Source organism: Neopelma chrysocephalum, unplaced genomic scaffold (genome assembly GCF_003984885.1).
Source record: "Neopelma chrysocephalum unplaced genomic scaffold, ASM398488v2 Primary Assembly neopelma1_361, whole genome shotgun sequence".
Taxonomy (NCBI): domain Eukaryota; kingdom Metazoa; phylum Chordata; class Aves; order Passeriformes; family Pipridae; genus Neopelma; species Neopelma chrysocephalum.
This window is the reverse complement of record NW_020898025.1, coordinates 45,545-106,978: the sequence shown is the minus strand read 5'-3', so window position 1 is coordinate 106,978 and position 61,434 is coordinate 45,545. Positions and strand designations below refer to the sequence as shown.

Here is a 61,434-nt window from a genome sequence, read left to right as displayed (position 1 = left end):
GGCACATCAGAGGCTTGAAACATTAATTATCTTTCTTGGAAGTGATGAGCAAATCCACGGTCTGAGCTGAGACTGTTACCAGTGGGAAATGTAGTTGGTCGGGGGTGAAATAAGGAACAGCTCCAGTTTTGCATGTACCTTTGAGTTCTCCTGCTTAAAGCTGCATACACAAGTATACATCTACCTGAAACTTCCCTGGTTACTGGTGCATGTGTCTCCTCTCGTATCACCAGTCAGGATGAGGAAAGGAGACTGACAGTGCTGTGAAGTGAACAAAATAAACACACAGGGCTTTCCCCCTTGCTTGTTCAGCACTGCAGTTTGTGAGTGCCAGCTATAATCACCACAGTTCGGCATTTCCAGGCCTGAACTAGTTATTTTTTATCACACACTGCCCTGCTCACACCCTGCTCCTTGCTGTACCCCCCAAACCACCTCTGCTCGCCCATCACATCAGCGCCGGCCCGGGGGTGTCGTGGGCACGATGCCGCCTTCACGCCTGGGCTGGCAAATTTTTAGGACAGTTTCCCGAGGCGGCGATAATCCCTTCCCTGCCGAGGGGGGCTGGCTGCCCGCACCCCCCCTCCCTCCCCGGCCCGCAGCCTCCCTCTCGCTGTTGCCATGGCGAGGGATGTGTGTTGCCGGGGAAAGCGGCACCAGGGAGGTGCCATGGCAACCGCCTCCCCATTTCTCTCCCCTCTGTTGCCACGGAGACAGCCGCCCGCTCCCCATCCCCTCCAGTTGCCGTGGCGATGGGGAGGATGAGCCTCCGCGGAGCCTGCAGTTGCCACGGCAATGTGCTCTTCTCCCTCGCTATGGTAACAGCCCCGCATCATCCTACTCTGCCCCGTTGCTATGGCAACAGCCCCCTCTCCTCATCCTCCCGCACCGTTGCCGCGGCAACAGCATCCTTCCCACCCCATTATACTCCCTGTAAAAAAAAGGGACCGCGGGGCTGAGCCCCACGCGTGGACACGGGTGTGAAGGGCCCAGAGGGATTTTGGGAGGGAAGAGGGGAGCAAAGGCCCCCAAAAGGAGGCAGGGGCGTGGGGATGGGTTTGGCGACCCGGGATGCAGGAAGGGCAACCGGGCTGGCTCTGGGGACCCAGGGGCACGGGGAGAGACCGGGAGACACGGGGAAGGACCGGGCTGTGTCTGGGGACCCGGGGCGAAACCGGGGGACACGGGAAAGGACCGGGCTGGCACTGGGGACCCAGGACACGTGGAGAGCCCCGGGGTCACGGGAGGCGGGCTCGGGGCACGTGGAGAGCCCCGGGGGCACGGGGAGGGACCGCGCTGGGCTCCGGAACGCCGGCGGGCAGGGGCACACGGTGCTCGGGGCCCGGCCCCGTCCTCCCCGCGGGCGGCCCCGGCCCCGTCCCGCCCCCGTCCCGCCCGCCCGTCGCCGGCCGGGCCATGGCGACCGCGGCCGCGCTGTGCCTGGGCCGGGCCCCGCGGCCGCCGCGGCCGCTCGTGGTGATCCTGGGAGCCACCGGCACCGGGAAGTCGGCGCTGGCGCTGCAGCTCGGGCTGCGCCTCGGCGGGGAGATCGTCAGCGCCGACTCCATGCAGGTACGGCCGGGAGCGGGCACCGGGCACCGGGCAGGCCGCGGACGGGCCTCGGGCCGGGCCCGCGGCGCTGTGAGGCGGCCTGGGCTGCACCGGGGAGGGTCCGGGCTGGGCCTGGAGGGGCGGCAGGGCCCGGGCGGGGCTCGGAGAGGCTCAGCCCCAGGGGGCTGCGGGCTGGTGCCCCCCGGGGAGCCCCCGGGCCCTGTGTCGGGGTTCCTGCCGGGAAGAGCACGGGGAACGGATCCTGCTCGCTGGGAGCGCTCCCGGTGCCCCGTCCCGGTGCTCCTGTCCCAGCCCCAGTGACCCTGTCCCGGTGCCCCTGCCCTGGTGACCCTGTCCAGGTCCCGGTGACCCTGTCCTGGTGACCCTGTGCAGGCCACAGTGCCCCTGTCCCAGTCCCAGTGCCTCTGTCCGGACATGGTGCCCGTGTCCTGTCCCAGCCCTGGTACCCTTGTCCCGGTGCTCCCGTCCCAGCCCCAGTGTCCTGGTGTCCCTGTCCTGATGCCCCTCTCCCAGCCCCAGTGTCCCAGTCCCAGTGCCCCTATCCTGATGTCCCTGTCCCAGCCCTGGTGTCCCTGTCCCGGTGGGTAGTTGTTTGTTTAGTGTGAGCAGTGTCACCATCTCCCCTCCTGCAGCCAGGGGATGGTGCCCTGTGGGTTTGTGGGCTCTGAACACGGCAGCACAACTAAAACTGCAGGGCTGTGTTTGTTCAAGCCTCCCCATCCCAAATAAAATCCTTTTGAAAGGAAACCAAAGCAAAGGTGTTTTAATTTTAGCCCACCCAAAGCTACGTGGAGGTGCAAAGGGTTTAACTGAGGGAGGCAGCAGCTGGAGTTACTTAGAAATGAGTGACACCCAGGGTGATATCCTCCTCACCAGCAAAGGGACACCAAGGTTATGGGAAAGAGTATTAAAAATTATATTTGCTACTTGCCAGTGACAAGTGGTGTTGTCGCTTCTTGCAAACAGCAGCATGGAATAAATATATCAGTTGGTTACTTGGGTTCAGTCAACACTGAGGAGCCAAACCTCATTTTTTTGGTCCTAATTGTGTTCAGTTACAGGAGCTTTGTCACAATGTACATTTTGGCCACCGCAAGAATAAGAATTTTGTTATTGTTTAACAAAATGTTTTCCTAATCCACACTTTCACTGTCTTCTTCCTGTAGCGCCTGAACTTTCCACCAAGTTTAATTTTAATGTATTTATTACACTTTCTGAAAAGGTGTTTTCTGCCAACAACACCCTTTGTGCTGCTCAGGGACACACGCCTGCTGTCCTGTGCCCACCTCCTGGTTTCCTGCCCCAGCCTGCCACTGCTGGTCACTGTTTGTGTCCTAGAGAGCCAAACTTAAAAACTCCCTCTCCCGATTTCGGAGCAAGCAATCAGAAAGTAATTTCATGGAATGTTTTCCTTAAACTCTTGGGGAAGAAGTGTTTGAGGTCTGAGCTGAAGTGACAAAATCCTGCAGGGGCAAAACATTCGTGCAAAGCGTGGAAGCTTTGTCCAGCTTTAATAGCAGGGAATTGGCTGTTGGCTTGAATGATCCTGTGAACACAAGGGTGCTGCTGCCCCCCGAGCTCTGCAGACATGGCTGGGGCCGCCTGGCACGCTGTGAATTCCCGCCGCATGCTGGTGGATGTTTTGGAGCGTGTATTTTGTGCTCTGGTTGTTTCAGGTCCCACTATGGGAATGCGGGCGCTGGGAGGACTCTGCTGCAGGCGCCCAATGGCATCCGGGCTCCAGTGGCTCTTGTCCTCCTTTCCTTTTAATCTCATTCTAGCGTGACTGTGGAGCCAGAGCCGAGCAGCTCCGCTGTTTTATCCCGTAATGCACCGTTGCTGCCGGCGCGGCCCCGAGGGGCGGCGAGGAGGGGGAGCCCGGCAGCCCCAAAACACGGCCCTGAGGGGCTGCGCCTCCCCCACCACGCTCCACTGACCCCCCGTGCCCCCCCAGCCGGGGCTGCTTTCTTGCTGGCTTTGTTCCCGTGGAATATTGTCTCCCCGTGGCGTATCCCTCCCTCTGCCACGCAGAGCTGGCTCCGGTGTCCCTGTGGAAAGAGTTGCCGGGTTTTAAAAACCCCATTGCTCATTCTGGACTGACAGCTGCCAGCGACCGTGTCGCCCTCAGCCCCCGCTGTCCATTCATCCCTGGGCTCTGTGGAGCTCTGACAAATGCTGGCAGTGTTTTGGGCAGCTGCTGGAGCTGGAGCCAGGCTCGGGAAGGGGCCAGGGAGCCCCAAGCCCACCTGTTCCACACACAGGCACCACTCCATCTATCTCCAGGGTGTTTTCGTCATGGCTGTGAGTTGCTGTGGTCAAATTACAGACTTAGCTGCTGCCTGCTTGCAGCTCAGGAGCTCTGGTTAATCTGCTGGCCTCTTAATCTTTCTTTTTGTCCTTTCTGTTGCTGTTTGTCATCCCAGTGAGTTTTGTTGATGAGTAAGTAATTCCTTGGAAAGCCAGGCGGGGTGAAGCCAGTCCTATTTCTTCATTCCTGGCAGAGTAATGAATATGCAGCAATCCCAATTGCTTACAATCCCACTGTCCTTTCTGGATTTCACCCTTGGAAATGGTGATGCAGTCCTTCTCCAGAATTTGCTCTAGTACATTGGGTACATTTATTAGTTAGTGTTTCAAGTCATGACGTCTTAAGAGCCTTTGCTGACATCGCTCTCCTGGCAGGGGTCAGAGTGGGGAGTGAATTGTGCTCTCCTTGCACCTTTGCTTGGTTTGGGTCCTCCATGCCCATCTCCAGCTGGGAGATCCCTTGGTCCGTGTGAAATATTGATGCTTTTCCTGGCTGTGGGTGGTTTGGATGTGTCTGGGGCCGGTCATATCACCTTATATACTGTGGTATAGAAGTACCAGGGGGTACCTTTCCCCTGCGAGCACCGATGGTGACAGAGGGACAGAGTTTGGGATTGTGGGTGAAACTGGTGGCAGAGCGAGGCTTTGGGAGAGCCTGCCCTTCCTGGGCTGCGGATCCTCGAGGCACCACATCCTGGAGATCTCTGGTGTTTGTGTCTCCTGCCTCAGTGTCCCCATCCTTTCCAAGGGGACGGCGCTGCCCTTCCAGCCCGGAGCCGCGGGGCCGCCCTGCGCGGGGGCTCAGCGCAGAGGTGGGAGGACGCCGTCAAGGCTAAGCATCTTTAGTCCTGGCTTGTGTTCCGTGTCTCGGAGGCCGGCTGCTCCAGGCTGCCGCTAATCTGTTTTGGGGCCTTAGAAAGCAACAAAGGCTTATCTGAGCCGCCCGCTGAAAATAGAAATGAGTGTCAGGAGGACGTCTCGGTGCGAGGCCCTGCCGACAGCCAGCTGGTGGAAACCTTCTCCGGGCTTTGCTGGGTGTGTGTAAAAGGCTGCCTTTGTTTCCTCCCAGCCCACACACTGACACCGCATTCCTCCTCTAGTTGCCAGATACTCCAGGAGCCTCTCGGGTGTTTAATCTCCAGGAGAACCTGGGGATTGCAGCCTGAACTGTGTATCCTGGATCTGCCCGTGCAGGGCACTGGGAGCTCCTGGCTGACTCTGAGCCTCCCGTCAGCCTGCTGTATTCACTGTGATTTCAGGCAGACAGTGGGAATTGGAGGAGCTGGAGGGCTGGAAATGGGGAGAGCAGGCACTGAGCCAAAGCTCACCGAATTCAAAGGCTTTCGGTGCCGACTGGAGCTCCATGTTGAATGGAGCTGCTGAGCCCAGGGATCAATAGGCTGCCTGCAGCCACGGGGCATGTTGGCAGAGCTGCCTGTGGGCCTCTCCTGCCTGCTCACCATCCCCTGGGGCAGCTGGGTTTCTGCAGGGCAGAAGGGAAGAGCATTTGGTTACCCTCCCTCTGCCCTGCCCCGGGGAGAGCCTTTCGGGACAGGAGCAGGAGCAGGAGCCGCCCCTCGCCCTCCCAGCAGCAAGTGCCAGAGTTAGGCAAGACAGCAGCGGTGCCGGTTCAGCCACCCCAGTAGCTCACATGACTGCTCCAGGCAGGGATCGGGCTTCTCTGCTCCACTAACCTTGGGTTGTCCCTGGCTGCCACTCCATGCCTGGTGCCCATGGGTCACCTCTGTGTCACCTTGTCCTTCTGTCTGGGACCAGAGGAGCAGTGGGTGGAGGTCACGCTGCAGCCGGAGGCTTGGCAGCTTCTCAGAGGGTATTAAGGGGAAATTTATTTCTTGAAGTCTGGCTCTCTGGCTGGGGTGGTTTCTGGGGGATGGAGGAGGAAATGAGTACAGCTATTTCCAGTCCTTTTTCCCATTATCAGAGTTTATCCCAAGCTGGGAGACTTCTCTAAGCAGGAAGGTGCTGAGAACAAAACACATCCTTCCAAAGCACCTCCTTTATCACCACCTGCTCAGCCCTGAGCACGGTGCAGAGCTGGGCTGGACTGAGAGGCTTTGTGTGCCCCACTGTGCCCCACTGCCAGCTGCCAGCACCCTTGGGATGCAAGTTCCCACACTGATCCCTCTTTATCTGCAGCTCTGCAGAACCTCACAGCACCCACTGACAGGTGTGCTCGGGACAGTGCCGGGGCACAGGACACCCCGTGCTGAGGAGGGTTGTGTTTGCATGCCATGGGGAGCAGGGTGAGGGGCCATCCTCCCTTCTCCTGGGTGGAATCTGCTCTCATCAGGAAGGGCTCTGCTGAGCTGTGGGGATGGGACTCCAGCCCGAGGCATCTCCAGTCCTTGCACCGCCTGGATCTGCGGGCTGGGCTGTGGCTGGTGCTTTATGCAGCCTGGAGGGTGGATTTGGTGCATCTGCTGGGATCCAGGTTGTCTTGGCTCTTCACCAGGAATGTTCCTGAGGGGTTGGTTTGGGTGGCTTTTCTCCCTGTGCTGCTCTCACTGAGGGCCAGCATCTCTCAGCAGTGCTCTCCCAGGTTACGTATCCCAAACTTGAGACTGAAGACACGTCAGATGCTGCTGGTTGTGTTCACCAGTGTCTCCTGGCACCTTGGCCAGGACAGTGCCACTTTTTCCTGGGGTCACTGACCTGCACTGATGTGTAACTTGCTCTGTATCCAAGTGTCTCAAGGAACCAAGAGGCAGCATGTCAGGCTTTTAAGGTGTGCATGAGCTCAGACTGTTTGTGTGTGTTTAGGAAGCTCCATGGAGTTCTATGTTGCATCCAGAGAGATCTTTGTGTGTTCCAGGAAGCAGTGATCCTTGTCCTCACATGAAACTCTGTGCTGTGCTGGAAATGAGTGTCTGGAGAGAGGCACATCTGAGCTTTTAGCTGCAAACAGCAGCAGATGAGGAGGTGGCAGCTTGGAGGTAGCTGCCCTTGTTTCAGAGCTCTGTGCTGGGCTGGTGGCATTGACTGGGCTCTGACTCTGCTGTCTGATTGTTCAATCAGCCTTTCCATCCCTACTTACAGGGTTGTATCAAACCAGGAAAGCAGTCATGAGTGGTTGGACTCAACGGTTCATCTCCCCTGGGCAGGAACAAACACCAGAGAGATGCAGTTTGGCCCTGGCAAGAGCAGGAGTTGGCAAGATTCCTGCTGCCCTGCCTGAATGGGGCACGTGCCCCTGCCTGTGCTGCCTGCTCCAGAGACCAGCAAGGGGCTTTGAGGGGTGACTGGGACAGGCAGGGGCTGTAGGGGGGTGAAGGAGCAGTGGTTGGTGCAGTTTTCATGGGACACAGAGGTGAAGGACAGACTCTTCTCTTCCCCAGGTGTACAAGGGCTTGGACATCATCACCAACAAGGTTTCTCCTCAGGAGCAGCGTCTGTGCAGGCACCACATGATCAGCTTTGTGGATCCCCTTGTCTCCAACTACACAGTGGTGGATTTCAGGGACAAAGCCGTGGCTCTGATATCCTTTCACACTGCAGCCTGCCTGGCCAAGCAGATATGGGCTTCCCACCTCTATGGCCAGACCTGCCACAGAGATCAGCATTTGGGCTCTCATATCCCAAGTAACTCTGTTTTTTCAGAGGATACTGCTGGTGAGGGGGGTTTGGGGCTTCTCTTACCCAGCTAATGCTCAGGGCAGCCCAGGGAAGATCTCTGCTGCTCTGCAAGAGCTGAGCTGGGCATTGCCCTCCCTGGCAGTCCCTGGGTGTCCGAGTTTTTGGTGGTGGCTGGCAGAGGTAACAGAGAGTTGAGGGACACCTTTAACCTTGTCCTGCAGCCTCACTGGCCCTGTGGGGCTGGGAGAGTGGGCCCCAAGGTGCTGCTCCCCCCAGCCCTCCCTCCCTGCCTTGCATCTGTGCTTAGACTCCCTGACTATGGCACATTGAAGATATCTTTGCCCGAGACAAGATCCCGATTGTTGTGGGAGGAACCAACTACTACATCGAGTCCCTGCTCTGGAAGGTCCTTATCAACACCAAGGTACCGTGGGGGGCTGTGAATCCCTCTGGGAAGGAGTTAGAGACCCTGAGATTAGCTCAGTTGGTTAGAGCATGGTGCTAAACATGCCAAGGCTGTGAGTTCACTTAAGAGTTGGACTTGATGATCCTCGTGGGTCCCTTCCAAATTAGAATACTCTGTTATTCTCCAAGCCCCACGTTCAAGGCAGGCTCGGTGCTGCCCCTGCTAGGGTGGGGCAGGGAGAACCCAAAGCCCCTCGTTCACCCCGTGGGTCTGGAGGATCTTTTTTACTCCCGCTGGCCTTGCACAGGGATGAGCGGTTTGATTCAGGGCTGCCTTTGTGCCCCACAGGAGAAGACCAGCACTGCCCCTGGGCCAGTCAGCGACAGGAAGGTGGAGCTGGAGCAGCTGGACAGCGCTGAGCTGCACCGACGCCTGAGCCGGGTGGACCCGGAGATGGCGGCCAAGCTGCACCCCCACGACAAGCGCAAAGTGGCCCGGTGAGCTCGGCACGCCCGGGGCAGGAGGTGCCAGGGCCCAGCACCCCTTCCCCAGGGAATCGTGTGCCTGGGAAGGCGGCTCTCCCACCCCAGGCACTGCTCCTGGCCTCGCAGCGGGACCTTGGAGCGCTGGGGTTGGGGAGCTCTCTGGGCTCTGAGACCTCTGGCCACGCAGCCCCCCTGCCTGAGCTGCCTTTGGGGTCCAGGGCAGCGCCTCACCCCTGGGCTGTGCACACTGGGGCTGCTCCCGCTGCCCTGCCCCAGCAGCAGGGTTTATCTGGAGCTATTTAAAGACAAGCTGCTGTGCTGGCTGAGTAACATAGCTGAGCTCTGTGGGAACAGCACGGCAGCAAGACCAGGCTTGCTGCTTTGGCGGGCCCATCCCGGCCGAGCCCTGGCCCGGGGGGGGAGCAGAACACCACCCACCCCATTCGCACGGTGCAGGGGACAGAGGGTTGGGCACCCAGCACAGCTTCCTGCACCTCCCTGGCTGGGCTGGGCTGAGCTGCTGGTGAAGCTCCGCAGCATCGGCAGCGCTGGCCCCTTCCCTGCAGCCCTGCCTATCTGGAAAGGGCAGGGCTGGAGCCAGGTCCCTGTCCCCTGCAGGGCTTGTCCCGGTGCCAGGCAGGAGTGGGTGGCTGTGCTCTGGGCTCCTTGGGTGCCAGCGCTGCACCCCCAGGACCTGGGTGTGCGCGGATGCCGGGCACGGGAGAGGGATGAAACCTGCCCTCCCCCCACATGAGAGGGTTGGATCCCAGCAAGTGTCTGCGGTTCCCTTTGCTGGAGCCCCCGGGGCTGCTGGGGAAGTGGGAAAAGCTCATTCTCACCGAGCCTCTGAGCTCTGTCTGTCTCTGCTTACAGGAGCCTCCAAGTGTTTGAAGAGACAGGGATCCCCCACAGTGAAATCTTGCACCAGCAGCAGGAGGAGGAAGGTGGGGGGCCCTTAGGTGGGCCCCTGAAATACCCACATTCCTGCATCTTGTGGCTCCATGCAGACCAGGCAGGTGAGGGCGGGCTCCTGGCTGGCTAAGGTGGTGCAGGGTTAGGGCTGACTCCCTGCTTCTGCCCCAGCCTCCTCCCTGGAGAAGGCAGCAATTCCTTTGGCACCAGTGGGTGTGACAGAGAGCTCATTCCCCTCACCTGCTGGGCCCTGCCTTGCCCGGGTGGAGCGGGAGGTTGGCAGTGCTGAATCACATCCTGGCACGCTGTCCAGCCCTGGGCCTCCCGAGGGCAGGGCTCCAGGGGCTGAGCGTGCCCTGCTGTCCTGCCCCCAGCTCTGGATGCCCGGCTGGAGAAGAGGGTGGATGACATGCTGGCTGCAGGGCTGCTGGAGGAGCTGCGGGACTTCCACCGCCGCTACAACCGCCAGAAGGTGGCCGAGAACCGGTGGGTGAGGAGGCAGCTCCTCTCTGCTCCCACTCCCCAGCTTCCTCTGGGAAGGGCTGAGACAAGGGGATGGCTGTGACTCTCGCCCCTTGTCTTGTTCTCCAGGCAGGATTACCAGCATGGCATCTTCCAGTCCATTGGCTTCAAGGAGTTCCACGAGTACCTCGTCAGTGAAGGGAATTGCTCACCTGAGACCAGTGCCCTGCTGCTGCAGAAAGGTGGGAGGAGCACCCTGTGTGCCCCACGTCCCTCAGCCCCACACAGCTCCAGGTGACACCACGAGATGGTCTGAACCAAGGTCAGACCTTGGGGCAGGTCTTTTTTGGGGGCTGAGCTGCACCTTTCTCTCTGCATTTCCCACTTCTGCCAGCTCAAGGGAGCAGGGACTCATTTTTCAGGGCTTGGAGAGCATCTCTGAGCATACCCAGAGCAACCCCTCCCTTCCCCCAGGCCTCGTTGCAGGATGTACAGGGCACAGCGTGACGTGGGATCTGGGGCTGGTCTGCTTGGGTGATGGGATCCCAGCTGGGCTGTGAATGCTGTGCAGAACAGGGGTAGAAAGGAGGATTGAAGCAGAACTCAAGGAGGGTTCAGTGTGGAAATGGAGACTGAAGAAACTACAGAAATGATAAAAGGCTTGAAAACAAGTCTGGTGCAGAAGGCACTTGTTGTGTCTGCTCAGGAGACGATTAGGAGGGATATGATAAGCCTGGTATGAAATATTGACTGGTTGTACAGTGGTAAATCATCCTCTGGGCCCACTGTGGGTGGGACAAGCAGTCCTGGGCTCCACTTGTGCAGAGAATTGTTCAATTAGGCATTATGAGAGCAGTGCAGCCCTTGCTTGTCCTACCTGCTAAAAGCTTCAGAGTGGAGGGTTTGGGCTCTTTCCACCCACTGTTCATTCAGAGGTATTTGGGACACCTTATCCAGCCCTTCCATGCTGCCACTGCCCCTACACTGTCTGTCAGGGCTTGACCTCTTTGCTGTGATGACCCTTCTCAGTGCTGGCTCAAGCCCCCCCAGACTGACAATAGAAATAATTCTTGTGGTGCCACCCAGCACAAACATCTGTCTTGTGTGATTCCCCCCCTGGAGCCAACAGCCTCTTCTCACTGCACTGAGCTCAGCTTGCAGCATTGCCCTGACCTTTGGGTTTTTTTTCTCTTCTTTAATCCCTCTGTTTCAAAGGGATCCAGGCCCTGAAGCAGGTGACCAAGAAATACGCCCGGAGGCAGAACAAATGGGTCCGAAACCGCTTCCTGAAACGTGAGTCCTCTGTTCCCACCCCACCTCGCCCATCCCTGTTCTTGCACCTCTCCTCATCCCTCCTCAGTGCATCCCCCACTCCAGATGGAGAGGGGAGAGTGGTGCTTTGGGGCAGTCTGTGTCCATGTGTGCCCTGACCACAGCCTCTCATCCCAGACACTCAGAAGCCACCTCCTCCTCACTCTACCCTGTACCCCATCCCCTCCCCACAGCAGTGCCACCAGGATGGATAAAATCCCAACAGGACACAGTAAGCCCTCTGCCAGGCTCTGGTGGATGATGTTGATGGCCACAGCATCCCTGCAGATTATCCCACCAGCATCTCCTGAGGGGCTCAGGGAGGGGGTCCCCACGCACCCACACATGCTCCTGGCTCTGCAGGGAGAAAAGCCCATTTGACAGCTGCCCTCCAGATTAGGAGCAGGAGCCCTGTGGCTGCTCTTAGCCTGGGCTGTGCTCTCTGTGGTGGCAGGGAGCCAGCAGGACTTCCCCGTCCCAGCCCCAGCCTTGGAGCAGGGCCAGCAGCAGCAGCTGGGAGCCGGGCACTTGTTGAAAGGTGCTCGGTAGGGGCAAAACAACAATAAAATAAACAATAATAATAACAATAATAATCAAAAAAAAAAAGGCGGGGAGAAACTCGAGTCAGAAAAAAGATGGACTTTGAACAGGGCTCAAGAGCTCTCCCGGAGCCATGTGCTGGGTGGCTGCAGCTCACCTTTCTGGTGGCAGGTGTGCTTCAGATGGGCCCTGTCGGGGGCTTGTTTGTGGGTACAGCAATAAAACCAGCACCTGCTGGGCACTGGCAGGCGGCACCTTTTGATGGCTTTGTCCGGGCAGGGACAACCATGTGCCTGTGGGCAGGTGAGTTGTGGAGGGCAGGTGAGCAACAGAGAGCAGCCACGTCGCCCCGGGGAGCTGGCACTCTCTCAAAGCAGCTCTCTCACCCAGGCTGGGCTGCAGCAAGTGCCCTGTGCCCTGGCATCAGTCCCAGGGTGGCTGTGAACCCGTCCCTTGTCAGGTCGAGGCACTGGTAAAGTACCTCCTGCTGTGACCTGGGAGCATCAGCCCCAATCAATTACTGCTCTGAGGCTCCACATCTGCATCTTCTTATAAGCTTGGTGTGATGGCTTTGTGCCTGGATCCAGCTTTTTCATCTTCCTCAGCCTCCTGTGGGCCATGGCTGGGGTGGGGTGGTTGTTCTCATGACGAGCTGTTGGCATGCTCAGGTTCTGTAGCGCTCTCCTGAAGGCAGACAGCTGTGGAGAGGCTTCCTTGAGTTCCAGGGTGTTCCTGCTGCTTGCAGGGGCAGTGCCCCCGTAATTTTGGCTCTGGAAAACCTGGTGCTGTTTGCTTCTGAATGCTGAAGAACAGCTAGATAGGAAAGAGGAGATCCCTTCTTTTCCCTGTGGGTGTGGGGCAGGATACTGGGGGGTTCTGGTGGTGATCTACCTTTCTATGTCTCCGTAGGTCCTGGGCCCAACGTGCCACCAGTGTATGGCTTGGAGGTGTCTGATCTCCAGCGGTGGGAGGAGGATGTGCTGAAACCTGCTCTGGAGATTGTGGAGAGCTTCATCCAGGTACTGGATAACTGGAGTGAACACATGAGCAGTGACAGTCTCGGCAGTCTCCAGGCCCCATGACTTGGCACACGGTCTCTCCCTTGAGCAGGGCTGGCTGCTTACATGTCCAGCCTTGGGCTTTCCTTGCAGTAGTGGAAGTTTGTTGACTAAGCTGAAAATTTCTCCTAATGCCCAGTGTTCCACTTGATAAAACTGCAGTGTTTGTCCTGCCGACCTTAGTGTCTGGGTTTGATGAGTCCACATCCCAAACTCTACCAAAGCGAGCACAGAGGGGCAAATCTTTATGCCAGAAACTAATTTGAGACATTATTTAATCTGCAGGGACGGGAGCCCCCGGCAGAGCCCCTGAAGATGGAGCAGGATGTGACTGAGAACAAGCGGAGCCATCGCGTGTGTGAGCTCTGTGACAGACTCATCATCGGGGACAGGGAGTGGGCAGGTAGGATTCCAGCAGGGGGAAGCAGGAGGGACCTGGGAGGAGTGTGGTTATGTGGAGGGAGGGATGGAGCAGCTTCCCTGGCTGTCTCTGTGTGGCCGGATGACCCTGGGCACATGATCTCGGGCTTTCAAGGATTGTTTACAGCCCGCGGATGAAAGCAGCCATTTGCAAGCCCAGAGGGGGTGCAGGAGCTGTGCCACAGCAACCATCTGTCGGGCTTCCCCCCTTCCCCGGGCTTCCCCCCTTCCCCAGCACCCAGTAAACACAGGGAGTGTCATGCCAGGGATCTGGATGTAGCATCTGACTGTGTTTAGTCAGGGCTGCTGGTCCTTTACAACACTTTGGATGCTTCCTCAAAAAGCACAGAACAAATCTGTTTCTTTTAAAATTCTGCTGTATAAATGAAAGTATCTTAATGTTTTAATAGCTCTGTTTTGCTCCAGTGTATCCTATTTGTATGGGGTTCTTTTTTTTTTTTTTAAAGTATAGTAATAGAAAGGGATTTTCTATTTTCAATAGACTTACTTTAAAAGAGCTCAGCTGGAATCAGATTAAGTCAGTGAATTTATCTGTGCTGGGAGGCTCATGCTGAGAGCCAGAAACAAAAAGTAGTGGAGAAACTGGCTGCAGAAATGAAACTGGTAAATCTCCATGTGTTGCCCAAATGCAGGATGTGCAGGGTTGTGGTTTAACCCCAGCTGCATCCGAGCCTTGCACAGTGGCTGGTTTTGGCTGGGACAGCTGATCCCAACTGGCCCACTGCCCACCAGTGGGATGGGAGAGAGAACTGGAAGGGGAAAAGTGAGGAAAACTTGTGGGTTGAGTTAAACGTGGTTTAATAGAGAAAGCAAAGCAAAACAAGGAATTAATTCCCTGCTTCCCATGGTTGGGCAGGTGCTCAGCCATCCCCAGTAAAGCCAGGCTCCATCACGTCTAACGGTGACTTGGGAAGACAAACTCCATCCCTCCCAATATCCCCCCCTTCCTCCTTCTTCTCCCCCAGTTTTATATACTGAGCATGAGCCGTATGGTCTGGAATATCCCTGGGGTCAGCTGGGATCAGCTTTCCCCAGCTGTGTCCCCTCCAAACTCCTTGTGCACCCTCCAGCCCCCTCTCCGCCGTGGTGGCCTGAAGAGCAGAAAAGGCCTTGACGCTGTTCAAGAGCTGCTCAGCAACAACAAAACATCCCTGAATTATCCACCCTGTGTTCAGCACAAACCCAAACACAGCCCCAGACCAGCCACTGTGAAGGAAACCAACTCTACCCCAGCCAAAACCAACACACGCAGACACAACGTAAAGATAAATTTCCCGGGCTGTTGATCTTCAGATTTGAACGAGTCCCTTGTTCCGACTGAGCTGGGGAAGTGCTGGAAGCAAAGGTGGAAGCTCATTGTAATGAGATCAGTTTGTGAGTGCAGTTGTTATTTTAGCCAGTCTCAGCTTGGAGGTGCTTTGAAGGAGCTCTGCCTGCCCCAGAACTAGAGCACTCTCAGAGCTGTCAGGGTCCCTGTCATCCCTCCAGGTCCAGCAAGTTCTGTGACCGAGTGGGAGCTCCTCAAACACCACAGCTGCAGCTACACGTCCTTGGGGATGTCACCCCAGATTCCAATCGATTGTGACAATACCTCCCTCAACCAAGACCAGCTGTTGTTCTCTGCATCCAGCTGAACTGGGCTCAGATCCCCCAGATGGTGGGAGAAAAATGGCCTAAAACCTGGGTGTTACTTGTGCCTGCAAAATGGAAAAGGAAGGTGAAAACAGTGGTGGGAACTGAGTGGATCTGCAATCTGGTCTGTATTCTTAAGTCAAGTTGCAGATAGTTCTGGGAACTGCTCCCAGTACCCTGCTGGCTCTGGAAGATTTAAAAATTTTATGTAATTATACACTTTGTGTGGACTTAAAGAGCTCGACTCCCCAGATAAGCAGCAGCAATCAGCCCTTTTTCAGCCACTGCAGCTTTGGTGTTGCTTGTGACAAATTGCAAGAGGTGAGACTTTGTTTCAAGTTGAGGGTGACCCTCCAGCATTGTGATAAAGCAGCAGCTTTGCATGTAATTTCATCCTTTGGCAGAAAAAGGATGACTGGAAAACACCTGAGGGCCTTAATTCAGCGAGCAAATACCCTTGTTTAATTAAGGCCCTGCTTGAAAAGTTTGTGCTTTAATTGCTGCTCTGATCTCTTTGGAAACAGCAGAACCGCCCCGCTAAGGTGGTCAGACAAAGCACCTTCCCTGAGTTAAAAACACTGATAGAGGAGGTTTTGCTGTCCTTGAGGATGTGATTTCACACAGAAATGCAGCTCCTGCTGCCCCGCTGTGTCCATAGAAGCTGAATCCCTGGGATTACCCCTGTGTTCCCCTCTGTCTCCTGCTGCAGTGCACTCCTGGCTGGGGCATTGCCCTGGAGTTATGCAGAAGTGTAGTTGTGCTCCAGGCTCCGTCCCTGGCTGCTCTGTAGATGCACAGGATATTCCCAGTGCTGTGGTGCAGGCATCCAGCCCTACAAATGATCCTGGCAGAGCTCCACGGGGAGCTGAGAGTTGCACAACCTCACCTGCAACCTGCAAAGTGCCGCCTCTTTGGAAACACTTTCCCTTCTCCCGCCCTCTTGGGAGAGGCTGGGAGCAGACTTGCTGGGAGAACTGAGTCATGACATGGAGTCTTCTGCATGTACAGAACCAGGATTATTCCTTCTTTCAGTCCTGCCTGTGTTCAGGAGGAGGTTTGGGAGCGTTGTCCTCCTCTGAGCCCTGATAGTTTGGCCTAGAAGTGTCCAGAGAAACAGCCAGGGCAGGACTTGGGAGTTCACTTTTCTGCAGGAGTGAGTTGTGCGGGAGGGTGGGAAGGGAGGGTGCTCTGCACTGCACAGGAGGATCGGGTGTTTCCTCCTCCAAATTCCACAGATTAAACTGCTCTGTTTGCCTCCAGCTCACACACAATCCAAATCCCACCTGCACCACCTGAAGAAGAGGAGGAAGCTGGAGGCAGCCGGCCGTGCCACAGGGACTGCCAGGGACAGTGGGGACACAGAGACCTCGGATGAGGATGGCAGCCTGCCTGTGCCATAGGCCTGGAAACCAGCTGGCAAAGAGGATCAGCCATGCATCCACCTGCATGGCGAGGAAGCACCTTAGTCCTGGGCAGCCTTGAAACAACGAGCTGAGTCATTTTTTGGGGGGATGAGGCAGGTGTGTGACGGCAAAGGCCGTCGGCTGCATTGGATCCTCTTCATGTGGCCTCATCCCGCCGTGTTCCCATGCTTCCCCAGCCCTGCCTGGAAAGGGCTGGGCCCCGGGGCAAGGCTGCTGGGAGCATCCTCCCATGCAAAGTGTGAATTCCTGCCAGAGAGGCAGCGTTATCCTTGGAATGGTTGAGCTGATGCTGCTGGCATGCGGACGTGTGGATCCCAGAGACAAAAATACCCCCACTCCTCCAGCTTGGCCAGGAGTGCAGCTCCAGAGCCGAGGGAGCTCTTGCTGCCTTTATTGTGGAGAGGATATTTTTTTTTGTTCTTTTATATGGAAATAAAGTTGCAGGATTATTGTGGGTTCACCTCCCTGTTAACAGGTGCGGTTTCCTTGCTCTCTGATTCCACCTGGCCCAGGTTCTCCGCTCTGGGCACAGGGCAGGAGATCCAGGTCTGGTTCCTTCTTCCAGTAACCTTTTCCACAGCTTCTGAGGGAGCTGAGCAGATGTTCCCAGCATAGTGGGGGAAGGCTGATCCCTGAGCACACAGCAGGTGCAGAAGGAGCTGGCACCTGTTAAACAGGAACTTGGAAATGATCTCATCGAGTTTGCAACAGATGAGTCTGTCCTAGTTAAGGCTGAATTCCCGGGGGTTTACACTGTGGTTTGGCAGTGGGAACCAGCCCTGCATTTGAATCTGAGCTGCTGAGCAGCAAATTCCTGGTGTTCCAGGCAGTTGGTGTCCCAGCATTGTTCCTGGAGGATGCGGGTGCCGTCTGTGCCGCTGCGCTCCCCGGTGCGCTGCTCTGGTGAAACCAGGACAGCCTTTTCCAGGGCATTTGGGATCCTCCTGGCAAATGAAATCAGGACAGTTCCTCCTGGGAGGATTTTGGGTTGGTAGAGCGCAAGTTTTTCCTTCAGCTGCTTGTGCCATGTGGCAAGAGCCACCTCCCAGGGCTCATCCTGCGAGGGGAAGGGCTGCGTGGGTGGATCTGCCGGCGCAGGCTCTGGAGATTCCTGCTTTGGTGGGGATTAGATTAAACCTCCTTTTTGTGTTCCTCAGCACTGAGTTATTTCTGTCACACTCTGGGGGGTGTGATGGAGTGTTGGGTGGCTTGGGAGCTTGTACCGAAGGGAATATGTGGGGGGAAGAGCTGGGAATTTGGCATTGGGCAGAGCTGGGCATCAGGTTTGGAATGCTGGGCACTGCATTTGTGTTGCTGGGTCTGTGCAGCGCCAGCTGAGCCTCTTCTCCAGCCCAGACTTGTTTGCCATCCGTGCTGACTCAACCCGTGGATATGGGCTCAGCCCAGGGCTGGAGCACAAGGCCATGAGGTCGTGGCATGGAATCGTGTTCTCCCAGCCTAAATGGATGGGATGTGAGCCCCACTCACCACCCGTGTGCTGAGCGTGATTTTTGACAGATAGCACGGAGATGTTGAGTCATCTCCCCAGGCCAGGCCAGGATCAACAGGGCCGCACTGGGAATGAGGGGTGGGATTATCTGCTCCGGCTCCTGAGTGCAGTCAGATGTCCATACTGTTAGGAATGGATTAAATATCCTTAATCGGTTTAATATGAACTTTGTTATCCCCACAGATACATGTTATTCCTCTTCCACAATAGCTGTAGTCTGCCTGTTCTCTTCAAGAGCCTGCTCAGGATGGGCTGTGCTGAGCCATGGCCGAGCAGGGGCTCCCAGGCCTTCCCAGGAGAACAGGATCTGTCATACTTCCTTGTCCATGCTGTGACTGGGGCAGGAAGTGGAAGGAGGAAGCACACTCTGATCCTGCCAGCAGTGAGGAGCAAGTGAGTTTGCTTCCTTGGAGAGATGAGGGCTGTCAATGGGGACACAGGGTTTTATTCAGGCATAGCCAGGGCCAGCATCCCTGCCATGGTTTGCTCTCCAAGGAGGGATCCAGTGTCTGTTGTCTCCAGGCAGGGTCGCACAGTTCCTGGCACCAGCACCATCTCCTGCTCCTCCTGCTCTGGGCCCTGCAGAAGGGACAAACAATTTGGAATCGCTCTCCAGTCCCAGCCAGGACTCGCTGAGAAAGTTGTTGTGGTCTCAGGTTTCAGGCTGCTGTCAGTGCCGGGAGGTTTGGGGATGGGAATGGCACTTCACTCCATCTGCCCTCCGCTAATCCCCAGACAAACGCGGCTCTTCCATCTGTGCAGCCGGAGCCGCCGAGCCCATCACACCAGCCACTTAATCTAAATGGCTTTGGCCAAAGATAAGGTCATTAATTACACTGGGATTAGAAAACAGTCCAGGCCCAGCGTGGCTTGGCTCGCCATCAATTAAAGTCCTCAGCGCCCTGGCCTGGCTGAGCATCGAGCCGGGAGCTCGAGCTGGAGGAGCTCTGTGTCCTTGCTGACAGGGCACTGCCTGTCCTCGGAGGAGCCCCCTCACCTGGGCGCTGGTATTTTGGCACAGCACTGGGGTGGGCTCCCATCCCTGGTCGCTGGCAGGGCTGTGTGCAAGGCAGAGCTGCTGATGCAGGTCCCAGGGGACACCCTTGGGATGCCCCAGGAGGAGCACGGGCACCGTGGCAGCCAGTTCAGCACAAATCCTTGCGTCCAGCAGTGAGAGGGACGTGAGCAGCACCTCCCCATCTGCATCCCCATCCCTTGCTGCCTCCAGCCTCCACCAGCCCCTGCCAGGCCACCACATTGAGCTTGGCCCTGACTCACTGCCCGCACGGGTGGCCAAGCCCCGATGCCCTCGCTCGTGGCCACTGTCTGCAGAGCTCAGAGCCCAAAGTCTGCCTGTGACTTGTGCTTCCTTCTGCTCCTCCACCTTTCGGTTCCCTTTTCTTACCAGATTTTGGGTATAAAACTCTCCGATCTGCTCATCCCACAGGAAATGGCTTGTCCATGCAGTGTTACCCTTTGCTGGGGCGGGATGTGCCACTTGCTCTGCCCTGCCAGGTGCCACGCTGGGGAACAGTCGGGGCTGGGACATGCCACAAGTTTGGCCTCATCCCCTCCCCTCGCAAGCAAGAGGCACCGTGAGGGAGGTGGGGGGACATTATGGGCTCTGTGCCAGGATCCAACCGGCACCGGGGCACGGGGGCACAGCTGCCACCTCGCCCGGCACCGGTGACCAGCTGGTGTCTGTGCCCCTGTTCACTGGTGGGTTTAAAGCATCCGGCTGTCCCTTAACTCCCGTTGGAGGTCCCGGCTGGTGACGCTGCCCTGGCTCTTCCCACCCCAGTTCCCACACTGCAGGGACGGTCCTGCACCGGTGCCTCGGACGGGCTGGGCACCATCTGTGGGACGGTGTCACCTGGGGCCATCGGCTCCTGCAGACACGCGGCAGCTGCAGCCACCGAACTGAGCCGTGTCCTGGGCTCATCTTCGGTTCCCAGGTGGGATCGTCGTGTCGCGGAGCACCGGGGGGGATTTAACGGAGCCCTGGGTGGTGGGTGCGGTGGGAGGGAGCCCTCAGGGTCCATCTGGGCTCAGCAGGGCTGAGTGGCACCGCTGGCACCGCTGCTGTTTTGGGGCTGGTGGGCGAAGGAAACCAAAGGGGAACCCAAGTCACGGCTGGGGCACGGAGCTGCTTGGAGAGCTGGGCAGGGCGTGGGGGATGCTGTGGCCCATCCGGTGCCTCGGCAGTGTTTTGTGTGGCTGCAGTGAAGCCGTGTTGCAAGAGCCTAAAAATAAATGGGGCTGTTGGCCGGAGTTGTGCAACAGCGTGTGCCCCATCCCGCACCGTGCGGGACTGGGGTGGATTTGGCGGCAAAGCCCGGGTGTGGATCCTGGCATCGGGCCCAGGAAATGCTGGTATCCGAAGGGCTGGGGGCTGTGCCCGCTCTTTGTCCCGTTCTTGGGGACGGGACCCCCTGTGTCCAGGGGTGCCCGTGCAGGTTTGGGGACGTGTGGGCTGAACTGGGCTGTGGGGGCAGGTGGTTGGGATTGGTGTCCACATCTTGGCACCCTGAGGAATTCAGCGGGGGAGTCCAGAGTTCAGGGGGCCATGGAGACCCTGCCCACGTGCCCTCCAGCACGTGCTGGACGCAGTGGTTGTCACCCATTGCCTAGATGGGGAAACTGAGGCACGGGAGTCCTGCCAGTGCTGTGGCACCTTGCAGGAGGCTCTGGGGTCCTGGTGTCACCTGTGGGGTGCCCACTGTCCCCTGGCAGTGGAGGGGCTGTGTGGGGCAGTGAGGGGGGGTCAGCAGTGCTGGGAGCAGCCTGTGTGCCAGGCGGGAAAGGCGGGAAAGGTGGCGGGAAGGAGAGCACTGGCAGGACACCAAATCCCAGGGGACTTGGCCCTGTGCCCCAGGAGCGTGGCTGTGCTGAGGTGAGTCCTGGGGTGTCCCCGTGGGGGGTGTCACAGCCCCTGCCAAGGGCTGACCCGGGGTCTGGCACTGCAGGGGCCCTGCCGGGGTCTCCCCCAGCTCGGGGGGCTGAGGGTGGGGGTGTCAGGCTGAGTGGGGCCCCCCACCGTGTAGCTGGTGTGAGTGGGGCCAGCGTGGCCGCGTTGTCACGGTGTCACAGGGCCATCTGCCGGCAAAGGCACCGGCCCCGTGGCAGCCAGCCATGGCCTCCAGCAGCATCCCAGTCCTCCCAGTTTGCAGCTGCTGGGGCACTGGGGAAGGAGGGGGCTGGCTTGGGGGCTGGATAGGCTGGCTTGGGGGCAGCAGTGGGGGCAGCCCCACCATGGGGGGCACCCTGGGGGCCACTCTGGGCTGTTTACCCTCTGGGATCACCGGCAGCATCACAGTAGGGTTGAGACTTGGGAAGTGGGATTTGTCCCACAGGGATGGGTCTCCACGGAATCATGGAGGGGGGACATGCTCCCTGGGGGGGGTTCAGTCAGGGAGTCTCATGGATGGGACTCATGAGGGCTGGACGGTGGGTGCCTCCCAGGATGAGGACACGGCAGAGACAGCCCCGCTCTGGCCTCGAACAGATTAAATGTCATTTTATTTCACACCCAAAAAAAAATGTAGAAAAGAAGAGGTGAGTGTGGATTTAATTGCTCATATTAAAAATCTACCAGGTGAGACTGAGCCGTTTCCTCCAAAGTCAGTGCAGATCCGCAGGGATGCTTATTCCTCCTCCTTCTCCTCTTCCTCCTCCTCCTCCTCCTCCACCAAATGCTCGGGGACCAGGATGGGGACAGGGGCGACACCTTCCCCCTCCCCAGGGTGTCCCCATGCCATGGGCACTCACTGCCACCGGCCCCATTGGCACATCCCTGGCCCTGATGCCCCTGGTGCGGTGTCCCCACAGTGCCACCCGCACCACGTGTCCAGGAGCGGGTGCTAATTTAGGGGGTGGGAAGGGGGGCAGGAGCGCCTGGGGGGGGTGGCCTCGGGCCGTTTTGATGTTCTGTCAGTATTCCTGTGTATTCCTTATTGTCCCTTTTCCCTCTGTACAAAATGAGCAGTATGGTCATGGGCGTCGGTGACACGGTGACGTTGTGGCTGCGGCGGCCGCCCCGCGCTCACTGCAGCAGGGCCCGGATCTGTTTGGACGTGGTGTCATCGTTGAGGTGCCGAGTGGTGTACCTGGACAGAGAGGGGACAGTCACCCTGTGGCCACCCTGACCTGCGCCGCTGTCACCCCACATCCCCCTGCGTGGCCCCTGGCTCACCTCAGAGCATTCAGGAGCCCCTCGGTGCTGGTTGAGGGTTGGTCTTTCAAGACTTTGATGCAGCCTTTCATCTGGTGGGGGGAGTGAGAGGGGCTGTGAGATCCAATGTGCCACAGGGGGGGCTGTCCCCCTTCCACTCCATCCTCCTCCTCGCTGCTCAGGGGGATGAGTTCCCCTCGGGACCAGCTCAGTCACATCCAGGGAGAGCATCACAGCTACACTGGGGTGAGCAGGATGGGTGTGGCACCCCCCCCATGCACCCCATGGCCACTCACATCGATCTTGGAGGTCTTGGCGAAGGCCCCCACGGGGTGGACGTGGTCATAGAGGATGATGACGCCGACCATCACCCGCATGCAGAACAGGAGGGTCTCGGTGTTGGTGAAGCGGCTCCGGTATTCCCTGTGCCGGGAGAGGGGCCGGCTGAGCCTGGGGGGCTGGCAGAGGGATCCTGGCACTGAGGTGTCCCCCCCAACCCATATGGGGTACTCACGGGGTCTCCAGCATCACCCTGCAGACACAGGCCATGGTGCTCAGGCAGTCAGTCGTGTCCTCGATCGGGAGGGTCTTGTTCTGAAACCCAACATGTCCTGGCTGCTGTTTCCACCCCCGGTCACCCACATGGTGCTGGGGCTGTAGGGAGCCTTCCCCCCACCCTGAGGGTCCCCCCAGCCTCCCTCACCTCCGAAACGAACTTGGTGGTGGCATTGCTGAGTGTTTTGAGCATGGGAGTGGCCTCAGCATAGAAGAGGGACATCCTGTTGGCCATCTCGTTGTTCACCTCGCTCTCTGCGTCCAGCTGGGGAGGGGTGTGATGGGGGGCCATTAGGGTGGTTAATCACCCCCGAGTCACCCCCAGCCCTGTGAACCCCTGGGGGAGGCCATCCCTGGTCAGGGTGGGGGACAGCACCATCCTTTCACCTGCAGGTTGTTGATGCGATTCCGGCTGATGGTCCGTCTGTAGTAGCTGAAGTCGTTCTGGATGGCAGGGTTGGTCATCTGGGTGGGAAACCTGGGTTAGGGGCTACAGCAAACCTGGGGGGCTCCCAAAGGGACCCTGCTGGCTCACAACTTTTGCACGGTCCCAGTGTGGGGACTCCCAGTTCTTGTCCTGCACAGGGAGGTACCTTGAGCTCATCGAAGCTGAGGGTGAAGTGGAGGATCTCAGCAAACTGCTTGGCCAGGGCTTGCTCCCGCTCGAGGTGCTGGGTCGGGGCGTACGGGGGGCTGGTGAGGGCCTCCAGAAGGCTCCGCAGGGCGTTCTCTGGGGACGAAGCACCTCTGGTCCCCTCCTGCCCCTCTGCACCTCCCCACCCACCCCCCGATGGGGAAACTGAGGCACGAGGCAGCACAGCACCCAGAGCTGAGCACACTCCACGGCCAGGACTCCTGCAGCCCGTCCCATTTCTGCATCGGGGTGGGATGCGGGATGCAAGGAGGGGATGCAGGGAAGGGGGGGTGGGGGTCAGGCACTCACCCAGCCGCAGGGAGAACTCATAGAAGCGTTTCAGCTTAGCAACGAGGGGGCAGACGGCGCTCCAGGCCCGCTCCTGCAGCCGCAGGTCCCCGGGGTTTTGGATGGCCTGGGGGAGGAGAGCGCCAGCGGTCGCCCCAAGCTGTGGTGGGTGGGTGGGCAGAGGGCGCCGGCGCTACACCCACCTCTCGGATCTCCTGCCCGGCGCCCGTGTAGGACTGCAGCTCGGCCAGGATGGTCTGTGCCTCCTCCAGCACCGCGTTCACCTGGTTCCACACCGCCGTCTCGGCCTCCGTCGGCTGCGCATCTGCAGGGCAGCGCCCCGGGGAGAGAAACCCGGAGGGCTCTGAGTGGGGCCCGGGGCGGCGAGAGCCAGGGTGGGGTGCCAGCACCCCGTCCCACGGCTCTCCCGCCAGTCCACAGCCCTTCCTGGCGGGATTCTCCCCCTGATCCGTCTCCTTGCCCGAGCTCGAGTCAAGCCGTGGAGTGGGGGGGCAGGTGGGGGTGAGTCCTGGCTGCCCTGTGACCACGGTCCTGCTCATGGGGGTCCCTGAGCAGCCCTCGGCCCCGCTCACAGGGCTCCCCGAGCAGCCCTCGGCCCCGGGCTGGCCCCAACTACCCCGGGGGAGAGGTGTGGAGTGACAGCCCCCAGCCATGGGTCTGCCCCCCCCTCCCCGGGGAAACCCCCGGAGGGCAAAGGTGGGGCAGGACGTCTGGGATGGGCTCGATGTGATGGGCGACGGGTACAAGAACTCAAAATGGTGTGGATGTGGAACTCAGGATAAATACGAAACAAAAAAGGAAAATAAAAATCCCATCTCACTTTCAAAGTCAAGGAAAAAATTAGGGCCTTGGTCAAGTTCGTTATAAGTCAACACTTTTAGAAGGTTCCCCATGTGAAACCTGCAAGAGAAGAAACAAGAGGAAAAAAGCATGATGGTGAGGTGGAGCTCGGGGAAGAGGTGCTGGGCTGAGGGCAGAGGCGGTGGCCAGAGCCCCCGTCCTCCCCCCGCTGCTCCCCGGGGGCTCGGGGGGCTCCTGGACAGCCGGGGGGTGACCCCTCAGCTGCTCCCGGCCCCGAGTGCAGCCTCTTCCCCCCCCGATGGTGATGAGCGCTGGCGGATGGGGTGATGGAGAGGAAGGAGCGGAGGGAGGAGGGAGCCGCCGGGAAGCGGTGAGCGAGTCCCTGAAGTCTTGGCTACAGGCGTTCCCCTCCTCTAGGGGCAGAGCCAGTCCCGGAATGGGGCATCCCAGCGAGCCCCCAGAGCCCCATGCCCGTGGGCTGTGGAGGGGACTGGAGGCAGGTGAAGGTTGTGCTGCCTCAAAGGAACCTGGAGGAGCCAGGAAGGTCTCTTGCCGTGGGAGTGAGTGGCTGTGTGACCCCCAGCCCTGGGTATTTTGGAGGTGCCTCTGCCTGAGGTGGTTGTGCACGGCCTCTCCCTGCTGGGGATGGAACTGGGGCCAGGAGTGGGGTGAGTGGTTGCACTGTTTTTACCCTCCTCACTCTTGCTCTGAGCTGTGCCCTGGAGGAATTGTGGGAGAGGGAGCCAGGGGGGCCCTGGGGCTGTGCCTGGTCTGGCATCTTGTCACAGTGTCCACCATCTCCTGTACACCCCTGTGCCCAGCCTGGGGGGTCTCAGAGCTGTGCTTTCCTGACCCAATTAGCCCAGGTCGGTGGGAAGCAGGGGAAGGTCCCTGATCCCCATCACTCGGTTCAGGCTGCGACCACTGCACCAACCTTTCCAGCGGTGCAGGTGGATCATTCCCTCCTCCTTACCCAGCCTCCAGGCAGGGGACATGCCACATGGCCACCAGTGCCACCAATTACAGCAGCAGGCAGGTGCCTGAGGTCGTCCTGGGCCAGGTCCTGCTGCTGGGTTGTATCCTGTATCCTGCCACTCAGCCAGGATGTCTCCCCACACTTCGAGGGATGGGGCATCTCTAGGGGTCTCGTTCTCCTGCCCCATTCAGCCCTTTGCAGGGCGAGTTTGGGGCTGCCCCAAGGCACCTGGGGACACGGGGCTGCTTGGGGACACGGTGCCTGTCCCCATCTTCCAGAGAGCAACCACAGCAGTGGCCCCGGCCCCCTCCCCGCTCCCGCCCTGCTCATGGGACTTACTTTCAAAATCCAGGAAAAAATGAGGACAGTTTTCTAAATCTTTGCCCAATACCTTTATCAGGTTGCCCATGGCCAGCAGACCTGAGCGAGAGAAACAGAACAGAGTGGAACAGCACCGGCACCCCTGAGCCCCCACGGTGCCACTTCCACGGCACCTGCCTGTGCCCATCCCACCAGGATCCGTCCCCGTGGCCCCCATCACTCTCCCTCCTGGCCGGGCACAGAGGTGTGAGCATCCACCAGAATGTGGCAGCTCAGCTCTCCCGGCACTTCTGCCAATTCCCAAGGAAAGTGGGATGCGGGTCTGGGAGTGCTGTGCTCCCTGGGGCACCCCTGGCCATGCAGCCACCGCTGAGGCACCCCAGGTCCCCCACCCTGACACCCCGTGCTCTCCTGAGGGTTGGGGGGCTGCCCCAGGTGACCCCCATGGGGTCATGCCTTTGCTGATGGGGCTGGGCACCCCCCATGGACAGGGGAAGATCCCAACTGGGAATTGTGCCCCATAGGCTTGGTGTGGGGGTCCAGTGCCTGCGCTGACGCATCCCACCCACCCCACAGCCGTGATCTTGGGTCTTTACCTCAGTGCCCGGAGTGGCAGCGGTGGCTACGGCAGGAGCAGGGGCTGTGCCACCCCCTGAGTCACTGCATGGGCTGGCGGGGACCTGCAGGCAGGAGGGCGAGAGGGTCAGGGCACCCCACTGCCCTGGGGACCCACTGGTGGGTGACCAGGTGGGGAGGCACAGTGGGACTCTGGATCCCACCACCCACCTCATGCTGCCACCAGCCTCATTTACCTCGGTTATTTTTTTACTGCCACTGGCAGCTCACCAGGCACCGAGCTGAGTATCCCTGTCCCTCTTCACTCCTTGGGGGACCTGCCAGCAGCCCGGGGATAACCCCAGGGCTGAGCCATCTGTCCCCATCTCTCCTTGGAGAGGCCAAGATCCCCAGGGATGACTTTCCCAGCTCCACCGGTTAGGTTTGCTCTTTTCTGCGCGTTGCATGAAGATCCCTTTATGCCGCCGATGAGCCACAACCCAAATCCTGCAGGCACCAGGATGCTCCCCCTGTTCCCTGTCTCCCACCTTTCCTACAGGGATGTGGGGGAGCCGGGATTAGCCCCATGGTGTTAGCGGGTTCCAGGAAGCAGTCATGAGTTCAGCAGATTGTAATTAAGCATTTGGGTTTAATTAATGAGGCAGGGGAAGGGGAGAGGGAGAGCTGGAGCGGCAGTGGAGAGGGATGGGGCGGCCTCGTGCCTGGGATGGGGCTGCTGCCCCTCAGCCCAGTGCTCCCTGCTCTCCCCCAGTGCAGCCCCTCAGCATCAACAGTGGTGGCTCTGCCTTCCTTCTCCTCCTCCTCCTCCTCCAGACCCAGTAAGTGGTGGCTTTACATTGGAGCTGCATCAGACTGACACTAAAATTCAGCTGCTTTTTGGGGGAGCCAGAGCACCCGTGTTCCCCACTGCACACCCCTGCCTCAGTTTCCCCAGGTGTGGTGGGCGCTCCTACCCCGCGATGGCACAAAGACACCCAGAGCTACCCCGGCACAGTGACACCGAGGTTCATCCTGCTGGATGCTGGGGTGTTTTGGAGTGGTGCTGAGGGGTCCCTGGGTTGCTGGGGGTCCCTGGGGTGCTGGGGCAGCCGGCGGGGTGGGAGATTGGCACCCGCTCTGCTCCGGCATTCGCACACATGCTGTGACGGGCGTGCGGGCGTCCTCGTGGCCGTTGTCCTTGAGTTGGGGCAACTTAGGGCTGGGATTTGTCACTGCTGAACTCTGCCTCTGCCCAGGGAGGGGGCACGAACAGGTCCCTGTGCTCCCAGGTGTGAGGACACCTCGGTGTGAGGCCGGAGCCGTGGCACTGAGGTTCGGTGCTGGGTGGGAGTTTGGGGATTGCTGCAGCCCCTCCGGGCTGGGGAGGAGGATCCACTGGGGGCTCAGCCCTGATTTGCACTATTTCCTCGGTCCCAGGTGCCTACATCCCGTGGTTGCCCTTGGCCCTGGAAGCCCGGGGTACCACAGCACATTCCCCCCGGGGGGGCTGTCGGGGAGGGCGAGGGTCTCCCTCCAGTGCAGGCTGCCCGTTGCTATGAGGCTGAACTGGGGGAACCGTGCACTCCAAATCCGCTGGGAAAGACACCCCAAACCGGGAGCGATCACAGAGGAATGTGCTGCTGGAGGAGGGCTGGGAGCAGCAGGCTCCCTGTCCTCAGCCACACCCGAGGTGGCCCCGGGTTCTATCCCTCCCTGCGGTGGCCTCATTGCACCCCAGCCCTGCTCCGGCACCTGCTCCTCTGCCCGGCCGTCCTGCCCCACGGGGACCCCACGGCAGGTGTCACCTCCGTGGGGACACCCCAGCCGATGGGGCGAACACCCCGACCCCCTGCTCCAGGCAGGGCCAAATCCTGCATCCGGGAGCATCCCTCCCCACAGCCAGCAGCACCCGGGCTGGCCGCCCCGGAGGGGCAGCGATGCCCACGGATCAGGTCCCTCCGTGTCACCGGGGGCCGTTTTTGGGCTGTGCCCCTTCGCCGCCGGCGCAGCATCGCCGTGGGCACCGCAGGCTGGTGCAGCGCCGCAACCCCGGCCGGGGGCTGGCTGCCCCTTCCCCTTGACCTGGTCTCGCAGCCCCCCCCGCCCACCGGGTGCCCACTGGGTGCCCCCCGGGTGCCCCCCGCCGCCGCCGAGCCCCTCCTGCCGCTGCCCCCCGCCCATGGCCGCGCCGGCATCGCCGCAGCCGCTGCGGGGTCGGACGCGCGGTGCCTGAAGGATTTTTCGTGGGGGGGGGGGATACCGTATCCCGGGAATCCGGGTGTTGATCCTAAATCCTACCCCAGGATCAACCAGGACACCCCCAGCCCTGCCCAGGGTGGTGTTGGGGCTTCTCAGCCCCGCGACCCCCCCGGTTTGGGGACCTCCCTGGGCGGAGGGTGGTGTGAGCCCCCCGCGGGGCTGAGCCCCCGGAGCGGGGCTGGCGGGGTGCGGGGGGCTCCCCTCTGCCTGGCTGCGGCTGCGGATGAGCAGCAGGATTTACCGCAGGGCTGCCGGGAGCCGATCCGCAGCACCCAGCCGGCGCGGGCGAGCACCCACCCGTGCTCCCGCACCCACCCGGGGCCACCGCGGGGCTTCAGAATCCCCGGGGTGGGGGAGAACCCACCCCATCTCCGTCCCATCACCCACCCCATCACCCCCAGTCCTGCGGCGCACCGGGCTGGGGGCGCAAAGGGAAAGAGGGGTCCCTTGCGGGGGCTGCCGGCGGTGTGGGTCCCTGAAGGGGGGACAGCCAGCCCCTCGCCCTGCTCTCAGGCCTGGTGGCAGCCCCGTCCCCGTCCCCCGTGGCGGCCCGTGCTCACCGTGGCGGTGGGAGCTCGAGGCGCGGGCGGGCGGTGGCGGCGGCCGGGCGTCTGCGGATGCTGCCGGATCGCGGGGTGCCGGGGACGAGCCGCCCGCCGTGTGCGTGAGCCGCCCTGCGCCAGCTGCCGAATGCACCACAAAGACCACCATAGCCCCCCGGCCCCCCCTCCACGCCACTGGTGACGGTGACGTCTCAAGTGTGAGGGAGACGGGGATGTTTAACCCTCTGCGTGCCGGCCCCGGAACCTCTGCGGCCTGACTGGGGGAGGGCTCCGGCTCCTGCTGGGGGGATGGCGGGGGCTGCTCCCCGGTTTTGGGGGACACCGTGACGCCGAGAGGGTGCCTGTGTGTCCCCCCACATCAGAGCCAGCCTGGTTCAGCCCCAGCACCCGCAGCCCGCTCCGAGCAGGGGGAGAGAAATCCCAGATGTTCCTCTGCTCCTGACCCAGCCCATGGATGGCACTGCTTGCCCCCAGTCCCCTCTCCAGGGATGGGGACAACCATCGACTCCACCTGGTGCCACTACTGCGGGGACAAACCAAACCCATGCCCCAGGACCCCCTTTTGACCAGGCAGCACCCTCTGTCTCACCCTGTCTGCCCTGAACTGAGGCCAGGAGTGGTTTGGGTGGCATGACCCAGCACAGAGCTGTTCCCACAGGGCTGATATGGGAGGTAGGAAGCAGGTGTGGACCCCCAAATTTGACTGGTTCTGCTTTTCCACCCTGCACTCACCTTTCCCTGAGCCAGTGCTGAGCATTACAGTGGGGACATCAAGTGGCATCCCCAGTGTTGTGGTCACCCCAGGTCCAGCTTGCCCAGTGGCACACAGAGGTGTCCCCCAGGGACACGGGGTGGGTGACAGCAGCTCCTTGCTCCTTTACTTGGGCATTTCTGTGCAGCAAAGCAGGGATGGGTGCCCACCCTCCAGCACCCCAAGGCACCTGGCACCAAGGCTCAGCCCTGGGGTGCAGTGGGCAGGGAAGGGACCTAAGCTGGGGATGGTGAGGGACCAGGGAAAGGCTGAGGCTGCCGGTGAGGAAACCTGGCTCGAAGGGAAGGAGCAGCAGAAGAAACAAGTGAGAAGCCCTGATTTTGGCCCTGGCTGTGTGGCTGCTGCCCAGGGTGTCACTGGAAAACGGGGGGGTTTGTGGGGTTGCACTGGTTGTGACCATCATGCACTGGCCTCGAGGGACAGTGTCCGTCCCTGTCCCCATCCCTGCCCGGCTCAGAGCACCCTGTGCTGGTGACACTGATGGGAGCAGAGCACTGGGAGGTCACAGATGGGCTGGCTGAGCCACCAGTGCCCCGAGCACTGCTGGGGTCACAGCCGGGTGACCTGGCAGTGCAGAGGGACGAGGGCTGTTGGAAGTCTGGGATACGCAGCTCCCAGCAGTCTGGGGGGGCTGATCCGGCTGCAGCAGCCCCAGGCAGCTGCCCCACAGCCCCCCCCATCGGGCACAGCCCCCCGGGCCGTGCTGGTGCAGCCCGTAGCCGCTGGGGGAAGCTGCAGCCCTTTGCATTCCACGGAGTCGCTGGATAAGGAGGTTTTTAGGAACGGGCAGGGCCCTGGCAGCTCTGCACCCCGGGGTCCTCGAGGCAGGGAGCTGGGGGGTGCTGCTGCGGGAGCGGGGAGCAAAGGGCTATCACAGAGCCAGAGCTGCCTGCAGAGCCACTGTCCCCCCCAAACACCCTGCTGTCTGCTCTCCAATCTCAGGGCCAACATTCCAGTTAGGGTTTGGGTTGCCCCAGTTAGGGTTTGGGGCTCACCTGGGTGCTGTGATTGGGGTCACCAATGTGTCCAGCCCCCCACGTGCCCAGGCAGTTCCCCAGCACCACGACTCATGATGTCAGAGCCCCAAAAACTGGGGCACTCCAGTACCCCACAGTCATCCTTACCCCCATCCCCAGGGCATCCCTGTCACCTGGTGCTTCCCTGCCTCTTGCAGCCGTCCCACGTCCCCTTGGCAGCCCTGTCCCATGAGCTGAGCTGGGCCGGTCTCAGCCCTGGCAGCCGTGCTGCTTCAATTAAGCCCTCATTAATTTTTCAGTCCCCCTGCGCACACCGAGCACGGGTGGTTTGCAGTTTGCAGAGCTGCTCTAATTGATGTCTCCTCGACTTCAGCATCTAAGAACTGGCAGCGGGTCCGGGGGGGATCCTCCCCCCGAGCTCTTGGGGAGGCTCATGGAGAGGCTTTGGGGCCGCCCAGAGCCGTGTGCCCAGAGCCCAGCAGAGCCTGTGGGGGTGACACAAAACCCATGAGGCTGAATCACCCCATTCCAGGTGGGGTCCAACCCTGGGTATGGGCATGGTGCAGGGACGTCACGTCCAGCCATGGGGGTCCACCCCTCCTGCCCCCGGGGGGGGGTAATGGAGCCCTGCAGCCCCACTGCTCATACACAGCTGAAAATATTGGGGTTTTTTGTAACCCGGCCCCGTCTCGCCTCCAGCTGGGACAGTTTCTGCTGCTTCATGCAGCCACCTCTGCAGCAAGGGTGGGTGCACCTGAGAGCACGTGCCATGGAGAAGGGCTGAGCACCCCATGGCACCCCACAGCCCTTTGGGGACAGGATGGGGACCAGTCCTGGCTGGCTGGAGACTTCATCTGGGCTCAGTGGCCACCAGCTGCAGAGGGACAGCTGTGGACAGGCCCAGGTGGCACTGGGATCACAGTAGGATGCCAAGGTCACCGGGAGAAGCACTCAGCTATCTCCATGGAAACATTCCATGTTTGGTTCTGAAGATCAGAGTGGTTTTCTTGTCCCTTTCCCCTCTGTGCTTCGGCTGTGGTTCTGCCAACCAAGAAGCCACTCGTGTGTCCTCAGTGCAGGCAATGTGGGGCCGTGTGCTGGGTGCCAGCATCCCCTGGCATCCCCCTGCCAGCATCCCCTGACATCCCCCTGCCAGCATCCTCCCTACATCCCAGTCCCAGCATCCCCTCAGTATCCCACTGCCAGCATCCCTCCTGCATCCTGCTCCCAGCATCTCCCAGCATCCCAGTACCATTTCCCCTCCCAGCATCCCGGTACCCCCCCAGTATCCCACCTCGACCCCCCCACCCCGCGGCCCCTCTCGGTTGATTGACAGCGCTCCCAGCCAATGCACGAACGCTGCCGCCGGGGGGGCGGGCGGCCCGAGGCTACAAGAGGGGCGGGAGCGGCGGGGGCTGAGCCGGCGGCTGGACCGCGGCCCCTCCGGTACCGGCACCGGCTCCGCGCCCCCCCCCGGCCCCGCCGAGCCGCCACCTGCCCGCGCCGCACGACAGGTAAGGGCCGTCAGGGCTGGGACCCGGTTCCCCGGTGCGGAGCTGCCGTCGGGGCAGGTGCCGGGAGCTGCGCTGCTCCCGGGAGCCGGTTCCAGCGGCTGTCGGGGCTGGTGCCCCCCGGAGCCGCCTCCTCTCCGGGTGGGGAGAGCACCCCCGCGTCCCCATCCATCCCCCGGGGCCGAGAGCTGAGCCCCTTCCCTATTCCTTAGCGTGCTGGTCCAGAGGTGATGCTCTGTGCTGCCCAGGGTGCAGCCCTTGACGGGGACACCTGTAGTAATTCCCCTCTGTCCTGTTTTGGGACCAGCAGCCGCTGATCAGTTGGTGCTTTGGGGTGAGTGGTTTGTGCCAAGCGTGTGGTGGCCCTTCTGGCTGCTGCCCCCTGTCCTGGCGTGACTGGGTGCAGCTTGGAAAAGGGAATGGAGGACTGTGAACCAAAGGATGTTGCTCTTGAGTCCTGGCCAATTTGAGGGCTTCGCTTGCAGGATAAGGTGTGGTGAGACACTGCCAGTGTGACTGGTGGGAGATGTGGGAGGCCATGGGTACGGATCAGGGAGGGGATGGCCAGGGTACAGAATTGGTCCCAGCAGCTTAGAACTGGACTGCGGTGCTGGGAGGGCTCGTGCAGCCCCCCCAGCTGAGCTGGGATCGCTGGGGAAGCGTTTGTGCTCTGTGGGAGTCTGGACATTCCTTCAGCTCCGGCTGCTGAGGGGTGCTGGGTGCTGAGGGGTTGAGTGTTGCTGTGGCAGACAGTGACAGATGCTGGTGGGATGATGGGGCAGGAAGAAGCCACTGCCTGTGAGCTTAGCTGGGAACGGGGCTGGCTGGGAGCACGAGGAGCCCCTCATCACTGCAGGGGGGGGCTTGTGCCCATCCCAGGGTAACCCCACGTCCCCCCAAGCCCCCACAACCGGGACATCAGACGCTCGGAAGGAAGACGGTGCTTGGTTGGGCTCAGGTGAACTTCTACTCAACTTTCTCCGTGGAGAGAGAAGCTCCAGGAGCTCTCAGCAAACCATCTGCTGCTCAGGCTGAGTGGTGCTGGCAGCCAAGGCTGTGTGGGAGCGGGCACGGCGTGTATCAGAGCAGCTCTGCGTCCTGCCCACGCAGCCATGGGCTCCCGGCGCTCCGTGCTGCTGGCAGCCCCCTGGCACAGGAGTGGGGGCCTGCCCAGACCCCATCCTCACCAAGGGCTGGCCAGGAGCAGGTTGGGCATCACTGTGACCAGCTGGATGCTGCGAGTCCCACGGTACCAGTGAGGGTTTTATGTGCTTTAATGGCAGACTCTTCACTCTCCCATCCTTGGAGAGGGTCAAGTGAAGTGGAACTAGGTGATCTTTGAGGTCCCTTCCAACCCAAACCGTTCTAGGATTCTATGGTCACGGCCTGGTAAAGGCCATGGGAAGAATTCTGGATCTTCTGTTGCTTTCTGAGTGGTTTTCTGCAGGCAAAAGGCAGCCGAGGAGATGGAGGGCTGGAGGTGATGCTGCGGGGTGCAGTGGGGGGCTGCCCCAGGGCCAGCTCCTGCACATCTCCAGCAGCAAAGGCCACAGCCAAGCATGTTCCCAGTGCCACAGTCGCTGTCCTGCATGAACACCCATCATCCAGGTAGATCAGCTCTAGCATGGGGAAGAGGGATGTGGGATCAGCCAACTGCCAGGGTGGAGGAGCACTTGGGAGGACCATCCCTCTCCGTGCCTGGTGTGTAGGAGCCGTGTGTTTTCCCTCCCAGGGGCAGCCATGGGCAAGCACAGCAGCAAGCTGGCCCCGGAGATGCTGGATGACCTGGTGAGGAGCACGGAATTCAGCGAGCAGGAGCTGAAGCAGTGGTACAAGGGCTTCCTCAAGGACTGTCCCACCGGCATCCTCAACCTGGAGGAGTTCCAGCAGCTCTACATCAAGGTGCCTGTGGAGCTGGAGCACTCGGCTCCTGCTGGGCAAGGGTGCTGCTTCGGGTGCAGCCTCTGTGCTGAGCTCCCTCTCCTCATTTCAATCTCTCTTCTCCCCTTCCCGCAGTTTTTCCCCTACGGAGACGCCTCCAAGTTTGCCCAGCACGCTTTCCGCACCTTCGACAAGAACGGGGATGGGACCATCGACTTCAGGGAGTTCATCTGTGCCCTGTCTGTCACCTCCAGGGGCACCTTTGAGCAGAAGCTCAACTGGGCCTTTGAGATGTATGACCTGGATGGGGACGGGAAGATCACACGCTTAGAGATGCTGGAGATCATTGAGGTAACAGTGCTTAAAATCCACAGGGGTAGTTTGCTTTTTCCAGGCTTTTCGCAGCTCTTGGGTCCCTTTTCACACCAAAGAATGAGTTTTCCTACCCAGAGCCTTGTCCAAAAGGTAACCAGTGTGCACCAGATGGTAACTGTGCAGCTGCAGAGAACTCAGCCCCAACAGAGCAGAAATCCTGTGCCCCCTGCCTTGTCCTGGGACATTTTGCCCATCCAACATTCCCACTCTGGTACTTTGCTTCTTTTCTTTCTTCAGGCCATTTACAGGATGGTGGGGACTGTGATCATGATGAGGATGAACCAAGATGGGCTGACACCCCAGCAGCGCGTGGACAAGATCTTCACAAAGATGGACAAGGACAAGGACGACCAGATCTCCCTGGAGGAGTTCAAGGAGGCCGCAAAGAGTGACCCCTCCATCGTCCTCCTCCTGCAGTGTGACATGCAGAAATAGAGCCCTGGGGCTCAGTACTGGACTGGCTGCAGCCAAACCTCTGCTCCCTGTGGTGGTTTCAATGCCCATTTTTTGCTGAGCCCCTCTGTGCCCGCTTTGCCCCAGGCATCAGCCACGCTCCATCCCTCCTGCTGCCCATCCACCTCTGCTCCAGCTGTATCCTGGGCAGCTCACATTCCACACCCTCAAAGGGTAGAGCCTGCTCTGGGTATTGTCAGCTTGAGATTACCCCAAATCAACCTTATCCCATCCTGGAGCTGGATTCCCTGCAGCCAGTGACAAGTTTCCTGGCTCCCCAGGGCTAACTGTTCCCACATCCCTGCTGCTTTAGGATCATATCCAACCTAAACCTGGTTGTAGCCAGGTGGGGGTTGGTCTCTTCTCCCAGGCAACCATCAGTAAGACAAGAAGGCATGGTTTTAAGCTCTGCCAGGGGAGGTTTAGGTTGGATATTAGGAAGAAATTCTTTACAGAGAGGGTAATCAGGCACTGGAATGGACTGCCCAGGGAAGTGGTGGATTCTCTGTCCCTGGAGGTTTTTAAGATGAGACTGGATGTAGCATCAGTGCCATGGTCTAGTAACCACGGCGGGGTTGGATCAAGGGTTGGACTTGATGATCTCTGAGGTCCTTTCCAACCTGGCTGATTCTATGATTCTGTGAAGTGCTGCTCCTGGTGTGTGGTGCTACTGTAGGGACTGGGGCTGTGGAGAGGTGTGGATGGGTCCTGCACCTGCTGAGCCTCCTGGCAAAGCTCTGAGGCCACAAGAAACGTGCCTGCCCCCTTCCTTGCCCATCCCAGCCTGCTGCATCCATCCCTCCTGTCCCAGGCCAGGAATATTGTCACAGGTCGGTGTTTAGTCTGCACGTTGTGGTGTTGATGACTGTAGTATCTCTTAGGAGATGGTGAAGTTGTTATCTATTTTTTTAATGGAAAAATAAACTGTCCCCTGTGTATGTTGTTCCCCCCAAATGGCTTATTGGGGAGCAGCCACTGCAGCTGTGGGGAGAGTGAGGTGACAACACTGCACTCCTGAGCATCATTTAGGGGTCTCCGTTGGGCCTGTGACACTCCAGGGGATGGAGAAGCCCTTGGGGACAGCACAGTGGGGCTCAGCCTGGGGAGCCTTGAAGATGTGGGCAAGTGAAACTCTTCAGTCGTGCAGGTAGCTCTGGGGAAGGCAATGCTGCTTTTGGGGTGGGAAGGACCAGGCATCCCTGGGCTGTGCTAGAAATGGGTTTCATTTGTCAATCAAGACCTTCACTCAGGGCTGGGCATGCCCAGAGGACCTGGTGGCTTTGTCCTGGGCTCCATCCCAGCACCATAAGCAACCGGGATCTGCTACCACAGTATCTTTATCCTTTTCTCCACCCTCATCTTCCCTGTGCATAGTTTCCTCTGGCCCTTCCTCTCCATCAGCAGCCTGCACAGATAGTGACTGTTGCTAAGGAGCTCTCACCAAATTTTAATACTTCTCCAATCAATCAGGCAGGGCTGGCTCCTGGGCAGCAGTGCTGACTCCCACCCACCTGGATGCTGCAAATCACCTGGTCTGTCCTGCAGCAGCCAGCACCTGAGCACAGAGATGGGAGGATGCCAAGGCCAAAGCAGGGTGTGTATTTTTAGGAGTGCTGCTGAGGGGAGAGCTCTGCACCCTGGGTTTGGCTGCTGTGCTGTCCAGGAGGGTGTGTGTGAGTTTGCAGCTCAGCAGTGCTGGGGAAGGAGGGACAGGGCAGGTCCTGCTGTGTGGGGGCCTGGGGACGTGCCAGGGCTGCTGCCTGAAAAGGCAGCAACTCAAAAGCTTGAAGAGGGGACTCCAAGAATAGCCTCAGTGATCCCGGGGCTCTCCAAGCTCCTGCTTCCCTTGGGGCCACCACAGAGGAAGTTCAGGTGTTTCCCAGGAGGGACCTGCAACGGCCCTGGGGAAAGGAAGTCTTTGAGGCTGAAATGGTATCAAACACCCAAAGGGTCTGGGATCCCTGGAGCCAGTCCTGGTCATCAGCACCCAGCTGGCTCTGCTCTCCTGGTTGAGCCTCAGTGAGAGTGAGGTGGTGTTGGATCAATCTCATGGACAGGGGGTCCCCGAGGCTTTACATCAAATCCACAGGGAGTGTTTTTCTTTAGCTGTAGCACAGAGCTTTGGGTAAAAAAACCTGCTGCTGGTCTCTGTCCTGGGGCTCTGTGACCTTCTCCCAGGTGCTGCCCTGTTCCAGGTGAGACAAGGTGGGATCCTCCATCACTTACCCCTTCCTGGTTGATGGGTTTTGATCTCTGGGTACACTCCCTGCTCCCCAAGGGCTTCTGGGGGTCTGCTGGTGTAGGTTTTAGTCTGGGCTGAATGCTGGGCTGTATGTGCTGTTCTGTGTCTGAACTTGATCCCACCAGCACTCCTGGGAGTGGAGAGCCTTAATTAACACTTGTGCTCATTCCATTAACTAGTGCATGACACAGGTAACCCTGGCACGGAGCAGGGCCCCACCACACCTTTGTCCTACCGTGCTGCCACCATCGTGGCTGCTCCAGCTCCCAGCACTGCCCACCCTCGTGCCCTTCCCGCTGCCCTGGCATCGGTGCCACCCTGTGCTCTCCAAGGGTGGCCAAACCCTTGGCACGAGCAGGAGCTGGTGTCTGCCGTGGGTGCCCCATCACGTCCCTCTCCGTGTCCTCCTGGGGGGGCTCTGCTGATGTCGCCTTTGTCCTCAGCCCCCTCCCCTCGCTCCCCGGGGGCTCGCTGCCCCCGGGGCTGGCTCTGCTTCGGAACGAGGGCTCCCGGCTCATTTCCCCGCAGCACCCCGGTGTTACCGGGCGGAGGGGAGGCGGCAGCGAGGAGCGCTCGGTCCCGAAGAGGTTAATCCGTGTCCCGGTGGACTGAAACCCCGGAGCTTCATGGGATGCCTTATAAAGCGCGTTCCGCCGGGCCGGCCCCGGCTCCGGGAGCTCCCGGGACTCGCGGAGCCGCCGCCGCGCCGGAGCCGCCGGTGCCCCGGAGCCGCCGCGCTATGGAGCCGCCGGGCACCGCCGGGGCGCCGGGCCGGCCCTGGGATGAAGCCAAGGCTTTCTACGACAACCTCGCCCCCAAGAAGAAGCCCAAATCGGTGAGAGCCCCCGAGGTGCCCAGCCGCGCTGCGCTCCCTGCCCCCGGGGGGGACGCGGCCCCTCTGGGTGCCCCCCTCCAAACCGCGTGCCCCATCTCCTCCGGGTGCCCCCAGGTCACTCCAGGGGCCCCATCTTCTACAGGTTCTCTGCGGCCCTCCTGGGTGCCTCATCTTCTCTGGATCCCCCGTGGAACCCCCCGGGTGTCTCTGGGTGCCCCATCTCCTCCACACGCTCTGGGGTCCCCCCCCGGGTGTCTCTGGTTCTCTGGTTTTTCTTTGACACCCTGTCTCCGCCCAGGTCCCGGGGTCTCTCCAGATGCCCCCACTCCTCCTTGGCATCCCTGGGTTACGCTTGGTTGTCTCTGGGTTCCTGTGGTCCCTGTGGTGTTCCCGGGTCCCTCCTGGGCTGAGGTGTCCTTGCAGAGTGGCTCCGTGTCCCATGAGCTGCCTGTCCCCTACGCCAAGGCGGGAGGCCCTGCCAGGGACAGGAGGGGTGGCAGTGCTGGAGCAGGGGGACAGCCCGGGAGCTGAATCCCTGCCCAGAGCAGTGGGGTGTCACAGGGGGTGCAGCTGCCCCTCCCAGGCTTGCCTGCTCTGGGAGATTAGAGGGAAAGCCTCCGTTATCTAACCAGGGCTGAGCCTGCTGGGTTTAAACATGGGAGCGCCTGGAAGTGCTGCCGTACCTCGGGATAGCTGTGGGAGCTCTGTGTGTGACCTCTCCACGAGGGGAGACAGCCAAGCTCTCGCTCTGCAGACCCCAACTTGGAGCAGCCCCTGTGCTTTCCCCGCAGCCCCCTGTGGTGGACCCGCTGCCAGCTGGGATTGCTGTGCCCTTCCCAGAGGAAGAGGGACAGCCTGGCCTGGTGGTGGGATGCAGCTAGTTGTCTTTCATGCCATGCTTTCAGCCTGTGTGGATGTCAGCCCAGGCTCCTCCTCTCCTTGCAGGCAGCTCGGTGACCAGTGCCCCCGTCTGTGCTGTACGACCGCGGCGCGGGGCAGCGATGGGCTTTGCTCGCCCAGCAATCCAGCGGCAGGGCCGAGATCCAGGCACCCAGATCCTAAAGTCAGGCCGTGCCATCCCCCTGTGTGGGGCTGGGGGCGATGCCCAGCCCCGTGCCCCTCTGTTGGGGCAGGCTGGGGGCCCTCGCACAGAGCTGGGGTGCCCTGCCCTGCCAGGCAGCTGCCAGCCCTGTGATGGATGGCTGCAGAGCTCTTTTCACAGTGTAAATAATGCTCTGGGAAAACTCAAAACCATCCCAGCCATCACCCTGAACTTTAATCTGATCCTGAGCAGGGGGCTCAGGGCGCCCAGGGCTCCCTCGTGCACGCGGGAAATGAAGTTGTCAGTCTGTGCCCTTGGAGGTGCCAGGTCTGTCCGTCCTCTGGGTGGAACAGGAGCGGGTACCTGTGGGAGAGCAGGTGTGAGCTGTGGGGGCTGCTCCCTCCTGGACATGGGCCGTGAGGTGGCAGGAGGCAGGGGGATTTTGGGGAGCCCATTCCTGGCTGGGAAATGGGTTGGTTAACAGGGCAATTCCCACTTTGCAGGGGTCTCCGCTCTTCCCATGCTCCGGCTCCTGTGGCTGCTCCAGCCTCGCTCCTGCCAGCTGGGGAGGTCAGCAAAGAGATTTGTCACTCCTCAGCAATGCTGAAAATGTCCCCCAGCCTCTCTGGTGACGCCGAGTGGGGTTAATGGGAGCTGACCTTCTTCTGGCTCCCTTCCTCTGAGCACCCTGCTCGTCCCCTGCACCCTTGGGGTCCCACCCGGCTCACCAGGGCGCCTGATTTTTGGGATGCTGTAGCTGGAGTGGGGGTGATGCTTCATCCTGGAGCGAGCCCTTCTTCTTCCCTTTCCGTGACCATATTTCACTCCAAAATCCACCTCCAAATGTTGAATTTGGTCTTCTGCAGCATCCAGGGAAGTGCCCAGAGCTGACAGGATTCCTCCAGGATTTTAGGATCCAGTTGGGTCCAGCAGATTCAGCCCCAGGCAGGGATCAAGGGGGGCAGAACAGGGTCCCCACTGTGGCTCCTGCCAGTGGTGGCCTCCAGGGGTGGCAGTGGAGCTGCTGGTGTTGGGTGCCACTGTGGGCACCTGTGGCTCTTGTGGGTGGGAGGACACAGTCCTGCTGCTCATCCTGGGAGCCTGTGGGATTTCCAAATGTCTGCCTCTAATCCTTGGGGGGCTGCTTAGGATTTATGTCTGATTAGAAGAGCTATTTAAAGGCCGCCAGCTGTTGGGTCTGCAGAGGGAAATGGGCTGTTTCCAGTCACTCCTGAAATACATCCTTGTCCCCAAATTGGGGGTTTGGGTCTGTGATGGGTTTTGCACTTGATGGATCTGGAGCATGTTGGAAAGGTCACTTACGCTTCTGAGATGGGGCTTGGACTTTGTGGACCACCTGGAGCTGTGCCAAGGGCTGATGTCCCTCTTCAGAGGGCTGGGCTGTCGGGACATGTCCCTGGTCGTCCCTCCTGTTTGCCTGACCACAGGGATGGACCCAGGATTAGGATGGGACCTTCCCTCATGCTGCCCTGCTCATACTTCTCTTAAACACATCGTTAATCTCTTGCTCAGTGTTTAGGATGGGGCTGGACCTGACCTTCCCATGGGAAGGGAGAAGAGCTCACCGTGAATCCCCAGGCAGCAAATTCAGTTGGATTCGGCTGAACAGAGCCCAGGCTTGTGTTGGATGATGAGCTTTAACTGACCTTGGCTGACCTTGGATCTTCCTCCAAGGGGAAAACAGGGTTTGTGATTCAGAGTTCCCAAACCCCCAGGGGCTGGGGCACCAGGAGCAGGAGGCTGTGTTGGGGTGGGGGCTGTGAGCCTAAATACATCCCAACCAGGACTGTGAGCAGGACCCCTCCCATGCACATGCTTCCTGTTACAAAAAGAGGGTGCTTGCCTTGAAGCATCACGGTTTCTGGGAAAAAGTGGCATTTGTTGGGTTGTTTGCAGCACTCTGATGGGGGATTTGAGGTGCTGTGGTGCCTGGAGCACTGAGGCTTTTTAAAGCCCATTTCTTAATGTTGTAATGGCCATCTGCAGTACTAGTAGGGATGGAGAAGCATCCAAACAACCTTGAGGAGGGAACGCTTCCAAATGAAACCTCCACTTCAAAGAAATGTCAAAATGCAGATCCCTCCTCACAGAGCAGAATTGCCTTATTTTTTAAATGTCAGCATTTCCCAGAGAACAGCAGGGCTGTTCCAGCCCAGCCAGAGCTGGGAGCTGCGTTAGCACCCGGGTGAGACTTTCCTGCCTAAAGTGCTCCGAAGGTGCAAATCTTCCTTGGCAGGATCCGGCAGGTCCCATTCCCAAGGGCCAAGCTTCCTGCCCGCAGGCACCTGGGGCTCCAGCAGCCCACGCCGGGGCAGAGTCAGGCCCCAAGCTTATGGTTATTTTTATTGCTGTGTTTATTACCTCTTAAATTAACCTCCTGGAGGCTGGTGCCTTTAAGTGGCGGGGAAGGGACCTTGAGCAGCCTGTTGCTGTTGCGCAAGGTGTCCCCTCAGGGTGCAAGGTGTGTGTGTGTGGAGATAGAAATGGAAATTCCCTCTGGGCACCCGGCTTGGCTTGTGGCCCCAAACATCCTTCTGGCCCCCTTCTTTGTCTCTGTGATGTTACATATGGGCTGCTGACCTATTTTCTCTCCTAGGGATCTTCCTTCAGGGCTGGTTCTGGAGGATGCTCTGCCCTGTGGTCCGTCGGGGACCAGGATCACACCTGGCAGCTTTCCTACAGACCCAGCACTGCAGGGAGTCGGGAGAAGGATGGAGAGGCAGGACTCCAGCTAATGGCCGGATGTCCCAAGACCTTTAGTAGTCATTAATATTTTCAGCTAATAAATGGCCCATGTCACCAGAGTTATTAATTAATGAGTTGAAGTGCCAAGACCTGGCCCGTGACCAGTTAATAGCTGACACCCCTTGGGGAGCTGAACATAATTGGAGACCTGGCCCTGGTTCACTTGGAGCAATGCTGGTGCCATGGATCAGCTCCTGTGTGGACCTGGGTGATCCTGCGCGTCCTGGGGGTTGTTCCCTTGCTTTCCTTAAGGAGCCACTTCCAAATGGGATCATATTTCTTTGCAAATGCTGCAGGAAAGGGATCCCTGTGGCTGTAGTGATGTTCTCAGCCTGACCTAATCTGTGTCTCGTCCTAATCGTGCTTAATCACTTTGCTGGGGATTTTGGGAATTTGGAGACTGATGCAGCCTTGGAGAGGGGACTGACCGTGCTGCAGGGCTGGCTTTGGGCACTGCTTAGAGGGGCCTTTGGTGCTGGGAATGGGATGGAGGCTCCCAGTGACTCATTCCTGGGTGTGTCTCCATGCAGGCTGGGGGCAGAGCGAGTCCCAGGGCAAGCCCAGCCCTGCGGGGAGTGAATCCCCAGTGTGGATGGGGCACCTCATCCTTGCCAGGCTGCTGTTCCTGTAAAGCTCAGCCCTAGGCAGGGTGGGAGCTTGAACTTTGGAGCACCTGGGTGTGCAGAGCAGCTGGCAGAGGCACCCTCCACCCCCCGGGCAAACGGCATTGCCGGAGGATTACTCACGGGGTAATGCCACAGAGGATCCCAGAGATCACAGAGGAGTGGTTTCTGCAGTGCTGACACCTGGATTTCACAGGCTTCCTGCAGAGATGCATCCTTGAGCTCCCAGGAAGCCCCTGAGGCCTGTCCTGCTCCCTGGACTCACTGCAGGCTCTGCTGGGGACAGGGCTCCCTGTGCCACTGTCCCTCTGTAGGATTTGCTGTCCTGGCAGTGAGCATTTCTCATGGGCCACCAGTAATTAACTTATTTTTGTGCTTGCAAGTGAGTGATGGAGATTAACACCTCCCTGCCCTCTAAGGGGAGAGGGACATCGGGTGGGGGTCAAGATGAGATTGACTTTCCCAGTGTTCCCTCCCTCCCTGCCGTGTCCCACTGGAGGTGCCTTGTTGACTTGAGTGGATTTTGGATCAAGCCTTCAAACATTAATAATAATGACACATAAATCATTGCCTGCACCACCTGTTTGTCATGTTTCCACCCACAATAACTCTATCAAGTGTTTTTAGGAGCTGAGCTGGCGCGGGTTGTTTGTCACATCTGGACGGCATCACGGGATGCGGATCTGGCTGAGCCGCAGAGCGGTTTTTCCTGGCTGGGGGGTGGGAAAAGCCACAAAAATCCCTTCTGCATGAGGCTGAGTGGTTCTCCCGGGGTAGTCTGTTGGGCCTGAGAGCCTGCTTGCAGTGGGAATGCTCAGGAGCGGGATCACAGGTATCCCAAAGGTGTGGGGGCGGCGCGTCAGGGCTTCATCTGTTGGAGCATCGGGGGATCAGGGTTGCAGCTGCCCCTTGTCCTCCAAATCACTATGGTGATGTCACCCACTCCCTAGCCCTTCATGCTGGGAGTGAAGAGATGCCTGGGCTAGGAGGAGGGGCTGCCTCCCCAGTTTGTCCCTCTGCCCACAGCCGAAGCCGGAGAACGCCATCACCATCGCCGTGTCCTCACGGGCGCTGTTCCGCATGGAGGAGGAGCAGAAGATCTACAACGAGCAAGGGGTGGAGGCCTACGTGAAATACCAGCTGGACCACGAGAACGAGCCCTTCCTCCCCGGGGCTGCCTTTCCCTTTGTCAAGGTGAGCGTCCACCCACCCAAGGTGAATCAGCACGGAGGTCCTCAGCCAGAAATTCCGGGGAGAGGGGAGTGCTGTGGGATGCTTGCATGGGGTCGGGATGGAGACGAGCAGTGTGGCAGAAGGGATGCAGCCACAGGGCAAACAGAGGTCAAATAAACCTCCTGGCAAGTGATGTGCTGCTTCCAGGGCTGAGCAAATGCTGGATTTTGGCAACCGAGCCCAAGAATTGAAGAAATCATCTCTTTGGATCATATTTAGAGTTTTCCTTCGGGGAATTCTCATAACTTTAAAAAAATTATTATTATTACAATTTATTTATTCTTGTAAATTGGCTGAGGTTAGCCTTGCTGCAGAGTCAGCCAATTTCTAATTTTGATGTGTTGAAATGAGGCATTTCAAACATGAAAAATATTTTCCAGTTTCTTCCCCAGTTCCTCTGGATTTAGTGCAGCTTTGGGTGCTCGCTGGAACAATCTCTTGCCCGTTCCCAATGAATAAACTAATCCACTTGGTGGGGAGAGACTTGTTCTGTTTCTGATTGCTTGAAAAACACTTATCTGTAACTCAGAGCTAATTTATTCTCATTTTCTAAGCTCGAAACCTTTCATGTTTGAAAACAGAAGAGCAGCTACGTGGGTTTTTCCCCCCCAAAAAATCAGTCTGTTTTTTCCCAGGCGATGCTGGCTTGGCTCAGGGTGTAGCTGGGGTTGGGCCAGATCCCTGGTTTGGTGAACAGGAGTGTTTTGCTCGGTGGGAGGGGGGTCAGGGCCACGCCTGGGGCTCGCTGACACTCCCCCCCCTCACCCTGGGGTGCTGCAGGCACTGGAGGCAGTGAATACACAACTGAGAGAGCTCTACCCTGACAGCGAGGAGCTCTTTGACATCGTCCTCATGACCAACAACCACGCCCAGGTTGGGGTTCGCTTGATCAACAGCATCAACCACTACGGTAAGCGGGGAGGGAAGGGGTCCTTTGCTTGGCACCAAGAAAAGGAGATGTTTTCTCCTGTCTCCTCCTGCCAACCACTCTCTGAGCCCACTTCTCCCAGATTTCCTGGGTGTTGAGAGCGGGATTTGGCCGGTGCTGAGGTGCTCTGGCTGCTGGCCCTGCTGTTGGGCAGCAGAGCCAAAATTAGCCCAGTCCTGCTGGCTCCGGGGATGCCACGGGGAGCAGCACGTCAAGGCTTGTTCAGGGGGCACCCGGGCTCACCCCGGGGTCTGTCTGCCCTCAGATCTGTTCATCGAGAGGTTCTGCATGACGGGAGGGAACAGCCCCATCTGTTACCTCAAGGCCTATCACACCAACCTCTACCTCTCCTCTGACGCCGAGAAAGTGAGTGGGGCCATTGAAGAGGGTGAGTCTGGGGTCCAGCTTGGAGGGGGGGGCAGTGGGGGGACCCTGGAACCCTCAGGGGGTTGGTGCCAGGAGCAATAGCTCCAATATCCATGTCCCTATGTTGATATGCAATTCAGGTTTGCCTTGTCCCACATCTTCGAAGCTCCAAAGAGCCTCTAGTTTCCATAGAAATAAGCTTTTCCACGAGCTCCACAGCTCTTCCAAGGCAAAGGTGGTGTTTTTCCTCATTAGTTCTCGTATGCAAAGGGTGATTTGTCATCTGGGGATTTGTTTTTGCTGTGAAAAGTCTCGGGGCCAAGCTGCAGGCGCTGCTGGGTGCATTTCCTTGCAGTGTTTGCTTCCAGCCCGTCGTGTTTTGCTCTGCTCCTCAGTGGACGCGCCACGAGGACGGATCCTTGGGTAACTGCCACCTCTTGCCTCACGCTTTACCTCCACAGGGATTGCTGCAGCCACCATCTTCAGCCCCAGCAGAGACCTGGAGGTGTCAGAGAACCAGCTGCGGGTGGCGTTTGACGGGGACGCCGTGCTCTTCTCGGATGAGTCGGAGCAGATCGTGAAGGCTCATGGCTTGGACATGTTCTTTGAGCACGAAAAGGCTCACGAGAACAAGCCCCTGGCACAGGTAGCGCTTGGGGTGAAGCCAGGAAAAGGCTCTGGGAGGGAGGCAGCCCTCAGGGATGCTCTCACCTCCGGGAACAAGGCAGGGATGGGCGTGTGGGGTGTGAGGTGGGGTAGGTCAGCAACTGCTGGCCCATGGGATGGCTGTGGCGGGGCCCTTGCTGTCGTTTAGGGAGGACATCTGCAAAGTGATGGTTTCTCCTTGCTTCGTCAGGGACCCCTGAAGGGCTTCCTGGAGGCTCTGGGGAAGCTGCAGAAGAAGTTCTACTCCAAGGGGCTGAGGATGGAGTGTCCCATCCGCACGTACCTGGTCACTGCCAGGAGCGCGGCCAGCTCGGGCGCCCGGGCCCTAAAGACTCTGCGCAGCTGGGGCCTGGAGACGGACGAGGCTTTGTTCCTGGCCGGGGCTCCCAAGGGGCCACTGCTGAGGAAGATCCGCCCCCACATCTTCTTCGACGACCAGATGTTCCACGTGGAGGGAGCCAAGGAGCTGGGCACCGTGGCCGCCCACGTCCCCTACGGCGTCGCCCAGAAGCACAAGCGGCCGGCGCAGGAGAAGCAAACCCCCAACAGCAAATAGTGGAACTGGCTGGTCCCGCAGCCCCTGGCATGGACCTCATCCCGTGTGTGTCACACCCCCAGCGGGGTCGTGGTCTGCAAGGCAGAGAGCGTTTGTCGTGGGGAACGTGAGTTTATTCCCCAGCGGGAGCCGTGTCGGGGGCACAAAGGGAGGAGGGGGCTGATGAGATGCTTCCTTTTGCCTCTTTTAATCGGGGTGTTGTGGTGGTGTCCCTGTCCCCTCGTGGGACTGGGGACTTCTCTGTGCCAGGCACCCCATGAGCCGTTTTCCCAGTTCGTCCGCGCGCTCTGCGCTTGCTTCAGGCAAAATCCCTCGAGGATGGATCTGCCTTGTGTGGACTCTTTGTGCCAGGCAGGTTTCACCTATTGGTGTTTATTTAAAACCCCAGGTAACTCCCAGAGACTTTGACTTCCAGAGCAAATGTTTAGGCTGAACTGGAAAGTGGGGAGCACCCAACAACCTTTCTTGCAGCTTTGAAACAAAATGTCCCTTTTACCTAAATTAAATCATAGTAGTGTTCCTTCCCAGACTCAGCTTCTGCTCCCCAACCAGAAAATATTCAATGTCTGTCCTTTCAGCAAGATTTCAGCCTAAATTTGGAAAAAGAGAAACAAATACTTACACATTAAAATGAAAAAATCCTGTTTCCTGCTTGGAGCTTTGGGCTAATGTATTGTTGGCCCAGGGTTTTGTATTTGGGTTTCACACTTGCATGATTTAGCACTTGAAAATAATAATCTCGGTGAGGCATCCAAAGCCCAGCTCATCCCTGAGCCGTCCAGGGGCTGCAGACACATGCCCAGGGCTTGAATTAAGTTAAAAGCAGGCCCTGATATATTAGGGACATCATTTGAAGTCCATTTAGGTAAATCTGCAGAGAATTTCAGCCTGGGGATTTTAATTAAAGGATTTTTTTTTTCCCTTTCTAGGCTGAGCCCATATGAGTTGATAATCTTTTTCTCCTCAGCTTCTTAAAACCTCTGGTGTTTCCTAAAATAGACACCTCTGCTAGTGATGCTGTGAGAGAACCAAATCTCTGATTAGAAAAACAGGACGAGAAATCAATTGGAGAGAAACTGGTGTGAAAATCACACTGACATTTCTGCTCAAAGCCCTGTCCCAGAGGACACTCTCAGGAGGAAAATTTAAAGATTATTTCTTCCTTGTGTTTTTTTTTTCCCTTTTTTTTGTTTTTTTTTTTTTTGTATTACACCCCACAGTTGAGCAGGAAGGATGCTCAGTATTATCAGTTTGTAGTTTTCTACAAACTCCATGGGCTGAAGTTTCCCAAGGTGTGTGTCTGCCTCTGGCTCTTTCCAGGGAAGTTTCAGCTCAAAGAGTGAGGCTGGAGCTTGAGTTATTGCACTTTTGAGGAATATATAAACAAGCTGGTGATGCCTTCAGTGGCTTGGCAGACTTTTCTCATTGCACTAAATCCTGCTCTAGCAGTGAAGAGCAAATTGCACTTTTTTCCCCCCAAAACTCTTTGACAGGCTGTTCTTTGTCACATCTGGGTGACAAAGACCTCAGAGGAAGGTCTAAAATCCAAACAAACCAAGAAAAAAAAATCTTGAAAGACCTGAGTATCTTGGTAACACATCCATTGACATTCAGGTTTATAGAAAGGTCTCGTCTTTTTGATGTGAACCCAAGATTTTGGGATCTGAGCTGGATCTTGGAGACCTTTTTGGCAGCTGGGAGGGGAGCACAGCCTGGCCTCCCAGTAAACATCTCCAAGGTGTTTCCTGAAGATCTGCATTGTGGAAGCCCAGCCAAGCCCAGCTTGCACACAGGAGGGGATGTTCCAGGAGGAATGGAATTGTCAGCCAGCCCTTGGGAGCAGGGCAGGGTGCCAGTGGGATTGGATACAGGGTGCAGGCACGGCCACTGGGGTGGGTGGTTGCACTGGGTGCCATGGGGAATGCGTTGGATGATCCAGAGGCAATGTTGGTGTTGGCAGGGCTGGGCTGGCAGGAGGAGATGGATGCCCTGTCTGGAGGTGCTGTGAGCTCCAGGGAAGTATGCACAGTGATTTTGGGGCACAGCCTTGGATCTCAGCAGCTTTCCTGCTGCCTTTCCGAGCCCTGAGATGCACAGGGAGCTGGGTGTGAGCTGAGGGCAGGGTTTTAGTGACTGTGCTTAGGGTCCTCCTGCAGCCAGGGCAGCTTAGAGGCTCACTGGGAGACGTGGGACTCAGGAAATGGGCCCCAGGTGAGGCAAACTTCCCTTCTCCCACCTTGAGTCCTTCCCGAGTGGGGATTTCTGTTCCTGCAGTGGCTGCCCCATTTGCTTTTATCCACGTGGCTTCTTGTGTTTTTATCCCCTCCATCACTACAACTGGAAGACATGGACTTGCTGCTTGTGTGCTTTCCTCGTGTGCCCACCTGCGATGTCCCCTGGGGCTGGGGGTGTGATGGGGTCCCTGGTTCTGGCTCCATGGGCTGGGCACATCTCCCACCTGGATGGGCCAGTGCAGTCGTGCCTCTTGTGCTGTCCTGGCTGACAACTGGACTTTCCTGCTGCGTGTTGTTGCCCTGGGTTTCACTTCATTGTCCTCCAGTGGTTTTTTTTTTGCCATGTTAATGAAATCCCTCGGGGTGTTTTTCTGTAATAAACCGTGTTGGTCCCAGCCTGGCTCTCTCAGTCGCCTTTCTCACATCACAATGAGTATTTTGGCTGTCTGGGGTCCCTGCTTGGGACCTCCCAGGTTTTAGGGGGGTGGGGTGGGGGCGATGAGAAGCTTTTGGGGATTTAAGGGAATTCAGAAAATGTAATTAAAGCACCTAATTTGGAACTGGAAACCTCTGGGAGAGGTGGGATTCCAGAGCTGAGATGTGTGGTGATACAAACACCTCCCTCTGCTTCGTGAACGGCTTTTGTGGGAACCTGGACTCGTGATGAAGCCCTGGATAAAAATACAGTTTGGCAGAAGACTTTTGTCAATTTGATCTTCTCTCAGCCAACAGGTGGGAGGCAGCAAAAGCTTAACAGAGGAGATTTATTGCTGCTGAAGTACCGGGTTTTTCCGAGTAGCGACACTGCAGTTCTGGTGTTGGCTCCTCCCTGCCAATAAGGGGAACAGATGGGTTAAGGGGAAGCAACAAATTCTCCATCCAACACCAAATATAGCCAAGGAATGTCCATAGGCCCTGGGGCAGCATCCCTGCTATGGGTGTTCATTTAAGGGATGGATGGCCCTCAGCAGAGAGTGTTTTGTTTTGCTGGAATGCCTTCCCCCAGCCCATCCCCAATCCTGCATGTTCTTCCACCAGATGCCTGGAGGAAAAATCAAATTCCAGCACAGATTCCAGCCTGTGTTGCACCAGTGAAAGTCCAGGTGGGTCCATCCGCTCCTGAGAGGTCAAGATGTCCACACCAAGGCCAAGAGCTGCCTCTGATGCAAAAACCACCCCAAACCCCTTGACTCCAAAGGTTGACACCAGGGCCAGGGAGGGTCATGGAAAGACATGGGCCAAGGCCATGGAGGGTGGGAAGGGGGAGGTTTGTGCAGGTGGGTCTGGGATGTTTTGTCACTGCTTTGCTGCAAGCCTGAGGTTTTGTTTTCCGAGCTTTTTCCTTTGCCAGCATTGCAGGGCTCTGCAGTGAGAGTGCTTTGAAATGGAGCCCATGGAGGAGGAGAAGCGGAGGCAGAGCTGAGGGGGAATTATGCTGCCACTCAGCAATTGTCAGTGCAGATGTTCCCGAGGTAATCACAGCCTTGAATAGTGAGAACTGCTTTTCATGGTGAATCCGGGATTTAACCCCAAGAACTTGTGGGGTGTCCCGGTGAGGGTGGGACATGCCTGATGACCAACTGCATGGCAGGGAGGTCGGGCAGAGAGTGGACTCTGCTCTCCTCGTCCTTCACGTGCATCAGGTAAGTCATGACACCTCCCTGCCTCAGTTTCCCCATCACTGTGACAGAGATCAGAATGAATTATAAAATCACAGACTGGTTTGGGTTGGAAGGGGCCTTAAAGCTCTTTGAGTTCCACCTCTCTGCCATGGGCAGGGACAGCTCCACTAGACCAAGTTGCTCACAGCCCCTTTCAGCCTGGCCTTGGACACTTCCAGGGGTGGTGAATACAAAACTGATGAATGATGAATGATCCAGAGGGAATTTTGGGTCTGAAGGATGACTCTAGCTCGTTGGGGAGGGAAAGCAGAAATCTAGGAGTGCTCTGAAGTGCAGTGAACCCTGTGTCACTGCAGGTCCCCATGTGTAGGGGTCATGCAAATACAGGTCAGTCCCGACAACCCTGTGATTTTGGCTATGAGGGGTCCCAGGTGGGAACTCCACTCATCCCTGCAGCCCCTTTAGTTTTACATCTTTCATGGACTGTGGAATAGGCTCCAACACACACAATCAGGGACCTGCAGCCATCCCAGGAGGCTAAAATGTCAGGGCAGGGGACCTGGTGACAGGCTGACAGAAACACCCTGAGTTGGAAGAGTAGATAAGGGGACCTGGCGGCAAGAGAACAAGCAAAGGGCACTTGCTATCAGCGCTAGCGGGGCCGTGCCAGGATTTGAACAGCCTGACCATCTCGTTCCTTCAACACCGCTATTTATAGCCCTGTCTGCTGATGCCTCTGTCACCGGTGCCTAAAATGGTTCCCCCGAGTGCAGCCAGGGCTGGGCTCGGCCACCCCGTGCTGCCGAGGCCACCGACGAAGCCGTGACTCAACTGGGAGTGTGTGAAGCAGCTCCACCACCCCACCGACAGAGGAAAGCGGCGTCTCCCTCTGCCAAGAGGCAGCTCCACGCCGGGCCAGCTCCTTGGAAGATGCACCAGACAGTTTCTGCTTCGGGCCTGGCCCCTCGCCAGAGGCAGTCAGTGGGGTACATACACCCATCCTCGCACTTTTCTCCTGCCTTCCCCCCAGAACTGGGAATTGCCCGGCTCTGACTGGGGACCACTGGTATCCACAGCTTGGTGTTGGTCCTTAAGGTAGCTGTGGGATAACTCCACGGGAATAGCTCGGTGGGAATAGCTCCCACCCACGCTGGTGGGAATAACCCTTTGGTTACTGGGCTGGAGCAGCACCAAGAGGGCAAAGATCTTGTAACTGCAGAGCAAATCCACCCGGCCCTATTCCCTCTCTGGAGATTCCCCTTTTAAAAAACTGCCTTGTTTCACCAGTTCTGCCCAGACCAGTGAGCGGCAGAGGCGGAGATCTTTCTGTCCTGGCGTTTTCCCATTCCTGCAGTGAAGGTTCTGTTACCAGGGCTGCACTTCAAAGCATTGCTGGCAGCACTCTGCCGGATAGGACTGTGCCATAATCCCCCGGGGAGGAGAGGAGAGGAGCGGGTGTCAGTACCTAAAGGGGCTCCAAGAGAGCTGGAGAGGGATTTTGGACAAGGGCATAGAGTGACAGGACAAGGGGAAATACTTTTAAGCTGAATGAGGGCAGATTTAGATGGATATTAGAAGAAACTCTTCCCCGTGAAGGTAGTGAGGTCCTGGCACAGGTTGCCCAGAGAAGCTGCGGATGCCAGGGAGGATAAATGAGGGAAAATTTGCTCCCAATGCCCTATGAGGAAAGCCTGGCTCTGCCAGCCCCTTGCAGCACTGGCTTTTGGGCTGCATCTGGTGGGAATTGGAGCACGGGTGGACGTGGTTGTGTGAGCTGGACTTCACACCCATCCTGGTGGAGATGCATCTACCCCGGGGAACAGGGGGCCTGTTCCTGCTGCCGCAGCTGTGGGGACTGGGACAGGGAAGGGGCCGGGGGTAGGGAGAGGCACCAGCACAGTTGTGGTGCTGAGTGGGTGCCACGAGAGGGCGTGAAGGGCTTTGTGGCTCAGCCACGGGGTGACATGGTGGCCGGTGTCCTCCTCCCTGGTGTCCTTCCTGGGGCCAACGTGCCCCAAGTGTCACCGCCACCTTCTGCGCTGCTGCCACCCCTTCAGGTGTGTTTGGGGAGCGTGTGAATGGGTGTCTCTGCCTCAGCACAGCCCCGGGGGCCACATTAGCCCCCAGGTGGTCCCCAACCCACCACCTCGCTGGGTATGACCCCCATGGGGAAGGGTGGCTGCTCGAAGCCCACCAAGCTGGGCATGAAGAGGTTTTCCTCAGTTCCAGTTCTGGCGTGTGGCATAGAAGTGCCACCGTGGCAAAGGCTGCCATCTCAGGCACCTCGTCACCCAGGGTGACCTGGCTGGGGGGCCGTGGGGCCGCCCTGCACGGCACGGCCGGGGCGATGGGGGCCTGTCCTGCTGGCTGTACAAACAGGCCCCCGCTTCCTCGGCGGCCAAGTGGCCTCCTCCAGGTGCGGCTGGGAATCATTAGGAGCTCTCCGCGCCGGCTGAGTGTGGGAACTGGAAGAGAAAGCTGGAGAGAGGCCTTCTTTCATCTCCCCACTCCCTCCTCCCCCCGTGTCTGCCAAGGCTGGCTTCCTTTTGAATCCTTTAGCTTGTGCCAAGCGAGGGAGAAGGGGGGGGGGGGAAGAAAGAGAAAAAAGGAAGAAAAAAAAAAAACCCACAACCACAGGAATGTGTCCAGGGATCTGGCTTCATTCAGGCTGCTGAGCCCTGAATACCCCAGCTCCACTCGGGGGGCTGGAGGGAGGGCAGCCGTGGCCACCCCCGCCATGGCAGCAGTGGGAAAACAAACAGGGAAGTGGCATTTGGGCCATGGCTGTTACCACAGTGACTGACAAAGGGTGGTGGGGAGGGGGATGTGGCCACATCCCCCACCATGGCACTGGGGAGGCAGGAGCACCCCCGGGTCAGGGTGCCATGAGTCCCGTGGTGGGAGTGAGGGGTCCTGCATCCGAGAGAAGCCTGTCCATATTCCGTCCTCACATGGGGATGTGGTGCCCAGACTGCCCACATTCCATCCCGGCATGGGGGCATGGGGCCCAGAAACATGCCCATATGCCAGGCCTGCCCCCCACACAAAGACAACAGAGCTGCTGGCAGGGAGGGCTCAAGGGGAGGCCGGGAGACTTTTCTCCAGCACGTCGGGAGAAGGATGTTTTCTGACTCGCTGCCGACTTTGTTCCCAGCAAATTAATAATTTCCTCTCGTGGCAACAGCGCTGGCCCGTATGAGTGCGTGTGCAAGCGTGTTGGTGGCTCCCACTGCCCTCCCAGCCGCGTTTCCCCCCTTCCCGGAGGGTCTGCGCTGCATCCATCCTTTCCTCAGCTGGGCTCCTTCCAGCTGTGCAGAGCTGTCGGATTCGGCCCAGCTGTGCCGGCCGCTGCCTTGGGAGCATCCCGGCGGGAGCGCTGGGCCGGGCTGTGAACTGATGATGCGAGTGCCGGAGGTGGCGGGGAAGCGCCTTGGGTGGCGGGGAGGGAGGGAGGCGCAGCTCCAGGAAGGAGCTCGCTCTCTCTTGGCTTCGTGGCCGGTCTGGCAGCACGCTCGGGGAAGAGAGCAGAGAGCAAGCACACGGGGCCACCAGCACACTCCAGCCTCTGTCCTGGAGACGTGGGGCAGATCCCAGACAAGCCCAGGGCCGGATGGGAGCACCGGCCACCCCAGCAGAGCGCTGGCACTTAACCTGCACAGCTGCACTTGCCGCTCCTCCCTGTGTTGGTCTCGCTGGGACTCACCTTCCCTGCTCAGATAACAGCGCTGCTCCGGCTGCTGCAGCACCCACAGGCCACGGGATAGGGCTGTCTCTGCCTGTGGACCGTGTTTAATGCACCAGTGCCATGGCTGGGAGGGCCTGTGGATGCTCCCTGGTGTGAAAAACAGAGTGAGATTTGTTGAGGCACAGGGAGGCTGTGGGAAGAGCCAGTGGCTTCGAGGCACAGTGGGGCCGTGGGAATAGACGGTGGCTCAGGGAGGTGGGGTGGGGATTAAAGAGAAAGAAGAAAATTCAGCTCATTGGCAGGACACGTATTTTTCTAACATAAAAGCAAATGGGGGAACCCTTAAATGAGTTGATTCTATAAAAATGTCCCTTTGTATTATTGCCTCACCTTTTCAGGGGGAAAACACCACAGTACCCGTGTGCTCCGTGCATCCCCCTCCGTGTTCAATCCCTTTGCCTGGAAGCTGTTCCCACACCACCCAGGAAGCTTGTGGGGCTGCCCACGTGCCCCCCACAGCACAGACACCTCTCCTTAGTGTGGGCACGCACTGTGGCACACAGTATCAGGAGATCTTCTGGGAACGCCATCCATTCCTCGGGCAGCATTGTGTTTTGTTCCTTATTTATATCCCCGGGGTGGTGCCACAGGTGGGCGATTGTTCCAGCTGACAGCCTGAAAGGCAAAGAAACAAGATTTAACTTCCTGCTATTCAATTAGAGAAAGTGAGCATTCAGCAGCAGCTGCTGGCTGCTGGCAGGAGCCGACCCCCCCCGCCGCGGTGGGCGCGGGGAAAGGGCTCCTCGGCAGGAAAGCTGCCTGCTGCTGCCGTGGGCACGGCGGCTCCGGAGCTGCTCTGAAGACGTCCTGGCTGTCAGTGCTCCCTCCTGGGTTCGTTTTCTGAAAGGAGATTGCCCGATCAAAGCAGCCGCGTGGAGCTCAAGTGAGATAAGGAGCAGCTGAGGGAGCTGGGGGGGGGGCTCAGCCCGGAGAAAAGGAGGCTCGGGGGGACCTTCTTGCTCTCTGCAATTCCGTGACAGGAGGGGGGAGCCAGGTGGGGATCTGTCTCTTCTCCCAGGTAACAAGTGACAGGACCAGAGGAAACGGCCTCGAGTTGTGCCAGTGAAGGTTTAGATTGGATATTATGGAAAATTTCTTTGCTGAAAATGTGGTCAGGCACTGGCACAGGCTGGCCAGGACAGTGGTGGAATAACCATCCCTGGAAGTGTTCAAAAGCTTGTGGATGTGGCACTTGGGGACATGGTTCAGTGGAGAACACAGCAGTGCTGGGTTAATGGTTGGACTTGACAATTTTAAGGGTCTTTTCCAACCTGAATGATTCTATGGGAAGTGCCAGCATGGAAAACACCAGCGTGGGGAGGGGGGAGGACACACTAAGAGGGGAGCAGCCGTGCAAGGAGGGATAACCAGGAGCTCACAGTGCTGGAGGGAGCGGCAGCACCGTGGCTTCCCCCCAGGCCAGCCCGATCACTGCCCTGAACTCTGCATGATCCCTGACCCTGGGGCCCCTCTGGCAGAGGGCTGGTGGCTCTGGAAGTCCTTTGGATGTGCACTTCTCCTCCTCTGTGCTGGAAGGGGCAGGGGATTATCCCCATCTCTGCTGAATGGGGACTGGGAGCCTCCTTATCCCTATTTCCCCCCACGCATGTGCTCCCTCATGAGGGCCAGCAAGGCACTAGTGGGTGCACACTCCTGAGAGCTCCATGCTGGTAACAAGCCTCTCTTCATCTTCCCCTGCACTGACTGACCCCCCTCTGAAGCACCCGCTCACCAGGGCCTCGTGGAAACCCCTGCAGTGCCCAGGGTGCAGTGAGGAGCCACCAGGCTTAGGGTCTCCGTGTGCCAGGAGCCCAAGGCCATTCCTGCTCCATTTCCTTTCCTCACTCTTCCCCTTCTGGGGCCGATCCAATTTGAGAGGAGTCCCCTGCTGCCTCCTCTCCCTGTCCCTTCCCTGTGCCATCTGTCCCCAGCACAGTGACACCCTCGCTGGTGGCGTTCCTGCTAAAGATCTTTTCGTGCACCCCTGAGCTCTCTATTTTTAATCCATCTGTTTCCAGGGACTCGGGGTATCTCCCAAGCTGGTTGTGATCACCAGGAATACAGTTGGAATCCGTTTCACATTGCTGCAGCAAGCCACATGCACACGGAGATCTTCACATGCCTACACGCTCGCCGGCTGCCGTGCCAGACCTCGCAGCTCCGTCACCCGCCCCGATCCAGAGGGTGGGACCGAGCTGAGCTCAGCACCTCGCACGAACATCGGGCTCTCCCCCCAGCCTGGGAAGGTGACACTCTGCAGCCAAGGCAATCAACAGCAATTAGCCCTTTTGGGAACTCGATGTGAAGCGCTGCAGAGGCTTTTCCGTGCGTGCCGATCGCTCTTCCTCCGCTCCTTTGGAGGTGACACGAGTTGGACACACCAAACCACTGGTCATGTCTGAGCAAAACTCGGTGCCTCGTGTCATTTCCATGGAGGCTGGGAGGGCTCGGGGGCGATGTCTGTGAATGCTGAAGGCACTTGTGTACCCAAGCAGCGAAGGCACATGCTGTCATTGCCTCTGCAGTGCCATCTGGCCAGCAGCAACACAGCTAGAACCAGGGCTGTGCGCAGAAGAACATTTTACAACAGAAAGCAATTAACTGAATAAAGCCCTTTTTAAAATCCAGTAATTAAAAACAGTCCCTCCCCCTTGTTTTCCTTTTAAGCTGAAAGTTGCTGTTTACTCATTTGCTTTACAAAGTGTGCCTTGTTGTGGCTTCAGAAGAAATGAAAGTTTGAAGTGGTTAGAGAAGAAAGGCTTGGGGCTGGTGCGTTCCAGGCAGGGCGGAGGGGCAGGGGCTCTCCAGCCTGGCTTGTTTGTATTTGTTCTTGTCTACTCACAAGATCGCTAAACACACATTTAACAAGTGGTGAAACTGTCTACCAGCCTGATCTCTCCCAGGGTTCATGAGAAGAGGCCTGGCACATTAGCATGGCTGGGGGAAGGGGAGGGGGAGAACAGGCCTTTTGAAGGGTTGGTGTTTTGGGACAGAGCAAGGGAAGGGCTCCTTGTGCAGGCCAAGTCCCAAACAAAGGCATTGTGTTCCCCGGAGCCCTGGGGACTGGCCCCAGGGGAAGGCCAGGACCTCACTTCACCAGCCATGGGTTTTCCCATCCCAGCTCCTCTTGTTGCTGAAGGCCTTCCAAGTCCTTCCAGCGGCCAGAGACGGGAGCGGGGCTGGGACCTCCAGGGTAGGCTCATCCTGTCCATGACAGTGAGAGCCAAGGAGACCAGGGCTGCAGTGGTCATGGGCACTGTCCTGTACTGCAGCAGCTCACCTTGTCTGCATCACCCTCTCTGGGTCCGAAATACCCGAGAGGAGCAGACCGGTGTCCAACGACAGTGAGTCTCCAGGTCCTCTCTGTGTAGCCACAGGGGAGCCCTGACCTCAGTCTGGGCTCCTGGAAGAGCCAGTAACCCCGTCTGTCAGCAGGGGTGGTGCAATATTAATTATCACTCATCGTGGCTTTTCTGTGAAGTGAGTGCCCAGCGCAGCAGCATCAGTTTGGGTGGGGAAACTGAGGCAAGGGTAGCTGGGACTAAACCGCTGGTGGTGGCTGATGCTAAACCATCAGGATCCACCGTCAATCCCAGAGCAGGAAGGTGAACCTGTCCCTGGCTGCCCTCCAGCCCCACCGACCTGGGGACACAGCGACAGAGCTGCCTGACACCCGGCACCCACTCTGCGGGACCCAGCCTTGCCCTGGGCACGGGCTCAGGGGGGGACAAGCACCACGTCTTGCAGAGACAGCAGCACACCTCTGAGGTGTCCCAGCCATGAGCTCGGCAGGTGCAGCCTCGTGGTGCCCCATCCCATGGGATTTGGGAGGCTGAGCCGCATTCCTGGCCGCTGTGGCAGGGCCGGGCGGGCGCAGACCCGCCGCGGGGCAATAGGTGTGAGGACACAGACAGCCGTGCCAGGGCGGAGAGGGCAGCGCCGAGTTTCAGTCGGGCCCCGAGCAGATCCAGGATCTGCCCTGTCCCTGACTGGGGAAGGGTGAGGCCACGGGTTTGTGGGAAAATGTTGTTTTTCCCTCCCCTGGACTGCCCGTAGCAGTCGGCTGGGCCGGCTCTGGATTGCGTGGGCCGGGGAAGTGGGGGGGAGTTTGCAATTGTAGTGCCTCTGGCTTGGAGTGGAGCCACGGCAAACAATCCTCTCCTGGCAGTGCTCCAGATCTGACAAAACACAGAGGTGATATCGTATTCATACCTACACGCTTTCATCCCGAGCCACCTCCCCAAAGCCCTGCCTGATTCTCCCGTCTGTGATGAATCCCTCTGCTCAGCCACAGAACAAGACAGCCTGTCCGCAGCGCTGCAGCCAGGAATCCTGTCCAGCATCCCTGCGAGGCCTCTGCTTTTGAAATTACAGCTGTGGGTCTGGCAGCCGGCGCTGGGACCTGAGGTTAGGAGGTGATGTTGACTGAAGATGTGCGGACAGGGCATTCCAGGCATGCACGGGGTTAAATCAGAGGTGTCAGTTCACGGGGAGGTAACAGATAAGTCCTGCTCCTGCCTCTGGCTTTCCAGAAGCCTTGCCCTCCCTCCCACATTCCAGCTGCTGCAGCTTTTCACAGCTGGCCGCTCTCCTGGGACATTTCCCAGAGCTGAGAAGGAGGGAGGGGAAGGAGCAGCTTGGTCTCAGCATGGGAGGGGGGTTGGTGGCTGGGCTGACCATCACCCCTCTAGGGAAATTTAGGCTGGAGCCCTTCACCCCCAGGAGTCTGCTGGCACAGGCAAACCTGGGCAATCCCAGGTTCCTGGCAGGGATCCACCCTCAGCCCTGGCCCGGAGAGTTTTTCCTGCTGCAGGGAAGGGACATCAATCTTTGCAGCTCACTTATTCCTTGGCCTCTGAAGCAGGGTAGCCAATTAGTGCTGGGTGTGATGGATGGCTTAGCCCCGTCCTCGTGACACCCATCCTCTGGAAACAGTTCCCACCATGGAGAGGCATAGCCAGCCCGAGCAGGGGACAGCTCTCACCAGTCTCCTGAGTCCCAGAGGGTCTCACAGGGGTCCTGGGGATGGGGAGAGGCACTGCAGCAATGCTTGTTGTGCTCTCAGAGGGGAAACAGCCCTGAGCATGGAGCCAGGGCTGTTAATTCAGGGCTTGGGGAGAGATTTCCTCTGATAATTCCCTGGCTTGGCTGTGGCAAAGCCTGTAGCTCTCCAGGGAAGAGCAGAGCAGCTCTGGGCAGGGGTTGGTCACCCACTGTCTGCAGCTCTGCACCTGGGGTCAGTGTGCCGTGGGAATCGCCTGCACCGACGCCCACTGAGAGGTGAGCAGGGGCAGAACCCCCATTCCTGCAGCCCCAGACCCCCCATTTCTGCACCCCATCACCCCTTGCCCACAGTGGGGGAGGTCTGTCCGTTCCCTCCCGCGGGACACGGGTGATGCTCATCCAAACCCAGCTCCCCTCGAACACAGCTAAGCCCGTTTAATCCTTCCCTGTCGTCCCCATTGAACCGGCCGTGAGGGGTCTCAGCACCGTCTCTGCTTCAGCTGGGGTGGTTCAGATGGCCCTCACAATCCCCCCGGGACTGCTGGGGGCGATTATAAACGACTCTCCAGGAGCACAGCCTGGAAAATGGATCCGATTACAGGAGAAGTGGGTTTCAGGGCCCCCGCTCTGTTCATAATGAAGTGTAATCCTAGAAAAACATGTTGCCAATTACACTTCAATTGAACCCAGATAATGATGCTTAGACAGGGCCCAGAAAAGATCGAGTCTGGACAGTGAATTCCTTTCTAATGGAGAAGAGAAGTGTTCCTCCGTGGCAGGTCTGGGCTCTGCGTGGTTCAGGCTCACTGTGATATGAGCAAGAGCCTGAAATAACCAATCTCAGGATCCCATTTAAATGGTTTTATCAGTGGAAAGGGTATTAATCTCTCAAAAACACATGTTTATGGGAAGTTTGGTTTGGAGATGTATGTGTTTCTAACTGAAATCACTTTGGAAAGGGAGGAGGAGCGGGTCTCAAAATTGCTAAAATAACACTTTTCTAATTCTTCTGGTTCAAAGTAACTTTTCATTTGGAAATGTAAGCTAATAACAGCTCGGCTTCTTGACCACTTTTCACAGTGAAAACAAAACATCAGAATTAGAGAAACAAAGTGCTGTGACCTAAAGCAAATGTTTTATTCTCTTTTTCAGTTTACAAACACTTCTGAAACGTCAGTTTTGCACTCCAGCGCAGGACGGCTGGTTCAGGTCCCTGTTGTTTCACCTCGGGAGGGAGGACGGTGTGGTTCAGCCTCAAAAAACTGGTCAGGGGGGCCGTGCCTTGTGCTGGGCTGGGGCAGGCGTGGGTGAAGGGCAGGCAGGAGCTGGGATTTGGCTTTTTCCGGAGCTGCTGGCGAGGTGCTGGGGAATTGCAGACACCTCGGGGTTGGCGGGTGCAGCGAGGGTGAGCTGGCAGAGATGGCTGAGGCAGATAGGGAGCACCCCAGGAGGCCACGGGGAGACGGGTGGTGGGGTGGCTTGGCCGGCCCGAGCGGCGACCGGGCTGTTATCGCCGCCACGGTCTCTGCAAAAGGCTTTGGGAAACCCACGTGTTGCCAGATCTCAGCGCTGATTATTTTTTTCAAAATAAAAAGGCATTATTTTCGTACTGGGAACCTCCACTCCGGCGCTCTCCCTCCTCCACGCTCTCTCTCTCTCCCACACGCACACGTTTTTGCTGCCTTGGGGGATTTTAGCAGCGCAGGGCTCTGAAAAAACAGACTCCTACCTCCTTCCCGCAAGCGCTGGGAAAGGGAGATGCTCCCTAGATGCTGGGCTGTGGGTCAAAGTTTCCGGCACTGTGGAATGAGACAAGAAAACAGCAATTCATCCCAGTGTCATAAACCCTTAAAGCTGGGCTTTGGCCGCTTTGTTTTACAGGGTAGGTGTCAAATGCCCTGGCAGCGCCATGAGCTGGCACTTGGAAGACGCTTCCAAGGGCTGTGGGAGCGTGGCAGGGGGCCGAGCTCCTGGCGGGACCACCGTGGCACAGTGCCGGGGTGCCGAACCCATCCTGACGCCTCCGAGTGCGGTGCCACTGCTGCCACCCCGGCCGAGGGCCGTGGCCACTGATTAATCCCAGTCGAGGGCCCTTTGAGCGGCGTCCTCAAACAGCACCGTGTTTCGAATAAGCTGGTTTCCATCTGAATCACAAACCTCCAAAGTGCCTGCGCCGCGCAGAGCCGGGCAGACATGTGTGTGCGTGTGGGGCTGGATGTTGATTTTTCCCTGAAACAACTCAAGGCTTTATCAGTCCCATCTCTTTCCCACGGTTTTCTGTTGCCAGTGAGGTCACTGGTCCCTTTAAACTGGGGCTGAGGCCAATGTGCAGCGGGTGGAAGGGGGGCCGTGGGCAGGAGGGGGGGACATGAGACGGTTCACACAGACTGTTCCTTTTACAGGAAGACTTGGGATTTCGACCAGCGAGCGGGAGGAGGCGGGGGGGGGGGGGGGGGGGGGGGGCCCTGGGAACCGGGGAGCGCCGGCGCGGCCGCGTAATCCGTCACTCCCGGGAGATGGTGGCTCATTAACCCATTACCCGGGAGGTGGGGACGTGCCGGGAGGGAGCCAGGGAAGGAGAGCCGGGGGTGGGAGAGGCAGAGCGGGCAGGGGAGGAGCTGTGCGGGGCCGGAGCAGCGGAGCCCGGGCAGGGACAGCACTGCCCCGAGCGCGGCAGGGGAAGGACGGCGGCGGCCACCGGGGCCACGCGTGGGGCAGCCTCGCCGAGCCCACCGACCTCTCCCCCAGCGAGGATGAAGCGGCTCTGCGAGGAGAGCTCGTCCGACACCGAGTCTGACGGCACCA

General features: G+C 58.6%; 5 protein-coding genes across 8 annotated transcripts in view; 4 read left to right on the top strand and 1 right to left on the bottom strand.

Annotated features, from left to right (window-relative positions):
• Positions 1-1,416: 1,416 nt before the first annotated feature.
• On the top strand, positions 1,417-16,616 carry TRIT1 (tRNA isopentenyltransferase 1). The gene is made up of 11 exons (XM_027706003.1): positions 1,417-1,572; positions 7,236-7,376; positions 7,799-7,897; positions 8,228-8,376; positions 9,238-9,380; positions 9,651-9,762; positions 9,868-9,980; positions 10,954-11,031; positions 12,499-12,608; positions 12,933-13,050; positions 15,981-16,616. Exons 1-11 carry the CDS (start codon positions 1,417-1,419, stop codon positions 16,118-16,120), a joined length of 1,359 nt encoding a protein of 452 aa, XP_027561804.1. The 3' UTR covers positions 16,121-16,616.
• A 4,528-nt stretch (positions 16,617-21,144) lies between these two features.
• Positions 21,145-28,977, bottom strand: LOC113978800 (protein FAM49A-like). 4 transcript variants are annotated; one of them, XM_027706034.1, is made up of 13 exons: positions 28,796-28,977; positions 26,018-26,101; positions 25,440-25,520; positions 24,144-24,223; positions 23,506-23,627; positions 23,324-23,429; positions 22,974-23,110; positions 22,768-22,845; positions 22,529-22,645; positions 22,340-22,419; positions 22,122-22,248; positions 21,847-21,917; positions 21,556-21,760 (listed from the first exon to the last, which is right to left on the bottom strand). In XM_027706034.1, the coding sequence occupies exons 4-13, from the start codon at positions 24,214-24,216 to the stop codon at positions 21,697-21,699; spliced, it is 975 nt and encodes a 324-aa protein (XP_027561835.1). In that variant the 5' UTR covers positions 24,217-24,223; positions 25,440-25,520; positions 26,018-26,101; positions 28,796-28,977; the 3' UTR covers positions 21,556-21,696. The 4 variants fall into 4 exon arrangements, with proteins under 4 accessions (XP_027561833.1, XP_027561835.1, XP_027561836.1 ...); XM_027706035.1 differs by lacking the exon at positions 24,144-24,223; XM_027706032.1 differs by lacking the exons at positions 24,144-24,223; positions 26,018-26,101; positions 28,796-28,977 and having other exon boundaries at positions 21,145-21,760; positions 25,440-25,985.
• A 2,980-nt stretch (positions 28,978-31,957) lies between these two features.
• On the top strand, positions 31,958-35,705 carry HPCAL4 (hippocalcin like 4). The gene is made up of 4 exons (XM_027706059.1): positions 31,958-32,061; positions 33,791-33,960; positions 34,075-34,290; positions 34,552-35,705. The coding sequence occupies exons 2-4, from the start codon at positions 33,799-33,801 to the stop codon at positions 34,747-34,749; spliced, it is 576 nt and encodes a 191-aa protein (XP_027561860.1). The 5' UTR covers positions 31,958-32,061; positions 33,791-33,798; the 3' UTR covers positions 34,750-35,705.
• Positions 35,706-37,710: 2,005 nt separating this feature from the next.
• Positions 37,711-48,653, top strand: NT5C1A (5'-nucleotidase, cytosolic IA). The gene is made up of 6 exons (XM_027705987.1): positions 37,711-37,844; positions 43,302-43,469; positions 44,289-44,418; positions 44,702-44,824; positions 45,264-45,448; positions 45,659-48,653. Exons 1-6 carry the CDS (start codon positions 37,749-37,751, stop codon positions 46,022-46,024), a joined length of 1,068 nt encoding a protein of 355 aa, XP_027561788.1. The 5' UTR covers positions 37,711-37,748; the 3' UTR covers positions 46,025-48,653.
• Positions 48,654-61,112: 12,459 nt separating this feature from the next.
• Positions 61,113-61,434, top strand: part of HEYL (hes related family bHLH transcription factor with YRPW motif-like) — a 9,138-nt gene continuing 8,816 nt past the window's right edge. Inside the window, exon 1 of the mRNA XM_027706036.1 lies at positions 61,113-61,434. This exon is cut by the window's right edge and continues 28 nt beyond it. Within this exon, the coding sequence (XP_027561837.1) occupies positions 61,383-61,434 (52 nt within the window). The 5' untranslated portion in view covers positions 61,113-61,382.

Coding starts and splice junctions, on each gene's coding strand:
- TRIT1 (XM_027706003.1), top strand. CDS start 1,417: ATGGCGACCGCGGCCGCGCTGTGCCTGGGCCGGGCCCCGCGGCCGCCG. Junction 7,898..8,227: donor AGGTCCTTATCAACACCAAG/GTACCGTGGGGG, acceptor TGTGCCCCACAG/GAGAAGACCAGCACTGCCCC. Junction 12,609..12,932: donor TTGTGGAGAGCTTCATCCAG/GTACTGGATAAC, acceptor TTTAATCTGCAG/GGACGGGAGCCCCCGGCAGA.
- LOC113978800 (XM_027706032.1), bottom strand. CDS start 25,875: ATGACCCCATGGGGGTCACCTGGGGCAGCCCCCCAACCCTCAGGAGAG. Junction 22,646..22,767: donor ATCGCATCAACAACCTGCAG/GTGAAAGGATGG, acceptor ACCCCTCCCCAG/CTGGACGCAGAGAGCGAGGT. Junction 22,420..22,528: donor CCACCAAGTTCGTTTCGGAG/GTGAGGGAGGCT, acceptor GTTGGGTTTCAG/AACAAGACCCTCCCGATCGA.
- HPCAL4 (XM_027706059.1), top strand. CDS start 33,799: ATGGGCAAGCACAGCAGCAAGCTGGCCCCGGAGATGCTGGATGACCTG. Junction 33,961..34,074: donor TCCAGCAGCTCTACATCAAG/GTGCCTGTGGAG, acceptor CCCTTCCCGCAG/TTTTTCCCCTACGGAGACGC. Junction 34,291..34,551: donor AGATGCTGGAGATCATTGAG/GTAACAGTGCTT, acceptor TTCTTTCTTCAG/GCCATTTACAGGATGGTGGG.
- NT5C1A (XM_027705987.1), top strand. CDS start 37,749: ATGGAGCCGCCGGGCACCGCCGGGGCGCCGGGCCGGCCCTGGGATGAA. Junction 37,845..43,301: donor CCAAGAAGAAGCCCAAATCG/GTGAGAGCCCCC, acceptor CTCTGCCCACAG/CCGAAGCCGGAGAACGCCAT. Junction 43,470..44,288: donor CTGCCTTTCCCTTTGTCAAG/GTGAGCGTCCAC, acceptor GGGGTGCTGCAG/GCACTGGAGGCAGTGAATAC.